This window comes from Ostrinia nubilalis, chromosome 5 (assembly GCF_963855985.1).
Source record: "Ostrinia nubilalis chromosome 5, ilOstNubi1.1, whole genome shotgun sequence".
NCBI classification, from domain to species: domain Eukaryota; kingdom Metazoa; phylum Arthropoda; class Insecta; order Lepidoptera; family Crambidae; genus Ostrinia; species Ostrinia nubilalis.
This window is the reverse complement of record NC_087092.1, coordinates 12,073,672-12,145,760: the sequence shown is the minus strand read 5'-3', so window position 1 is coordinate 12,145,760 and position 72,089 is coordinate 12,073,672. Positions and strand designations below refer to the sequence as shown.

Sequence of the window (72,089 nt, the reverse complement as noted above, 5' to 3'; positions counted from 1 at the left end):
TCATAATATCAAAAGTAAGCTCACGAAAGGACATAACGAACATCTACCTTAAATCAAAAGCAACATCAAAATTCTAAGAAAATCTCTCCTCGTAAGTAGTTATTTCAGAATCAGGTAAAATAAAATATAGGTGGATCCAAATTATTAAGCGTGTCATCTGTTGATTGCTTACCATATTTGCAATGAAATTGCGTTTATTTATACCTATAAAATCGTTTCATAGACTGAATGATGTATGCGGCATCATTCCAGCACTAGACAACATGTTTTCTAACCTAGGTCGAGAGACGCAATAGCTGTTCGCGAAGTTTCTAGTACTAGATTGATTGTTATTTCGCCGGGCTCGTTGATTTACGTGCCACTGTGCAGGTGTTTAAACAGTATTTTAAGTGTAGGTCAAGATGATTAAAAGGGATCTATACATATAAAACATTTTGTGCATATTTTTTACAACATTTGAACAATCTAGGCACTTCTCAATTAAAAAGATTATTTAGAAGTCTCTAAGGTTAACAATAAAGTACGTTTTACGGAGTCTATTATCTTTTAGTTTTTTTTATTATAAGGAACCTTACGAGTATACTGTACAGATTATGAGACACTGTTTTTTTTTATTTATACAATTATGAACACTGCGACTGTAGTCTTGTTTTGGATGATATAATCTTTCGTTCCTAATTTAACTAATTTAAAAACTCCCGGCCTTTTATCGTGTAAAGTTTAGAAGTAGGTACGTTACAATACTCTTATACTAAGCATTAATATTATAAATCAATTTCGAAATGAAAACCACCAGCTTAATCTCCAGCAGTTTCGTTGGCCGCAATCTAAAAACAGTAATTTGCAAAATGGCGGTTATCACAGTCGTAGCCGCAACTAAATTAACGGTTGCCATAATTATTTGCCTACTTTACTTTATGGTACAATCGAGCACTTGTTATAATATGTGCAATTTAATATTTGCGGTATGATTCTGGGCCAAAAGGAGAGATTTGTGTCTCAGACTAACTGTACCTATACTTAAACTAAATTAAGAATATAAAAAAAATAATTTAAAAAATGCTTCTGATAGTACTCGAACCCACGACCTTTTGCTTGCCTGGGCAATTTCTTACTATTTTACCAAGACATGGGCCAAGGACTACAACTAACTACGACATGCTAAGAGTCAGATTTGTCAGATGTATAGGTACACCACCGTTTTAGCGGAGTCACAAACTGTCACTTTGTTCATTTTATCTACAACATAGGTATTGTAAGTACGACATGACCTACACTAATCATCTGAAAACGTGGTCATTTGAAAACAAAATTTGTCTATTAACATTAACGAGTTGTTGTTTGGAATGGTCATCGGTATTTTCAGAACTATCAATGATAGATTGTTGAATTGGGTATCGTCGTCGTCGTTTCAGCCGAAAGACGTCCACTGCTGGACTTTGGCCTTTGTGGAATTGGGTATATTTGTTAAGATTTGAAAAATGAGGCCTCAAAAAATAAGCCTTTATTGGTTAGGAGACTTATTATAACGTTTTGTGAGTGTGTGGAGTGCTAAGAAGAAGCAACGCATAATCTAAGTGCCAAACCAAACAGTTCCCTGTGTAACCTGGAAATCAAAAACATGATCTTTGGATCCCAAACCAGACCACTTTGTGGCAAAAGATTTGGCCACAAGACCACGGTGGCATAAAAGTCGAGTCTGTGACCGTTCTCCTATAGCAATTATTTTAAAAAGCTTGCTAGGAAAGTTCTAGCTCGAATCTTTCATCTTCATTGCATTTCTCAACTGCCTTGGCAAAATATTCCATTGCAAATAAAACTAGCGATAGAACGAAGCGGTCCGGCGACCGGTCTATGAAAAAAATATGGTTACACATTCTAACCAGTTGCCTTAACTGTTTGCGCATGTCCTAGTTATTTGGTACATTGACCGATTGACAGTTAGACGTTAGAAGTACCATAATAATATTGATAAACATAAAACCAGTAGTGATTCTGATGTCAAATGTACCTTTAAAAGTAGGTAGGTGGAGGTACACCCGCGAAATTGTTTTGAATTTTTTAACTAACCAATCAAGAATCAATTGAATCGATTAAAATAAATCAATGTGATTATTATAATTTGTTTTATAAGAAGGAAGCCATTTTAATTCATAAAATATTGCAGGAAACGTCCGAAACTTTCTTTGTACGATGCACAGTTTCCGGATGACCTTCTGATGCATAAAATGCTAAATAATAGGGGAAATACCTGAACATGAAAATTACCACAAAATAATTCTTTTTTATGTCTCAGAGTATACTTTAAGTGTTCATAATATATTGCAAGAATTCGAGGTGACCTGCTAAGCTGTATGTACAACATGAGCAAAGATGCAAAGTGCTTCCGATTTATTCATAATTAGTGTGATTTATTTTCCTTCTATACAGTTTCCTTCTTGTTCGTTTTCAGCCAAATGACGTCCACTGCTGGACAAAGGCCTGGAGCGCAGGACCGTTCCTTCTTGTACTATGTATAAAATAGTTAGCCTATCTATTATTTTAAAATTTCGAATTCCGTATTTAAAGTTCCTTAATATCCGTTTCCGCCAATCTAACAATTAATTGGTAATTCGATAGCGAGGTGATTTAATTTCTTTTTTTTTTAATAATATTTATAATATAATTTCAAAATCAAATGATATTTGGTCGGCGATTATAAATCACAAATCTTATAAATAATCAGTAATTATAAGTTAAGTAAGGTTAGGTACCTGTTACATAAAGTATGCATTTCAAATTTTCATTTAGGAAAAAAAATAGGTTGGTGACAACAGCTTTATTCTTAGAACAATAAGCTAAGTCGTTCTTGAATTACGGTTACGGTACTTAAAATAAAATAAGATATCGAGACGTCCAAAGGACTTTTTAATAGCCTTTTACTTTAAACAGGCATGTAGGGCAAGGGTGACATCCGGTCATTGTTAGATAATAACCACGTGCTACTTACCTATAAGGCAGCGGTTTCCAAACTTGCTTTGTCTACTGCCCACTTTGAGAATAAATTCTTTTTAGCGCCCCCATTTGTAGTCGAGAGTCGAATGCTCAGTCGGTGTCTAAGAGACCTCCTAGTAAATGACGTCTCCCAAGCCTCTACACAACGTCCCGATTTTTTTTCTGGGTCTCTTACCGCCCCCCTTTAATCCTGCAGCGTCCACAAGGGGGCGTTATCGCCCACTTTGGGAAAGACTGCTATAAGGCATAAGGGCGTGTTTACATTGCAATTGAGGTAATGCGGCTTAAAACAAGAATATTTATAAAAAATATATCTTAAAATGTATCATAAAATTTTCTTATTTTTCCTAAATTTCATGACTTTGTCCATCGAGTCTTCCAGTGACTTGGCCCACTTTCAGCTTGGTCCACGGGCCAAGTCACTGGATTGAATTTTTAAATACTTTTTCTTCCAGCAACTTTAAGATTTTAGAGCAGATTTTTGTTGATTTGGTGTTTAATTTATTAATGAAACATTGAAGGTGGACCCAGTTGCTGGAAGAAAAAATATTAAAAAATTCAAACCGGTGACTTGGCAGTTCGATTTTTTCAAGTTGTTTATTTATAATTTAGGCAGTCACGTCAGAATTTAAAACAATTTTGTCATTTATAGCCCTTTTTCCAGCCCAATGTGAACGCGCCTCGACCATAACAAACTTATTTTATGTGAAAAATCCTAGTAACGATAATTCTTTGTAATAACTCCAACGAGTTTTCCTATTTAATTGACGATGATTAGTCCGTGTTGACACTCGCAATACATTATTATCATTAATACAATGAATTGTATAAATAAATCGTTCTCACACATTTGTTGCCCTTAGTTTAGATCTCATGGATTGCAAATATTTACTTTTATGTTAACAATAAGTAATTGTTGTAAGAAAAAAATACTTTTATAAAGAAACAAAACGAGTGTGAATGGCATGTTAAGGTAAAAACGTCTCGTTTTCTCTTTAACACGTTTTAAAAGATTAAGATCACGGGGAAAATCATTATACGAGTACATATCTAAGTTGGTGATATTTATGATTGCCTCGTTTATCTATCAATCAATCAATAAGCTTATTGCTTTGCGGCTTTGCCTGTTATTGGTATAATTATTTCCTATAGCTGAAATCAAGTATATTGCAGTTAATTTCCTTTTACAGAAAACTTCTTCAGATGCGACAAGGAATAAGAAGGTCAAAGCATTCACAGACAGAATAGGAAATCTGTCCAAAACAAGCCCGAGTCAAATAATTCATTAAACTGTCAAGTTTTTTCTGTTCCACGGCCCAAAACAGTACCCATTTGTATTTACTTTGATATAGGTATGCCTTGATTAAAAGTCACACACATAATATGAATTACGGAAGGTACCTACTGAAAAATAGGTCTACGACACCAATTCAATCCACCACGTTAAAAATGCTTTTGTTTCTAATCCAAATGTCACAAAATGAATTTTCCAAGAAACCTTCCTCAAGCCTTTCGAATAGTTTCGACAATCTTTCAACACGAGTCGCTCCAAATTTTATAACCGGTGGAATTTGGTTATATAACTTGAGGCAAACAGTTGAACTAGACCCCGAAACCCGTGAAACTCAAATGTTTAACAACACTTATGTAGAGTCAAGAAGATAAGCCAGTTCACTTACGGTACACGCGCTGAATTTTACCTAAGAGATGTAGGTAGAGCCGTTCAAGAATATTCCTTGGAGAGGCATAAACATGGATATGACCGCAAATAAGACTAAGTAATCATATAGCCTACTCGTATTAAAAAACATTTCAAAAATAATTTGTTCTGGGTGGATCGCCTTACCACATCTTTCTTGGTGGTCAATTTGGTGAACTCGTGTAGTGGATCGCGTAATACAGTTTTGATGATAGTCTTATAGCGTAATACACAAGTAAATGTAATAATATATTACAGTAAAAAACTAGATTTTTTTACCACATCATGAGAAGAATATTGAACTAATTTTAGATTGAAATTGGGTTTACTGATGTTAATAGGCATCTACTAAACATATAAGGCTGGATACACACATGGGACACGTAACAATAGCTTTAGTTTTGACCTTTTTGCAGCCACAAATTATGCAACTGACGTAGCAATTCGGTAAATTCGGTAATTACATGTAATACTCAATTGCATATCTAAATATACGTAATAATATGCGTATAGCAAGAACGCTTGAATCAAGTGTTTGTTAACTTTAAGAATAATGTAACAGAACTTTTCCTCCATCTTTCATAGTTCTCAAAATAAACCAAAATATCGTTAAAATGACTGCTTCAATTTTATTAAAGAGCGTGAAAATATTATAAGTCATTAACGCACTATACAATAGTAAAAATAACATCTAATTTGTTACATCATCAGAGAATCATGTCTTGGATTTGATTTCAAGTGTAGCAAAATTCATTTCTGGTCCCATATTTTTCAGGATATTTCTTTCTAGGTTTTTCAATCTTTGGACACTTTGGTTTGCTTTGGTACAATGGTGTATAAAGATCATACGCCCATGACGTCACACAACATAGTCTTCAGGGGTGTACAGTCTACACGCATTTATTATCAATCACATAAGCCTAGGGATTGACTTACTCAATTAAACCAACAGGGATAGAGTCCACAGTCTGACAGTCACGTGCGCCCTTGAAACCTTCATTATCTATGAAGTAATTAGCAGTCCCACGTACCAGTCATTACGGGCCAAACGAGAATGCAAATCAAACATTGCAAAGGTCACATTATTATCTAACACCATTGTGATCCACGCCCAGGGCTGGCACGTACTTTTATTATAGTTGGATGAAATTTATTAAGTAAAATAAATAAAATCCAATAAAAGAAAAGTTAAATTATTTATTTTTGTTACTCTGGAACTAAAACTAAAAATTATTGGAAAATAAACTTGACTGTCAAAAACTTGATTAGTTAATGCAATCTTAATTAAAGTTAAAAGACTTAATTCATGGTTTATTTTGCACTTATTACAATTTTTCAAATCACGGTTCATTTTTTTGCATCGGTAATTAAAGGCTTTTTTTATATGTACCTATATGTGCCCTTGTTTTGGGATACCAATTTTTAAAAGTACTTTGCATTGAAAAAGATTTACATCTCAGTTCTAGACACGTTCTGTGTTTTGCGTAAGCCATTCTGTTTCCCATAATTTTTCTGATCACTTTATCCTACATTTTTGCCCAAAACGCCTTAATGACCATTACCTTTCTCCCACACTTGACAGCCCTGCCGCTAACGTCTCCACCTGCGATTGCGCACGCGCCGCGCCGCCCAGTGACACACTTCCGACGGTTTCCGTCAACTCGCACGCCCCACTGACCGGAGTGACCAGTGAACACCGGCCCTTATGTAAACGTCACGCGGTAAATCAGTTTTGTAGAGCCGGAGACGGATTGGATGCAATTAAAGGTATTTTCAATGCGTATTACTTGAATTTTAATTTGTTTATCTTAGTTTAGAAATTAGTGCATCTTTCCCCAATGCGTTCACGTGGAACAGTTAAATACAATATATGAAACAATAGCATAAAAGCCCATAAATGTTTTCCCCTTTAGAATAACGAGTAGTGACACTATTTTAGCTTGCAATTTTTTTCTCTTTTCTTTATGCGTTAAGTATCTTGCGGTAACTGTTTTCCAAATTTTACCTACTCAAGAACTAAATTAAAATAAAGGTTAATTAATTTATACGGTTAATGGCATTCAATAAAGATGGCCCATCGACGCTTGCGCAGCCTTGTAGTGTTGCGACAGGCGTTTATGTCATTTGTTGGACCAGAAAGGGCTATGGTGTTGCAACATTGAGACCCTATACATTTTTTGGCTTTAATTCATAAGAAAAATCCCTAGACTATTAGAGTTACTTCAAGTTTGATTTAATATTTACATCAAATATTAAAATATAAATTGGGGATCTCGTCAAAAAGTTATCTATACTAGTCTATACTATCTATACTAATATTATAAATGCGAAAGTAACTCTGTCTGTCTTGCTTTCACGCCTAAACCACTGAATCGATTTTGATGAAATTTGGCATACAGATAGTTTGAGTCCCGGGAAAGGACATATGATAGTTTTTATCCCGGTTTTTGAAACGGGGACGCGCGATAAAGTTTTTCTGTGACAGACAAAATTCCACGCGGGCGAAGCCACGGACGGAAAGCTAGTATGAAATATTCTTTGTACTTTTATTGCAAACGACAACAACTTTCTGAAGCTTAAAGATTAACATCCCTTTTCTTGATTATTACACACTAAGTACAAACAAAAGACTAAACAAAGATTAAGAGGTTATTTAATAACCAATATTAACAGAATGTTACACAATCCCAAGTGTTATAACACCAATTTTAATCGCCTTCATGTAATACAAACATTAATAACAATTAAGCGCTCCACATCATTCATTTTCTTTCACTGTAATCATTTATTATAAATAAAAACACCTATTCAAAGTCAATCAAATCAACACAGTCAAATTGTTTTATTTACACTTTTTGTTTACTCCATTTTACATATAACGATTCCATTAGTCTTACATAATGGGTAAATAAAATAAGCACCTCTTCTGTGAAAATAATTGGCATGAAAATTGGTTTGATTGATCAAATGTGGAGCAATTCCATTCTCAATACAATTAGTCTGTGACGTAAGAAAATAATGTTACGTGATTGGACATCTGAATATGATAATTTAAAAGCAAAAATTGTTATCTAAACTTTTTATCAACCGCCTTTCAGCCATTATCGTCCAATGTTGGATCCGATTCATCTGATTTACATAAGTTCCAGACTAAGGCTGGGTTACACCATCTTACTTTAACTTTGACAAACGTCAAAAATCTGTCAAACTTCATACAAAAAACACCAGTTATCGTTAAAGTTACGGTCAAAGTTAGGCAACTCAGCCTAAGTAATGTCAACGAAAGTGTAAGAAGCGGCTTTTTTGTAATGAGGAATTTCTAAAATATGTTATTCTACTTTATTCAATTTTATGTTATAAGTTACCGATATTGCTTGATTTATAATACTTAGTGAAATTTATTAGTGAATGCTACACATTTTAATATTATAGCGTCTAAAAAAACATTTCAGAGCCGGAAAAATAAGATACCTACTAATGAGAAAACATACATTTAAATTGACTTCTACTCGTACTCTTTCTCTCATTGAGAGAAACTCAATCAAAGAACCAATTCATCATTATTATTATAAGTGCTAGTAAATTCGTTAGTAAAATAGACCACAATGATGAATTACCTACTCGCGTGTGTTTCACGTTTTGTTTCAATTTTCTTTTTAATTTTTACCTTCTAACTGAATTGTACAATGTTTTTGCCTATAGCCATATTTTTCTTAGCTACATCTAAAGAAAGGAATCCGATCTTTCCATAGATCTTTATATCCCACGCTTGTAGCGTTCCGATTTTCCCATTGTTAGATAATTTATTTTCAATATCACACAATCTTTTCCCTATTTCTTTTACGTGTGATACAAAACCGATAAGCAGGTGAGAATTTCATTGCTATTTTACGGATGAAACCAATTAATTTTAGCTTACACACGTTATGTAACTTACTCTTTAAATACTCGTACCTACTTCTAGCACGAAAACTTTCGACTTCGAATCGTTTACGTATTGGAATCGCCATAAAAAAATTATTATGAAAATTTAAACAGCGCCCCTTTGAACTTGAAATAAAGTGAACTCAGTGAACTGGTAGAATGGAACTAATTTTGACGGTCGAGATCGTCATATTATCGTTGAATTCGAAGGCTGGGTATCGCATTTTTTCGAATACGCAAACGATTCGAAGACGAAAGATTTTCGTGCTAGCCGTACAGAGATTAAAACCAAGATTACCCGAGTTGTGGTTAAAGCTAGCTCTAAATTACAAGACGACAATGTTGCAACAGGCCTCTCGTACACCATGATGCATGGGTCCCCCAGTTCCTTGTTTCGTTCAACTACCGCCGGCAGACAAAGATACGCGATACAAGGGATAACGATCGTGGGGTAGAAAGAATAGGTAGCGCGACCAAATGTCGATAGTAGATATGAGCGTGGACCGAGAGATGAAACGTAAAAAAATTATGTTACCAAAAATACGAATAATCTGATCGATCAAAGTAGTGGTCAATAGAAAAATAATGTAAGTAATTTTGAGTAACCGAGCCCGATTTCAACTATGGTATTTACGTATTTCCTATTGTTTCACTTTTCTTCTCCGAAGTATGATGTTCTTCTTTATACATTAATCAAGCCTACTTTCTACCACCAGATAAGGTAAGTGCCCCCTACTTCGGTATATTAAGGCTCTTACGACTTTAACATTTTATTTAAAAATAACCAAGCATGATATCAGTATGAAACTTTTTTATGCTAAACTTTGGTCTTTTGACAGTAAGTTAATACATAATTTATAGTTATATAGTTTGAACTTTTTTTTATGTTAATTGTTCTGTGGACCTCTTGTTTGGATCCTGTTTCGTGACACAATTTTGCTCTGTTTCTAAGTTCGTGAACTCATGTCCCCTATTTCGGGATAAGGTTTTATGCATCCAGTTAGGATATTTTAATAATGATTAAGGGTTTAATAAATTTAAAATTATTATTATGTGAAATTGACGATATTACTTACCTGAAATATTCATAAGAAATAATGTGAGTCTAGCTAGGTACGTACCTACGTATAATATTTTGATTTGTTAATTCTAACAATATGTGAAAATATTTATATAACCATTAGAAATGTAGGGGGGGGGGGGAACTTAACCCCCCCCCCCCCTTCGTACCCATAAATTTTTGATTTGTTATTTCTAGCGATATGTGAAAATATTTATTTAACCATTAGAAATGTGGGGGGCCTTACCCCCCCCCCCCCCTCTTCGTACCCATAAAATTTTGATTTGGTTATTTGTAACGATAAGTATGTGAAAATATTTACACAAGCCATTAGATGCCAGGGGTGGGATTATGGGGAGGAAGGGGGGACTAAACCCCTTCCCCCCCTTCTCCCCATATTCCCACCCCTGGAGCTATTTCAAGTGAGGGTAGCCCCCCCCCCCCCCTGAAAATAACCCCAGATACGCCAATGACTCATAATAAAAAGTAAGTAATTAATTCATTTCTTAGGTAGGTAAGTATTAAAAACTAAAAAATATGTCGATTTCTTTGATGGTATGTGTCATAAAAGTACCTAACACCATACATTTATATATCACGAACTTGGAAAAAAGTAACAATAATACGGTTCCTTGTTTCGTGATACTGATTATTCCAAATTCCCCAAGTAAAATTCATGGATTATTGTCAAAATGTGTCAGTTAACTATTATCTATCCCATATACAATACAAATAAACAAAGATAAATGAAATAAATCGAAATAAAACCAAAATTATGCTGGTACTACTTATGCTAATTTATCTTAAAATTGGTCATTTATGTGAACTTCAGACTCGTGTCATATAAATTCTAGTGAACGAAACATATACCGAATTTAGGTCATGAGAAACTTAAATAAATGCATTATTTGTTTCATAACTTACATTTAATTTATCATAAATAATTATTTAAAAACCAAGCATCAAAATGTTATCCATAATATCCTTGAATCGGTAGTGTCACGAAATAGGGGACACCCGAAAAATAATATGTACGCTATTTCGTGAGTCAATTAATCGCAATTTTAAAGGAATTCTACGTTTTCATATAACTTTTTTCTAAGCCAAATCTATTGTCAAGGAACACATGAAACCACTATTACAAGTTTTATTTAAATGGACGTTCCTTCGCCTTTTTATAAGCTTAAGAAGTTGGAGCGCTAACCTTACGGTGAGAGCAACCTTTGCAAGCCGCACGGATGTTTTTGGCTCTCTGAGAGCTTGAAGCTTCGTATTGCTCTCATTTTTGGCGCCACAATGTTGGTACTTGGTTTTTTAGATAGCTTAAATAATAGAGATTTTGTAGTAATGAATAGTTTTTATAAATAATATTCCATTTGCTTATTATTTGAGCTAGAAAAAAAACTTACGAACTTACGTACTATCACGAACTAGTAGCCGTTTACCTTAGGTCTACGTTAGTAGAATAAGATTTCATAGCGTAAACATCATTAACACACACCATTTTAAGGGCTTTACGTTTTGTCACTATTTAAGGGCTTATGCTGGGTTGCACCATCTTACTTTAACTTTGACAAACGTATAAAATCTGTCAAACTCCATACAAAAAGCACTACTTAGTTATCATTATAGTTACCGTTAAAGTTAGGTGGTGCAACTCATCCTTATGCCCGTTTTCACCATCAATCCCTAATTTTTAAGTGTTACCATATGGGTCATTTAAAAATTAGGGATTGATGGTGAAATCGGATATTAATGTCTCAATTTTAAGTATTTTTCATGGGCTAATAAAATAAACCATGCATAGAGGTAAAATTATCGACACATTATGAGCAGCACTAGTTCAGATATCGGATATGGCGGCGCCGATACGTCATTGGATAATGAGCGTGCGGGTAAAGCGGCCTTAAAAGGTAAGGTGCGATTCAGGATCCGATAAAGGGAGGAAGTGAAAGTGCCAAGGCAAGGAAAGTGCTGAGCACTAAACTAGCTGGCTTTGACGGAAATGTAGTGGGTTAATTAAATAATCAATCTCAGTAATCAATCACAGACTTCATAGTAATAAAGTGCAGATTGGTAGGAGTGATTTGCACGATATAAATTGAGTAACATAACAAAGAAATATAAACTCCGCCAAGGTCAAACCAAATTGTTCTTATATGCAGTTAATGGGGCTTTGTTGAAATCCGATTTTCTATTAGAGTATTATTTAAATCGATGAATTAATTTAAAACCCCAATTTCAAGTCTCATTTTCCGTGATGACGGATCATTTCATAACTTCATAGTAACATTAGTTGTATAAAAACCGTGTATTATAAATGGATTGGACAAAAACCGTTTCTATTCGCTTCCATTCTAGATTAGACCGTGGCAATTTATTTAACATCACAATAGGTGTACTTGTATAGGAAACAAGTTTTCAATTTAAATTTTCAGGCAAGTTATTGGTCTATTTTACGTTGTTATGACAAAACTCACTTTTACAAAAAGTTTGTATGTAATTTCTTTATTATTTGCTCATACAAACGTTTTTCATCTGTTAGGCAAAAACAAGTTCAATTTATTTATTATTCTTAATAGGTATACACGGTGGAATTTTGTAATGCCACCTGAGGGGAAAGTACTCTTAATACTGTAGATAGAAAATTTTACTCAAAGAAAACATTCCTTTATTTTTGAAAAGAAATAGAACTGCATTTAAAGATTTCCAAAAATTTGCTTGCTACACCCGGGAATCAAACCAACTAAATTAAGTTAAAAATTACACCCTGTATTTTTATTGCATCGATCGTTAGGGTTAAGTATAAGGATGAAATCTCTCAAATAAACTTTATAAATCATATGAAAGGAAAACCATGAAATCTTAAATTAATGTAATTATTTACTGAAATTTTTCGAAAATCTTTGAATGCAGTTCTCTTTCTTTTCAAAAATAAAGGAATGTTTTCTTTGAGTAAAATTTTCTATCTACAGTACTAAGGGTACTTTCCCTCCAGGTGGCATTACAAAATTCCACCCTGTTCGTTTTCAGCCAAATGACGTCCACAGCTGGACAAAGGCCTCCCCCAAGGTTTTCCACAATGAACGGTCCTGCGCTGCCCGCATCCAGGCACCACCCTGTATATTAAGGATATTCTTTACTTTTAAACTAAAATACAATTCTGAAAAAGAGGCTTCCGGCGACTGGGACCGCAATTAACTAGGACCGCGGTCCCAGTAGCCGGATCCATAAAAAAATAATAATTTTCTTCCGGCGACTGGGACCACTCATAGATAACTTAAAAGAAAATATTATTCAATCTAAAATTGGTACAGTACTAAAATCCATGAGTGGTCCCAGTCGCCGGAAGAAAATTATTTAATTTTTACAAATCCGGCGACTGGGACCGCGGTCCCAGTTAATTGCGGTCCCAGTTGACGGAATCCTCCTGAAAAAATGATCTAAGCAACCGCACGGATTTTTTTTTATTGTTATATTTCATTGTTCAAAACGTTTCCTGTGTGAATCATATTATTGCAAATGTATTGCGATTATTTCTAGTAAGTACAACAATACTAATAACAATAATGATCATGATTCTTTGTTTAAATTTGCGGTTTTTGGAAGAATGTCGAGTCAACTACTATTTGAATCATTGGCACTTCATTTCAATTCCATTCTGAAAATTTATGCTTTTCCTAATCATGACGTGTCATGACAGTGTGATTCAATCTAACAATCAATTATACTTAGACTATAATATATCTCCAGCTTGAATTAAACTTTGGCCTTAAAATAGGTATAGCTGCTTAAGGGCCCGTGCATCTGCCATTCACTATTAACTTGTTGCCGACGTGCTCAGATGCCCTCAATGTGCGAGGGGGTTTGCCGCGAAGATCGGCTACGTAAGCCATTTTCGGGCACACCAGCGCCGCCAAGACAGCTAGGAGTCGGAGTGGTCGTCATAGCCGAAATCGGTAGCCGCCGACGTCATGGGCACAGAAGGAGGCTCTATGACCTCCATCTGCCCCTTCCTAATAGGCCTTGGCCATCAGATACGGGGGTGTCTGGTGGCGTCTAAAGAGGCTGCGACGGCGCAGCACGTGTCCTGCATGCCGCTCGCAGGAGGTTGAAGGCGTAATAACGCCTTCCTTGGTTTGGGGCTGCGCACTAAGCGAGTCAAATGCCGAGCAGGGAACGCGGACGAATGCTTGAGGCAAAACGCCGATAGTGATGTCCCGCGTTCCCGACTCATATGGCTACCGAGTGCAACGTCAGGTTTTTAGTGGGTAGGCTCTGCCCTTCTGGCAGGGAGAACCCCACATAACCCACTAACTGCCCCGGGGCTGGTGGGTATACAAATCAATGTATTTTCCTGACGAAAAAAAAAAAGCCGAAATCGGTAGTGATTATTTTTTTCGCGTGGCCAGTAGCTACAATGACAAATTGACGAGTAACCGTCTCAGTCATTAGGCTTTAGGTACCGTATCAGTATTATTAATCCGGTAAAATCTGAAATTTTAATATCGTTGCCAAATAATGACTATATTATGTTACTCAGCATTGTTTAGCGCCTGAAATGGCCAGTCTAAAACAGCTCTAAATAAGGTAAGAGTTAGCCTTTATTGCGTATACTTACAAAATGCCAAGTGACTTAATGAGGGAACACAAAAACTCTTGGTCTTATGCATTCTTCTTTTTATTTTCTTCTGGCAAAAAAGCTAATGATTAATGTTTATTTAGCAGCCTACAGGTATTACGAAATCCTATCTTTTCGATTTGCAAGGCCGATTTCAGACGATAAAAAAAGAGTAAGTAAGTCGGATGCAACGCAGTCGTGACTGACCTTAATAAGATAATTTCTGCAAACGATTCGAAATATGAGTGAAGTGGTCTAATTGAACAGGCAGTTTTGGGTAATAAGAAAATAATGACTTTGTCATAATGTCTGATGATAATCTTAAGGGTTACAGGAAGAGTTGATAAAAACTCAGATGACAGACCTAAATGCCTACTCTGAATTCATCATTATCGAAGTACTTCTTACATTTTTTCTCGTTATGAAAGAAATAATACGCTTACAAACAAATAATATTAATGATTTTTTTTTCTCAAAAAAAGTTACTAAAATATGAATGAAGTTGAGTTTCTAAAAATGAATAAAAATCTTAGTAATTCTCTAATTTTTAGCTAGCGACAGTTATAAGTATTTATTTTCAAAAATGAAAATCATTCTTCAAATGCAGCATTTTTCATTTTATAAACCACAAATTAATAATCTACTTCATTGCAATTAAAGAAAATAGCGGGCCGTTTGTTCATAATTTGAGACTTCGTTCTCACTAATTGCTAAACGGCCAACACTTTAAAAACAATTTAAAAACAGGTCGCGAAATAAAACTGAAGACAAATTAATTAACGGTTCCAACACGAAGGCTGATCGACGAAAGAAAGCGTTACATAAAGCGTCGAGACGAGGCCCGCGCTGCGCCCGCGCCGTTTGCGAAATGAGCGCATTACGTCACTCGCGTGTACACACGGGGGGTCATTTTGGGAGGGCACGATGCGTTTATTATAATAAAAGAACTCAGCTTATCATTACAGAAAAATATGGAATAGGAAAAGACAATGGACTCAAAAGGATGGAGACTAGAGTTTGGCGATTGGATGTAAGATAGGCAGTTTCTCTGTGGTTGAAGATTCAGGGTGAAGCTCGTTTCCACCTGCAGCCTGATATTGATCAATTTTTTCATGAGGTGAGATGCAATGCAACCCAAGAGCTTTTCCGTTCAACTAATGTGGGATAAAAACAAGAGTGAAAAACACAATAATAATTTATTTAGTGAAGTTTAAAAAAGCAATAGAAGTATAGCTTTCACAAATAGTCCTCATAAATAGACGTCTAATTTGCAAAGACTAATAAGTTTGCATAAAAAGCAGTTTAGGTTGCAATTTGTAAACGTATACTTACCTACTCCTAATATTTACTTGTAAGTATACATAGAGTGGTTTTGCCCGCTTAACCCGTATTACTCCTTCCTCCTCGATTGACTCATAAACACTTATTGGTAATTTGGATCATTAAAGATGGACTGGTCTTTTTTAGGCGCCACACAATAAAATTTATATAAATAAGTAAAGGATTTAAGTTAAAACATAGGTCAAAAGGATCACAAAGGTTTTCTCAGAAGTATTAATAATTTTTTACCCTTTTCAAGTGCTGAATTCACAATAATTATCAGATTAATTATAATTAATCTCAAACACAAGATTTTATGAAACTTCACTCAAGTGATATTAATTTCCAGCCCATCTATATAGTATGAAATTTCACTCGATTCAAACTTTATTTATTTAATTTGGAACAATCATAAAAGTAGCAGGATGACGCTGGACGCAGGCCGCTGCCAACCGGGCAACATGGAAAGCATTGGGGAGGCCTATGTCCAGCAGTGGACGTCCTATAGCTGAGATGATGATGATGAGGATGTTAAATCTATTTCCGAATATAAGATTCTTATTCAAATGTGTTTCTAACAGGCTATTGATAAAAAATCATTAATCAATGTTAAAAAATGTGGATAGACCTTTAGGAATATCGATGGCTCCTACGTATAAGGGCGAAACTGCCGCTTACGCCTTTTTCCAATTATTTAAGCAATGATTTCACTTTGCTCTAATCTATAACATCAGTAAGAAAAAAAAATTTTTTTTCCATTAGATACAAAATAAAATTTTAAGCAAATAGGCGTATGTGCAAAACTACGCCACGTATAAAGCCCAATCATACGATTCGTCAATCTATACGAGTAGTTGCTTACATAAACATATATTTTTTATAATCCAAATCTTAAATAAAGCCATGAAAATATTTAGCAAATTGTTTTATTTATAAATTATGACACATTATATAGTTATTTAATTTTTAGCGTTAAGAGTCGCATCTCAAACTAATTTGAAAATTATAAATAACTTGAAAAAATCGAACTGCCTAAGGCATCGTGGGTTCAATTCCCGCCTTAGGCAATTCGATTTTTTCAAGTTATTTATATTTTTTTAAAATATGACACATTATGTTAAAAGACCTAACTAAATCTCGAGCACAGTATATGGGCGTATTTGCGTTAAAACGTAAAACGGTACATTAAAAGACTTTTTCTAACTGATTTATTATTGATATAGCACATGATAACAATTAAAATAATTACATGCATAAATAAAGAGAGTAATCGCTTAAAATATTATATTTACGTTGTCATTTAAGTCTCTTTACGTTGAACAATATACATGAAATTATAGAAATATGCCGACGTAAAAGGGCAATGCGTAAAATCTCAAAATATATAAGAATAATATAAAAATTGATAACAGCAGTAGCAAAAGCATTACATGTTAAGGCTAAATGTGAAATTTCATTAAATTCGTTTTAGTAGGTCAGAAGATATGACCCAAAAATATGGTTCTGGCCACTAAAATGGCTCTCCTGTAAAATTTACTTTTTTCACTTACGCCAGTATACGTAGGAGCTATCGATATAGGTCTTGGGTCACCCCTCAATGTCAATTGAAGTCACATTTTAAGTCTCGATGATGTTTGTTTTGTGACGTCTCAAAAACACCCTCCTGTGCCGCTCCCATATCACAGTAGCTGACTGAGTTAAGCATTAGACATAATAACTATTTCAAAGTGCATAATACCTACCTAACCTGACTGCATACACATACCGTATGCAGAGAAGTCTCGAATTCGCCGTACAGTTGATAACCTTGCTGTATCCGTTTTAATGTTTATAATTACTTGTATCTAGTTAGTATCTACTGTTGAGAAACCAGCTGACTAATATTTAGGTGCGTTTCAAGTTAACTAAAGAAGTTATGGACTTAAATTGCTAAAAGTCGTTTTTGGGTTACCGAATTAATTGGGTAAAACGAAATAATTATTCTGCCCTGTTGGCATTGCTCTGGTTTGATAAATGGCATGCTCAAGAAACTACTTATTGACAAGTTTGTACCTAAATGCTACAAAATTTTAGATATGCATCGTGATTAATTTCGTCAGCTTTTCAGTCTCAGCACTGGCATATTCATTGTCCCGAAGCAGTGGTAGGGTTAATACTAAGACGTGTAAAAGTGCTTTTACAAAAAAGCCTATTTGTAAAAATAAATGAGTTTTATGAGTTTTTTTATTTATTCGCTTGAAATGGATTTTTCCTCTTTCAGCTATATGTTTTACTTTCCTTGCAATTGAAATGGATGCCGTTAGGGACAAACATCCGCAGATTTTAAGTAATCCAAAAGTTCTAAAAGATTATAATCATCATTATTATTCTATGGATTAAATTGCTCCAACAATCACACGAATTAAACATCCCCAAATTATGCAGAAATTGTATTATGGCAGATAAATGTAGATAAGTACTTAAATATGTAATTAGGTACATAGAAAAAAATAACTTAAATGCTCTTAATTATGGTGTTATCATCAGGTCTAAATAAACGCTCGTGCTCATCACATTTGCTCCCAGTGCGATTCGATGGAATCGAACCCACAAGCATTTATTTATTTATTTATAACTTTAATGCCAAAATAAATTTGTACATAAGTAAGGCGAACTTAATGCACTAAAGCATTCTCGACCAGCATCTACTTATATCTATAAAAGCAAAAGGTTACTGACTGACTCACTCACTCATCACGAAATCTCAGAAACTACAAGTGCTCGGAATCTCCAATTTTGCCAAATTCAACCCATAAAGGGGTAAAACGGGTTCCACGCGTACGAAGTCGCGGGCGGCCGCTAGTTTATTATAACCACAGAATTCTCTAGCTGTAACATTTTCACTTGTGCATTTAAAACATTATGTAGATAAATGACCAAGATAATTTCCTTCCACAAACAAAGTCGAACCAACGGCCATCAAACTATTGAATCTTATGCATTCGCAATAGGTGCTATTTTTCACAAAAAAATAAAAATGTATCGTCCGATGTGCTCGTACTGGACATTACTAAGAACAAATCACTTCCGACGCCATGAATGCCCATGGGCCTGCCTTTGTTTTCGCACCAATGACAAAACGGTTCCTTGGAACAGTTAGCAAACACCCATTATCTGGTAATGGTCAGTGGGGCGACCTTAAAAGGCCTTTTAACATGTTAATGTAACGACAGTTCACACCGAATATGTTTTTTCATGAAACTGGTAACGTACCTAGAATACTCGTACTAGCTTTCCGCCCGCGGCTTCGCCTGCGTGGAATTTTGTCTGTGACAGAAAAACTTTATCGCGCGCATCCCTCTTTCAAAAACCAGGATAAAAACTATCCTATGTCAGGTCCCGAGCCGGGACTCAATCTATCTCTATGCCAAATTTCATCAAAATTGGTTCAGTGGTTTAGGCCTGAATGCGACACAGACAGAGTTACTTTCGCAATAATGTGAAATACAAGCACTTTTCAAACGTATGCATCCCCACTTCCCACCAACATTGGTACCATTTGAAAGCCTAGTTCTAAGCTTCATTTCATTAAAGGAAAGGTTTTTCTTACCCCAAAAATGTGTCCTGAGAAGGATCCAGAGTGACTTCTTCAAAAGATAGGTAGTTATACTTGAGCCAATTTTTATGGCTATAAAACTGTTAAATTGGGATTAATCGCTATCCATCTGTTAAAGAGGACACGTGAGATCATTATTTGGTTTTATAACCACAAAAATTGGTCTACTTGTTCCCAGAGGTGAGCCCCAAGTGAATGAAGCCTTTTTTCAAGTCACATTTATGGTACCAGTTAATTGTTTGTAAAAAAATTATGGGCTTTCAAATAACACCAATATTGTTGGGGCACCATGATTGTGTCAGAAGAAAATCTTTAAAGTTCGCGTCGCGGAAGGTGCGATTTATTTGATGTTGAGTATAGTTTTATTGCAGAAATAGCTCATAATATTTTGAGCGGAATAAAGCCGATCGTTTTTTCTTGTGGTAATAATGTGTATCTCAGACTCATTTTTTAAACCTGGTTTGTGATCACAGGATTCACAGGTTCGGTATACCTATCTCTACTTTTACTTAACTAAAACGAAGTTGAAGTAATACAGACGGTGTTACGGTTTTAATTAACTTTACCTATTGCCATAATTTTGTAGACAGTAAGGTAAACGGCTACTAGTTCGTGATAGTACGTAAGTTCGTAAGTTTTTTTTCTAGCTCAAATAATAAGCAAATGGAATATTATTTATAAAAATTCTTCATTACTACAAAAACTCTATTATTTAAGCTATCTAAAAAACCAAGTACCAACATTGTGGCGCCAAAAATGAGAGCAATACGAAGCTTCAAACTTTCAGAGAGCCAAAAACAGCCGTGCGGCGTGCAAAGGTTGCTCTCACCGTCAGTGCCGTATTATCCATAAGGCACTTTAGGCCAGTGCCTAGGAGCCCACTATGACCAGGGGCCCAGCACTCCCGATTAAAAAAAAATGTTAAAGATTATTTTTATGCAACAAAACTCAAACCACCTCAAAACTTCGCCTTATTTTGATTTACACATTCAATCGTCAAATTTCGATATTGTGGATGGAAACTAATCCATTTTCGTAACGTTGACATTACTGCTTTGGTTTACATGACAGGTCGACCGTCGACGCCCTTCAGAGGCTTAAAAGCCTCACTGCAGAGGCTAGGGAGAGGGGTGAGGGTGTGTTGACTGTATCGTTCGATATAGCCTTTGGATATTGGTATTGAAAGAATACCATTCCTCATTCCACCATACTCTAGGCACTTGAACATCACAGAGTGCCTCAGTACCTTCGAGCGCTGCTGGCCGATAACTTACGGGCCCGCGAAGTCCTGTATGTTAACAGAGACGGCCAGCTCAAACGGCGCGGCGTAGCCAGCGGGGTTTCGCAGGTTCGGTGCTCGGTCCACTCTTGTGGAACCTAGGCTTCAACTGGCTCCTCCGGGGCGTCCTTCTCGCGGGCATGAGTGTCATATGCTATGCGGATGACACTCTGGTCACTGCCCGGGAGAAGACATTTGGGACCGCGGCGCGGCTGGCGTCGGCGGGCGGCACATTAGTCGGTCGCAGAATACGATGCCTCTGCCTGAAAGTCGCGCTGGAGAAGACTGAGGCCCTCTTCTTACCGGGGCCTCGCCAGCGCACCCCTCCCGACGCCCACATTGTGGTTAAGGATGTTAGGATTGACGTCAAAGGCCAGATGAAATATCTGGGCCTCACGCTTGACGGGAGGTGGCATTTTAGCCCACACTTCAACGGTCTAGCGTCACGCCTCCTCAAGGCAGCTGGCGCACTGAGTTGGCCCCTCCCGAATTTGGAAGGGCCACAAACGAGGTATCGTCGACTTTATGCAGGCGTTCTGAGGAGCATGGTGCTGTATGGCGCCCCAATCTGGACGGACGCACTCAACAAGAGGGAGAATGCTGCCCTTATGCGCAGGCCCCAGCGGGCCATAGCGCAGAAAGTCGCAAGGATCTACCGTACGGTAGGGCACGCTGTGGCGTGCGTCCTCGCTGGTACTCCTTCTTTGGGAGCTAGAAGCTGGGGTCTTGTATGTCATCAGATGACAGACAAGACGCGCCTTCTGGTCTGCCATCCAGTGATAGATGACAGATTCTGTCATCTATCACTGAATGGCAGACCAAAAGGCGCGTGGAAAGCGCCCGGCCCCGGAGCGGCGCGGCGCCGTCAGGCAGGAAGAGCGCGAGATCATGATCGACCGCAGGAAGGAAGACATGACTCGCGCGCAGTTTGGCTGCCGCACTCTGGACGCCATTGGTCCTGTTCTGGACCAATGGTTGGAACTACCGCACGGGTTCCTCACGTTCCGTCTGGCGCAAGTGCTGACCGATGGCTGCTTCGGTTCGTACCTGCTTAGGATCGGGCGAGAGGAATCATCATCATCATCATCAACAGCCCTTTACAGTCCACTGCTAGACTATGAGCCTCCTCCATTATAGTGGAGGGTTTTGCCATAATCTCCACGCTTGCCAGGCGGGTTGGAGAAAGCAGTTTAAAAGATTGATGTTTTTCAGAGAGCGCTGCTGCCCGTTCTCTGTTTGATATGTAGTCCCTAAGTCGCCTCTTACGACACCCGCGGGAAGAGTAGGGGTTGGTGACAAATGTATTCTACTCTGCCGTCACCACACGGCCGAGGAATCCCCGCTGTACCACAAATGCGGCGCGGCGGATGACACGGTGCAGCACACCCTCGCGGTCTGCACAGGCTGGGAGGAGCAGCGCCGTGTCCTCACTGCGGTCGTGGGCCGGGATCTTTTGCTTCCGAGCCTGGTCAACGCCATGCTTGGAAGTGAAGGATGCTGGATGGTGGTCGCCTTCTTTTGCGAAGAGATCTTCTTTCAGAAGGAGGCAGCGGAGCGCGAGCGGGAGAACGATCCTCTCGCCTCATCGCTCCGCAGGCGGAGAAGGGGGTGGAGAAGGCGGTTGTACGACCGTTCTACTCTGCCCACAGATGGCGGCCAGCAGGCCGGGGGTGCGGGGGCACCCTTGTCACCTCCGTCTGACGGGAACGGCTTGGCGTTTCGCGCCATTCCCGTGGGACCCCCACAAGGGGGGCGTCTAAGGTCCACCGTGTAGGCGAGATGTCGCCGGTGGTGTCGCGGAAGTCTAAGGTTACGGCCCGATACTATAAAATAAAGCATTTCCTCCGCGACAAAAAAAGGGGGGCCCGAAACGAGCTGTGCCTAGGGGCCCCGAGATGGTTAATCCGGCCCTGCTCACCGTAAGGTTAGCGCTCCAACTTCTTAAGCTTATAAAAAGGCGAAGGAACGTCCATTTAAATAAAACTTGTAATAGTGGTTTCATGTGTTCCTTGAAAATTGATTTGGCTTAGAAAAAAGTTATATGAAAACGTAGAATTCCTTTAAAATTGCGATTAATTGACTCACGAAATAGCGTACATATTATTTTTCGGGTGTCCCCTATTTCGTGACACTACCGATTCAAGGATATTATGGATAACATTTTGATGCTTGGTTTTTAAATAATTATTTATGATAATTTAAATGTAAGTTCTGAAACAAATAATGCATTTATTTAAGTTTCTCATGACCTAAATTCGGTATATGTTTCGTTCACTAGAATTTATATGACACGAGTTTGAAGTTCACATATATGACCAATTTTAAGATAAATTAGCATAAGTAGTACCAGCATAATTTTGGTTTTATTTCGATTTGTTTTATTTATCTTTGTTTATTTGTATTGTATATGGGATAGATAATAGTTAATTGACACATTTTGATAATAATCCATGAATTTTACTTAGGGAATGTGGAATAATCAATATCACGAAACAAGATACCGTATTATTGTTACTTTTTTCCAAGTTCGTGATATATGAATGTATGGTGTTAGGTACTTTTATGACACATACCATCAAATAAATCGACATATTTTTTAGTTTTTAATACTTACCTACCTAAGAAATTAATTATTTACTTTTTATTATGAGTCATTGGCGTATCTGGGATTATTTTCAGGGGGGGGGGGCTACCCTCACTTTAAACAGCTCCAGGGGTGGGATTATGGGGAGAAGGGGGGGGGGGGGTTACAAATCAAAATTTTATGGCTACGAAGGCAGGAAGGGGGTAAGTTCCCCCACATTTCTAATGGTTATATAAATATTTTCACATATCGCTAGAAATAACAAATCAAAATTTTATGGGTACGAAGGGGGGGGGGGGTTAAGTTCCCCCCTCCCCCCTACATTTCTGATGGGTATATAAATATTTTCACATATTGTTAGAAATAACAAATCAAAATTGTATTATACTAGACTCACATTATTTCTTATGAATATTTCAGGTAAGTAATATCGACAATTTCACATAATTATTATATTCTAAATTTTTATTATCCTTTTTAAATTTATTAAACCCTTAATCATTATTAAAATATCCTAACTGGATGCATAAAACCTTATCCCGAAATAGGGGACATGAGTTTACGAACTTAGAAACAGAGCAAAATTTTGTCACGAAACAGGATCCAAATTAGAGGTCCGCAGAACAATTAATATAAAAAAAGTTCAAACTATATAACTATTAATTATGTATTAACTTACTGTCAAAAGACCAAAGTTTAGCATACAAAAGCTTTCATACTGATATCATGCTTGGTTATTTTTAAATAAAATGTTAAAGTCGTAAGAGCCTTAATATACCGAAGTAGGGGGCACTTACCTTATTAGGGCTGGGTTGCACCATCTTACTTTAACTTTAACAAACGTCAAAATACGGTTAAACTCCATACAAAAGGCACCGGTTATCGTTATAGTTACCGTTAAATTAGATGGTGCAAGTCAGCCTAAGTGTTACTCTTTATTAATTCTTTCTTAGGATGTCCTTAAATAAAGTGTTTTAGAAGAAGTAAAGATTAATTTAAGTATGTTCATAACACATTCTGGCTGCCACTTTAACTTCATGGTCTTTGTTGAGTAACACTGCAATGAGTGCTTATTATGGCTAATGTTCGCTGTGACTTTGTAACAAAAGCCTTAAAGTTAACCTATTTGTTTTTGTTAAAAATATTGTGACATAATATTTAGGGAAGTGTTTGTTTTCAATGACGGTAGTTGAAAATGTTGGCCAATCGTAAATAATTTATTAAATTAATTATTAATTCATGTTATTATTATTATTCCATCGATCAAGTCAAACTATCAAGTCCTTAATTTTATTTTTCTATAATATTATGCTTCCTCCTCAAATGGTTTGGTTAATATTTTTTTTATTGCAATGTTACATTAATTGAGTGATCCACTAAAATAATTAAATATTTTGTGTTTACCGCAATACCACAAAGTACCTTTTACTGCAATATTGATAAAGAGACATCTAGACGCCATTTAAAACACCACTAAGATGGATTGCATACAGAATACCGGTGTTGTGAAAGTTGCGCTGATTCCAACAGATGGCGTTTTTCAGCATCCATAGAAGTTTTAATGAAATTGTAGATGGCGCTTGGCGGTTTAATAAATATTGGCTGCAAAGGTCTTGATTTCTGGGATTTTTATAGGTAAGTACTTAGGTTAGGAATTAGTAGTTCTTGTAGAATTCTTTAGAGTAGGTATAGATAGATACCCACTGGATACCTACAGCATTGATTATAAATTACCTTACGACTGAGTACTTATGTATTTACACTAGATGGCATTAAAAGTCAAATTTCGTATTTTATGGAGTTTGAAAATTGGATTGATGACGTCATGCTACTTTTTTAGTGTAAGTTTAAGTCATCAATTACTTTATCTCGCTTAATATTGTTGGAAAACAATAATTAAAAATATGTCGAATTATTTTGGCGCCCGACGTGGGGCACCAAATTAAATGCTTACTAAAGGTGGGTTGCACCATCTTACTTTAACTTTGACAAACGTCAAAAATCTGTCAAACTCCATACAAAAAGCACCGGTTATTGTCATTGTTACGGTTAAAATAAGGTGGTGCAACTCAGCCTAGTGTTAAACTTTGTAATTTAAATCAATATACACAAATTAATGTGCCTATTGTGCAGTTTACTCTCAGTCTCCACCCAATCAACCCTTAAATATCGAACCAAGCTTACCTATAAGCACGGGAACCCGATGCCTATAAATCTTGAATCATTCCAAATCAATCTCACTAGATGGCGACATAAGTATCGAATTTCTGAAGACGTTTGTAAAAAGTCACTAATGCTCAGTAAACTGTAATGAAAAAATGTTTTACACATTAATTTGTTCATTTAAACACAGTGAATGATTCAAATAAACAATATTTCTTCATATAATAAAATTTTATCTTTAGTAAAAACTGAAGTCTTAAACAATCGTTTTTGCAGCGCTGTAGAAGTAGCATTTAGTTACAAATGATGTAATAGATGGCGCTCATCGCTGCTGTTTTATTTCGTCACTTATAAAAATACTAAAATAGGTTTGGTTTTGCAACAAATTATTATTTTTATTAATTGTCATATTTCTTGTAAAATGCAAAAAAAACATCTAAATTCAAATAAAAATGAAAGAAACACAAATTAGCATTACAAAAGTTTGGCTATAATTTGTCTAACATTGTGGCGCCTAAAATCGACAATTTTGATTTTTTTTTTAAGATTATTAGCAATTTGTATTCCAAATATTACTAATAGTCCCATTAGCCCCTCGTGTTAAACTAAATGAGCTTGTGTTACGAGTGGGCTCACCACAATAGTCGAGCGGCGGTGGGATTCGAACCCGCGTTCCCCGGATCTCGAGTCGGCCACTCCGACCCCTTCACCGTTCGGCTATCGTGGCTATAAAAAGTTCAATTGTTTTCCTTCCAATTATGATAACCTACCCAGTGTCACTCACAATAATAATTAAGACGAATCTTAATCTAAAGACCTACATACACTGGAAAAACATAACCCTTTTTCTGGTGTAGTCGGTTATAAACTGTATTGCCCATAATAATGTTTAAGGTCCACCTTTTGTTCATAATGTTTAGAGCATTATCCGCCAGTTAACCTTTCAGCCACGCAGAGAGCTGTTAGTAGGTAAGTGCGGTGCAGAGGTGCAGTTAATGTTTTTTTTACTCATTTAATTTATTTTAAGATATGTATAGCAAATAAAAAAAATCTTAACCTAGTACCTATTAAAGTGAACCTATTGTTAATCCCCTGTTTAATTCCATTGTTAATTATTAAATTCGGCCAAAACATAAACAAAGTGAGAGCATTGCTGTCTCACTCGCACGCTCCATAGCCGGCTACGCTATGTATGCTACTCTGCGGCGACGCATCATAATTTACCTACCTACTAGCTGGCCACGCCGAGACGCGACCGCGCGGCCCATTGGATTGGCGTCATTGAAAGTAGAAGCAGGGTGCGCGAGCGGCAGGCAGCGAATGTTACGGTAGACAGTAGGTAATTATCCTTAAGCAAGTTCTCTCCCAAATACATGTCAGTCTGCATCAAGTTGTATTTCACTTATTTAAAATCAAAATGCAGATTCATTCGTGTGCGTTACCTCAGAGATATCGTCGCTTGCCTCTCTAAGTGACGTATCTGACATTTTTTTCGAAACTGAGTTATCTACACCATCTTAATTAATTTCGCAAGACGAATCGATCTATCTAATCGCCTGAAAATTTTGCAAAATGTCAGTTACGTCAGTTAGAGAGGCAAGCGACGATATGGTGACGCTGATCAAGATGTGCTTATGTCATGGAAAAGGTAGAGCCTTAAATCCTGTAAATGTGCCGAGAATCTAGCATTTTTGCCCAATAAGATTTCGGAGTAATTGAAGAAAATAAGATTCCGTTGCAGTAATGCTTGAAAACGTTACTGCAGCCACATGATTTTTACCCATTAGCCTTAGCCAGATTAAATTTTTTCAATAAGTAGCTTATATTTGTGCCTTTCCATGGTCAAGCAGCGACATTTGTGCCCAACCAACCAAGCCAATCTCTTTAAATTTATTTATTTAATGAAAGAAACATACAGCTTTTATATTACATATAGGTACAGGAAAACTTTAGTTTATTCATAAGCCAAAAAAGTTTCCAATGTTAATTTGTCAATAGCAAAGACATTTATAAAAAGCCAAATCGTAAGCCTTACCATGTTTAACGTTAAGGTAGGTACTTACGAAGAAAAGTTTTAGTGTGAAATTAAGGACCAACTTATACTTCAGTTAATAAGGTTATTTAGCGTCTTCAATAGAAAGGGATAATATTCTATATTTGTCTGATCAATTTTTTTATGAATGTTTACCAATTTCTCTGTCAAACAAAAACCGATTTAAAAAAAATATTTTTTGTTTGAAAGAAATCAAAACCACTTTTGACTGCAAAAATCTGTCCATCATTTACATTCATTTATATAATTTTTAATATTTTTACACATAAAAGCAAATTCAGAATTTTTTTTTATTGTTATTCTTATTTCTACCTATTAAAGCAATGAAAAAATATTTTTTCTTTCTTTCTTTCTTTCTTAAAAATAAACTATGCATAACCCGTGCGCAAAAATACTGTAGACGGTTGTAATCGGTTAATTACAAGGCGTAGAAAGTAAAAATTCATGCATTTATTTGAATATAAAAGCACTGCAGATTGATTACCATAAAAAGCAGTTATCTTCTTAAATATTGCCTTATTTGAGGCTCGAAATAAGTAAGCCATTTTCAGTTGTAAAATGATTTATTTCATCGAAAATTAGGCATAGGTATTCAAAATTTTCTGACATCTGACACTGCAATCACAGAGCGCCCTTTTTATCCGGTTTAAGAGCTAGAAGGTATTTTCGATTTTCACAGTAACTCATCTAATTCATATGCCATGCGTTATTTTTTTTTTGGAATAATTACTATGGCACCCATTGGCACCAATCACATGCCACCTACCAACAAAAAATCGCATCTGTCCATCAAGTTTCATTCAAGTGTCATCGTCGGAGACCTGGGGGTGTACTTTGATGATGGTCTTTCATTTAGTTGTCATTACGACCATATTGTCACACGTTTTACAAGGGTCTTCAAGAACCAATCTACCCTTATATGCCTATACTACTCACTGATCAGAAGCATCTTAGATTATGGTTCTGTCATCTGGTCGCCATTCTACAATGTAGGTACACTTAGACCGAATTGAGGGAGACCAAAGAAATTTTCTGAATATTCTTTGCTTCAGATTGAGTTTGGGTCGCGAATATAAGTCATACAGGGCAAGACCGCTTCAAAATGACGTCTCTGGCCTCCAGACGTGAATGTCTTGAACTTGTCTGTCTGCATAAGATTTTGCATTCTGAACTTGATTCACCTAATCTTCTTTCCCTTCTTAATTTTAACACTCGCTACAAATCCCGAAACCCTACCAAAAAAATATTTTCGCTCCAAATCTATAAAAACAATACCTCTTTTTACAACCCTATAACCAGAATGTGCAGACTTTTAATGACACTGTCACTGAACACTCTTCTTTGGTTATATTCTGTTCTAAGTTATACAAATTCAGGAGAGATATCCTGAATATAAAGTCAAGTTGTCCTTTGTAAACTTTAATAACACTTAATGACATTAAATACTAAGCATAAAATGAGTTAAACTAACACTATTTACCCTCTTTATTTCATAATTTTCAATTCATTCTGTGCACACGACATCATGTTAAGTAAGAGTTAAGAGTTGCGGTTTAGATTAATCTATGGATTATTATCTGTGCCTAAATATGACTGTAACTTGTTTTGTGAGCCTTAAATAAGTAAATAAATAAATAAAGTCGTTCGAAGAAATGGAAATCCCCAAAACGTTACCGCAGCGGCACCCGCAACCTTTCAAAACCACGGGGGGCTCAAACGTCGCTGCTTGACCATGGAAAGGCACAAATACAAGCCACCTATTGAAACACCTTAAATCTGGCCAAGGCTAATAGGCAATAATCATGTCGCTGCTGCAGTAACGTTTTCAAGCATCACCGCAGCGGAATCCCATTTTCACCAATTAAGTACTCCGCAACCTTACCGGGTACAAATGGTAGACTCTCGACACATTTACAGGATACAAGGCACCAACACCTCCACATAAGCACATCCCGACCAGCGTCACCATGTCGCTGATGTAACGCACACGATTAATTTATGAATTATTAATCATATCTACCTACTTATTTAAAAAGACCAGTGTCGCGCGCTAAATGAAAACAAGCTTGGTAGGCAGGTACCCATCCATTGGGGCTACTCCCGATCCCAGTAACGTCAATATACTTAGTAGGTATGCATGCCAGCCATTCACGCAGCACGTGTAAGTGAATCGAAAATGATGCTATAGTCCGGTCGCCGAGCCCGTACGACGGGGACGGGCCGTCACAGTGAGTGAGCGAGCGCGACAGCAATACAATTACGCGCGAGTGATAAGGATGGGTAGCATGGTGTCATTGGACGAAATGGTTCTATATTGGCTCACATAAAATTCTAAATCCTATTCTTTGTCTTACTACCGATTTGTGTTCATAATAATCTCTCTTCATAATTTTATTTTTCATACTTTTTTTATTCATACATTTTTATTACTACCATCGGAGCTCATAACAGTTAGTAATCATAATTTTTTTATCAATACTGTTACTACCAAGAACCATTTAAAATACATAATTTTTATTTTCAGATCTTTTTTCTTCATAACATTCATTGATCATATTGTTTTAATTAATAATGTTGTTACTAAGAACATACTTCAACTCATAATGTCGTTGTTCAGAATAATTTACTTTATAACAAACATACTCGTATCTTTAAAAAATCATATAAAATATAATTTAATAGAGTAGATAACCATGCAGAGCATGCAGCATGAAAGCAAGCATGCAGCATGCATTGGTATTTCCTCGTCTCCGGCGCTGCGGGATGTGCAGCCCTTCCGCCCTTGCGTAACGAGGCTCAGGCACCCACGCTTGCTTCCGCAGCTTCGGCTTTTTGGATCGCCATCGGCGCCTTCGGCGCCTCGGCGACCAGCCTCAGCCGCTCCAGCTCACCCGGGCGCCTGAGCCTCGTTACAGCGGGCGAGGGCTGCCCTCCCTCCGCGCCTCCGGCTTTTAAATTACACTCTAGGGGTAGGGCAGACAAGACTACGTGGAGTCGGTTTTGCAGCGATTCGTTTCTGTCACGTTAGTTTTGTGGCACAAAATATTGCCTGTTTTGGACCATTTCAAATTAATTTAATGTTAAAATACGATTTAATACGAATACAGACATCATGATTTTCAATAAGCACTTATGAGTAATAAATTTATGAAAACAATTATTAGGATACATCACATTTATGAATATTATAGTTATTTATTCGAATGATTATGAGTTTCGATCATTAGTATAGAAAAATATATGAAAACAAATATTATTAAAAACTAAGTGTATGATTAGTGATATTATGAATATCAATGATTATGTTTTGAAATATGTAGGTTTTAAATTTTTTATGAAGAATGATCATTATGGTATCAAATTGTATGAGAAATATTTTCGGACCTCCAATGATAGGAATTGAAAAGTTATGTAAGAAAATGCGCTACCGGACGAAATTCTACGTGTTCGGCGACGATAAATAGAGAGAGAGAGAAGGAATAAAACATCAGTAAAATAATAATTAAATAAGTAAATAATATTTTGCCACCTAGGTATATTTTGTGCCAGCACGGTATTATTACTCGTAAATAAATAGGTAGGTGCTATTATTATCGCGAGTGACGCGCAAACGAATGCAACAAAAAACCTAAACCTAAATCACAGACAATCCTAAATCTTAAACCTGTATGTGCAAGTCGATTAAAATGTAGGCATATTTTTGAATAAACTACGATACGAGTACGAAAAACTAAAACTAGATTTTGTATTTTTTACGAACAGTTCATTTGATATTTACTTGACTGCTCCAGAAGGAGGGTTATGTTTTTTTTTTACATAATAATTATTTCTGAAAAACATACGTTTTTTATTGATGTCTACCTTTATTACTGCATGTTTCGATATTGTCTTGTTTTATATACCTAATAAAATAAAACAAATTAGAGTTTTATGATGATAATTTGTAGCGGGATACGAACCCACGGTGCTGGATATTGAGCGTCGGCTGTGATCATTGTGCTACTTGGACATTATTATACCGTGACGAAATTTTCAATAGCGTCTCTAATCTGTTTTTTGCTTAGTTACATGTCTTCATAAACAAAGCAGTAAACTTATTGGCTTTAGCGCCATCTTTTGACATAGCACGCCAAATAAATACTCCGCTCAAGTTGCTAGAATAGAAAGCATTAGCGGGTCGCAAACCGCGGGACGGTCAAGTCCGCTGCGGCACACTAGCGCGATCTGTTATCACCACTAGGAAACCAAACGGGCCCGAGCAGTTTCAAGACTTAGGTCGGCCACATTTCGACTAAGGGATGATGCATCTGTACTAGTATTATATTATCTGTGCTATAAGTAAACAAAACTTCGCATGAGCGCGCTTACGAATAAGTAGGTAGTTAGTTGTCTTGTTTTCACACAACCGCACCGAAAATACAATGCTACTACAAAATACGTAGTACGATCAATGGATAAAGTAATAGTGTGCGTTTTGCAGCCATTCCTCACCCCGGGGGTGGTTGTTAGGACCTGGTGCGAGGCATATTTTTGTGGTGTGAGGCGCCCAGTCGCCTCAATGTCATGCGTTCGTTGGCCGCCCGTAGAGATCGCTAGTATCTAGACACCGAATACGGGCCCAGACGCAGCACTCACCGATCCAATTTGAACCATGAACTGATGAAAATAAAAACTAAAGTGCAGTTGAGAGGGTTTTGTTGAAATAATCGGCTGAAAAGCTGAAGTGACAGGCCGCGTTGTGATGTGGGTCCACTGATACATTTCTATCGAAGGTATCACTCTCGTTTTTTATCCGTCTGGTTCGATGATTGGCAGTTCCTCGGATAGAGAAAGTATAGGATGACCCCTAAATGCATTAACCCGTGATTTGTTTGCTTTTTTGCGGTTTATTATTGAGTGACATTCCAAAATCTTAAAATCCCGAATCCTTTTATTAAAACCATCAAGAGTTCTTTCTTTTAAATTTTTTTGCTGTTGAAAGTAAATAAATTATCTTGAAAAACTGACTGTGATCATAATTCACAAGTTAAATTGGAACCTGTAACTCTATTCACAGAGGAATAAAGTAGAAAATTAAAATTCACGTAAAGGTAAACAACGGGCTATTGTTAGATTTGTGATTGTGTGTGATATTACAACTTTTCCCATTACACACGATTGGTACCTACGTCCGCTCACGCAACCACCTGGGAGTTTTTTTGTATAAGGAGATTCCCTCACCAGTAGGTAAGTATTATGTTTTCAGCTGGTAATCTAATTCTGATTTATTAGTGTAGATACCCAGGATAATATCAAGGCTATTATGTCGGAAGGTAAAAACAGTAATGACAGATTAAGACGAAGATTCTTAACGAAAGGTTTCTGCAGCAAAAAAGTAAACGCTGCAAAGTTACAAATTGCAATTGCATTACGAACTCTTTCTCCTTTTTCTCAGTTATTAAACTAGATTCTCCCAATCTAGATCTCCTAGGATCAATTCCCTTGTGGGATAAACAAACTGAAAAAATATGGATTTTGTATTTAGGTTTGAATCAATATAAGAAAAGTTAATCCGAGGATTAGAGGGTACGCAAAGCTGTATCAGTGAGATTGAATCATGTCAGACATCAATGGAGACTCATCCTAATAAAAGTTACACCCTACTTAGTTGAACCTAACCCTCTAGCTTAAATTGTCATTACCCGACTGCGCCAGAAGGAGGGTTATGTTTTTCGAGTGTATGTATGTAATGGAAATGTATGGAAATGTAATTTTAATCCAGGGTTCATCCTAGGCGTAACTTTTTATTTATAAGGGGGATAAAGTTTAATGTCAGGGTTGTTGCACAAGTTGTTGCCTCAGTTTATTTTTAACAACCAATAACAATGGAAGTAGCTGCATAGAACGTGAAATATACAAAATCTTATAAATTATGAAAGTTATCGTAACAAATTAAGTTCTGTTATCAAAGTGCTACCATAAACACAGTAGTCGTATCTTCTAGGTAATAAAGTGCCGAAGCGAGATGTATCTTACATCCACAGATATATGGCGAAGATATGCTGATAGGCCTTGTTGTGATACAAATAGTTTCAGGTTCGTATATTTACACTATCTACTGAAGTGAGGCTGTAAAGCAGTCGTTAGATATCGAGTAATACATTTTAAGAGATATAAATGCAGATTAGGTGTAGTTTAGGATCAGTATGAAATTAATGCAAAACGTTTTGTTAGCCTATCTCGTGTGTATTTGATTCAATTTTGGTTAAGACATTGCAGACTTGAATCAACATGATAGTCCTAAAATTAAATATCATTTTGTGCTTCAAGGGACGTTAAGCCGTTTGTTAATTTAAGCCATGTCTAACACTTGGGTTATAGCTACAGTTCTTACAACGAAATTGTTTCTATGTATTAATAAAAAAACTCGAAAACTGCAGATAATGAAATACACTAACAATTTATTAGCAAAGCTAAGACTGTAAAATTATTTAAACTAGGGGCGCAAGAGATTTGCGAAACTTAATAAAAATATGTCTAAAAATTCACACCGATCTTTCAGAACTTTTATATTCAGACATTTAACCTTCAAAATGATTGCCTCTAAAAGTGAAAAGAGCTATAAATTCAGCATAAACACTGCACCGCAAAGCCCGACGCACAATGCTATCGAAATTTAAATATCGACCGTCCCCCCCCCTCCCCCCACCCTTCGTAATTTACCGTTTCAGGCTTCAGACGACCTTCGCCAAGGTCGCAGACTCACGCACACAGCCGCGATAACGCACACGCACGCAACCTGCACCGTGTACGTGCGTAGGTCGTTAAACTTTTAGGCATAGTATACACGCCTACGCGGTGCGTGGAATGGTAAGGCTGTAAATGGTTTTAACAATAATCAAATTGCGTAGTTATTTTAAATTAATCAGATACCTAGCTGCTTGCTTACATCTTTTCTACTTAATTCCTACTCATAAGATAGTTAAGTCTTAAAATAATTTGTTAAAAAGTAAAACATTTATTTTTAGATAAGTAGTTGTGTACTCTTTATTGAACCACACAAAACTTACAATAAAATAAATACACAGTTGAAACGGCCCACTTCAGGAAATCTTATCGGTAGAAAGCGATCTCTTCCAGACATCCTACGGAAAGAATAGTTGTAAGATAAAAACGAAAGGCGGTGATTAGCATCATTAGATTTATAATTTTACGAATAGATTTTAAAATATCCCAACATCATCATTGTCATCATTACACCCATATCAGAATCTATGAGCTTTCGTAAAACAAACGGATGGATTGTTGTCAGATAATTTTTAATCCCGATTATCAATGAAACGAAGACACTTTTATAAGCAGTTCTTAAGAGTATCAGGGAAAACAAGTCACTTTTTCAACTGTTCTACAATATCTCTTACCACATTCCACTTCAGCACAACCCCTGCGCATTGGACGCTACCCGTCTGGATAGTATCTCTGTCTGTGTACTGCACAGACAGGCTCGTTTACACCAACTTAGGTAAATTTTGTCTAATTTTAGGCTGTTTTAAGAGCTCTTTGCCTGGACTTATTAACAAAGGAATTTCTTTCACTTAAGTTTAATAATCATTTATTTATCATTAAAACCATCATAAGACACTTAGTATGTAGGTATTTCACAAATAATTGTCCAACCAAAACAATCAGATAAATAAATACAATATTATTAAGTGAAAGTATATTATTTTCATGAAAACAGATTTAACAGTGACTTGATAAAATTTCTTTCACAAAGGAATTCACTTTCAAACCAAAAACTTAGTTACCGTAGTGATGTAAAAAAGTAATGATTAATAAATTTTGAAAATTCATTAAAATATTGCATTAGAAAATAAAAATAACCAAAATGCTGCCATGGGATACCCCTGGTGGGACTCGAACCCACAGTCCCCGGCTTAGGAGGCCGATGCCTTATCCATTAGGCCACAGGGGCGGTGGATAAGGGTGGGAAATAAGCAACCGTCTTGAAAATTATTTATTTTCTTAAGAAAATAAAATTGGGGTTGATACTTTTCAAACTACGAATGAACAGTACCCTGAGCACGAATAAATATTGTTCTCTTTATGGTATAGCAATTGTTTTGTTTTGTACGAAATCCAGAACAGTGCCGCGACTGTCGATTAAGGAATACCTACAATAATTATAAGAGTTAAAAGCACAAGGTACAAAATCTAAGTACATATTCGTTTGCGCTGACTGACTAAAAACTACATAATCAAGAAAGTAGTTTTTTTTCATGGATACCTAATTTGCTATAAACGAAGCACGACAAAACTACATGCACACTCAAAGTTAAATTGGCTTTAAAAAAAAATTTTTATCTTGTGTAGCTTTGAACTGCCTCCGAAAATCTGTTATTTTAAGGTTTTAATAAAAAGTAACGAGTATCTAATGGATTGCGAAATATTATGAAGGGCAGAGATAAAAGGTCGTATTTAATTAATTTGTCTGCGGCAGTTGGTGTGGAATATGCGAAATTGCTTTTAACTTTATTTTTTTAAATGGTGGGTAGGTATATTCTAATTTTAAAGATACAAGATACTACGGTGTTTCTGTAGGTTGCTAACGTAGCAGATACAGACTAATTCGACATATTATAATTAATCATATCGAGAAGGTCGTGGCACAAGTCGTGGTCAGCTTTGCATCTGTTACAACTGGAGTGGATGAACGGAATACCTACATCACAAATACTACGAAATTAATAAGTGAAAGGTGTGTGTAAATGTGCATTGCAAATAATGTATTAAAATTAACATTCAAAAATTTAAAAGTAGAACGTGAAGGGAAAAAACAAAAGACAGTCGAAAAAGAACAATTACTTAATTTAAAAAGTAAAAAAACTAAAACCCAACTACGACAAAAAACGACGCTGAAAAAGTATAAAACAAGATTTTCAGAATACTAAACATAGTAATTTTCATGTTTGCAAACCGCACGTGGTCAAAGTGCTACGGTAGGTAGGTATGTAACGTGTGACTACGCCTTTCAAAACACATTACAGTGATCTGTCTGCACCGATTTATATTCAGTGTCAAGTTCCAAGTCAAAGATTTGTTATATCTAATTATACCTACTACTAGATTATGTATAACAGGGTGTAAACATGCACACGGTGACACGAGCACGACGCAATAAAGAAAAAAATAAAACAAAGTACGAGCTAAGTCCCCAAGCGCTGACGTCAGATGCAAGCGGGCGCTCCTCAAGGGCGCTCCGCTGGAGGGCCCTCGCTGCATCCGCACAAAGCACTATTCAGGTCAATCGATGGAGGGATTTTAAATTTTATCTCCACTGCTGTGTTGGTAATTTATGGCGAAAATTGCGTGAATGCATTTTTTGTAAAGAAAATGAGGAAACGTGGTTAATTTGTAAAGATCACTGAAAAAACGTCTTCCTAAAACATCCTAACACCACTTTGTACTGTTTACTGAGTAGGTGCGTGTTTCAACATTTATTGAAGCAAGTTTGCGACAATGATTGTGCTTATTCACAATGTAACTAATCTTAGATGAAAAGTGTTGGGTTACTGTTCGTAAAGATACATTTTTATCACCAGCTCATAGGGCTGTGAATGTGTTTGAAAGAAAACAGTATTGCTACGAAAAAATACCCAAAATATGTTAAATTTAGGTTCGTTCGTTTCAGCCAAATGACGTCCATTGCTGGACAAAGGCCTCCCCCAAGAATTTCCATACCGATCGGTCCTGCGCTGCCCGCTAATTTTAGGTAGAACAATTAAAATAATGTTTGTCGTGTGGTTCCAACAGAGTAGGTAGAATACCATACAAAGTAGGAACCCGTGCACACCCAATCTACAGGCAACTAAGGGAGTAAAGTATGCTAACATCAGGTCTCCGCCCAAGTTTTAACCCGTCTGGCCAGTGAGCCAGTGTGGAGGGTGAAGACCAAAATCCTCTATTTGTCTTTGGTAAATTGGAGTGTTGCTGCAATGCAAATGACCTGACGATGAATCACACCCCTGGATTCTGGATTGCAAGAAAGGACCACAAGCATAGAATCTCCGGTAAGTCCTCTCTTACTTACTCCCCCAGTGGTTTATTTTAATTTTTGACTTGCAGCATTCTAATTTTGTTGCTACAGCAAGCTGGTAGGGTAAATACTGGGACGTGTGGAAGTGCTTTTTAAGTGTTCTCTTTGCAAAATTAAAATGATTATTAGTATCGGCTGTAACGCCATGGGTAATTTAATTTTGATTAAAAAATCTTAGTAACCCTATTGTCGGTCACGCAAGGCACTAAGTATGTGTAGCTTATGAACGTGGTAATTGAATCTACCACCTCGGTGAGACATCTGTGCTCTGATCACACTTTATGACGTTATTACGATAGGCATTTATTTTTATTTGCCGTATAAACCTGGATTCTATCTAAATATAATTACTATCAGTTAAATTAAATAAACATGTTTGACCTGAAAGCTGGGTTTTCTTCAGCTTCAGATTTTGCGAAACACTATAGATCTATAACTCGTTATCGTACAGTCGATCTTTAGGGATTTGATATGGATTAGAAATGTTAATGCAGACTGTCTTATTATGCAGTTTCAATGCACTCGGCGAGTCTTTGGGTCTATTACGTAATAGCGATTTCCCGTAATCGCTATCACATTACAAACTCTTTAATCAATAGGGGCGAGATTGGTTTAAATTGAAAGCAATTTTGATCAATAGTTGCTAATGGTAATACCACAGGTAATACGGTCACGATAGTTTACCGTTATTGAATGCTCTGGACAAATTGGAGCAACCATAATGGTAAATTTTCATGAAGGGCACAGTTTGCTCGTGAAAATGTTACCTACGCTATAAACACATTAACCTACTTCGCATCTTTTGCTCTGTCGGGTATAGACAATGATGAAGACTGAGTATTAGGTATCTTTATACAAAAATCTATGACTTTTGACTGTGGTGTGTAATCAAGTAATAAAGATTACATGAAGCTGTCCCACGGTGCGCTTTCCGCTACGTGGCCTCCAGTTTAAGACCTTGCTGCCCCATAGGCCGTCAGTTCTGCGTACTATGTGCCCTACCCATTGCCACTAGCTTACTAATCCGTCGGGCTACCTGCATAAGCTATGAATATCTTGGACTCAAGCCCAATGTTCTCTCATCAGAATCGTACAATTTGATACTTACCTCATGCGATTTAACCTCATCATTCATGTGAGCAGAACAGTCGTCGCAGTCACCAATTAGTGATTTAAGACCAGCGCCAACGCGGGGCCGTGTGATGAGCGAGGAACCCACGATGGTGGGTGTCATGTAATACCTAAATACTTTCTATTTTGAACACATTTTCAAGAGGAAAGTATGCGACAACACGTAGTAATAATCCAGGAATACAATTTTTCATCATCATCATCATTTCAGCCACAGGACGTCTACTGTTGAACATAGGCCTCCCCCAATGACTTCCACATCGCACGGTTGATAGCAGCCTGCTCCCTGCATCCAGCGCCTTCCTGCTACCTTTATCAGGTCGTCGGTCCACCTTGTGGGTGACGTCCCACGCTGCTTTTTCCGCAATCAATTTTTAAACTTCAGTATTTCTATTAATCTAAAATACAAGCTAGGTATTAGTATTATGTACTTGCCGGCGGATCTTCTCTGGGATATTATTCCTGGAACCCTATAATAGTGCCACACATTCCCGCAATTGCATCCAACTACTAAAACATTGAAGAAACTAGAAACCAACTAGGATTCACGCATAAACAAACAAAAAATATTTGAATTCAAGTGGTATAAGAAATCATGCGTGGGCAGGCCTCCTACTAGGTGGACCGACGATCTGGTAAAGGTCGCGGGAAGAGCCTGGATGCGGGCAGCGCAGGACCGTTCATTGTGGAAAACCTTGGGGGAGGCCTTTGTCCAGCAGTGGACGTCATTTGGCTGAAACGAGAAGAAATCATGAGACGTGACGTAGTGTATAATTTCAGAAGAAATATAAGAGGGAACAAAGTTGAAGTCACTTCGGTTGTTGTTTCTTCTTTTCTGCTGAAATCTAAACTTCTATTTCCAATATTTTCCTCGAGCGTTTGCAGAGCTTAACCCCTGGAAATTCATAAATGCACGCAGTTCGTGCCTTGTCAAACCTTGTAACACGATTTTGTATAGGCGTTTGGTTCTTAATATATATTTTCTCTTTTAACTCTTTATTAACTTTACGATGTGATCTATAGACAAACAATGCTGCGCTTAATACTCGTATGTAAGTAAGTTTAAAACATGTCAACTTTTTACCTTATTTATCGTGAATCATTATAATTTATCTCATGATTCCAAATGGTTTAAGCCTTGTAATAAGTGGGAACACAACTAGGTTAGGTACCTATTAAACGTTTTACTTCCTTTGAAAGGCTGAAATTCAGGCAGAAAAAACCGGAAGCTGAAGCTTAAAAACTTTGAAACTTAATTTCGGACCTCAAACGACTTTTGTTAACGTGTAACCTAATTATTCTCGTTCCAGCAATGTTTTTAAGCTTCGTGGTTGATTGATGCATAAAGCCGTCTCTGGTACTTGTGTCATACGATCGCAGTCGTTTCCAAACTCATAAATATCAATCAACGGTCATTAGCAGTGATGTACTTCGGTGCATCCGAACACCGGCCAGTTTAATCTGACCCTTCAAAGTCTTCGCTGAGACTGTTATGATTGTGGTTATGACGTCATTTTGTTAGAGGAATCGGAGGATTAGGGGGGCAAGGAAGCTCTATGTTTATTTGTTGATACGTCATCTGCAACTTTGTTTGCATTGGACACTTTCCATATTTGCTGGTAGCACTCATCGCCACCTCGCAACTCAAGGAGTCGGTCTTTTTTCGGTGTTTAAATATGTTTGTGACATCTTTAATATATTATTATTGCTTTAAGCTCAATGAAAGAATGATGGAGCTTGAAATATTTGTAAAAGCTCAACTACGCTTGTAAATTAAGAAAGCTTTTTTTCGTTATTTTGGAGATTGAAATAACTAAATTCTCTTCTAGGTACTACCTACTTATTCTCTTTTACTAATATGCTTTGAAGATTTTTAATATTTAGATAATTATAAATCACTCAAGTCACCTGGAGTGATAAACATTTTACTAGCACTTTTTCATATTATGCCTGTTATTTACAAGGTTCTATTCAGGTGTCATTTAAAATAAAGTTATGTACTTGCACTTCACTAGTGTCAATCTTTTTCTTTTTTCTTCTCTCTGGTCGCGCCGAGCGTCCCACCGGTGTTAATTTGTATTAATATAAAATGTGCTGAAATAAAAGCAAGTTGATCTACAAACAAGTTTATCATTATTCTCAATATGGTAGCAGAGCGTAGTTAGCTACAACAGTGGATAACGGAACAATAAAAGGGGTTGCGATCCTGAAAATTGTGGTAGCACATTGTGAGTGTGACTTCGACAAAAATGGCGTCTGCGGGCGTTGCTGCGGCGGCTACCACTTTGCCACTTCTAAATGAGAACACAAATTTCAGTACATGGAAATTTCGTCTGAAATTGATATTGGAGGAAAAAGGTGTATCATATGTTTTGGAGGAGGACAAAACAAAGGAACATGACAAACAATTCATGAAGGATGATGCCCGAGCCAAATCACTCATAGCTCAGTGCATTTCCGACAAATATGTGGAAATTATAAGAAATGCGTGTAATGCAAAAGAAATGCTAACGTTATTGGAAAATAACTTCGAACGAAGAAGCGTATATAATAGATTTTACCTAAAGAGAAAACTTTTGTCCATGAAATGCACAGAACCATTACAGACTTATTTGATCAAGTTCTGCTCGATAATAAGCGATCTACAAGCCATTGACGTACAAATAGAAGAAGACGACAAAATTTGCTACCTGCTATCTTCACTACCCAAGGAATATGATCATGTCATAACCTCAATTGAAACAATGGCAACGGAGAAGAGTTTGAGCTTTGACTTTGTAAAAGCGAGACTACTCGACGCACAAACTAAATTAAATGTGAGTAATGAAGACCACGAAGAAAAGGCTTTCATCACCTGTTATACATGCGGAAAACCCGGCCACAAATCATACGAATGCAAAAATAAGGAAAAAGTACCGGAGCAGAGGAGGAATAAAGCAAGGAGCCGTGGCAGAGGCCGAGGAAGGCAAGGACGAGGATCAAGAGGATATCAACCGTCATCTTTACTACATCAAAGTGACCTGAGTTTCATTGCGAGTGAACAAGAGATGTTAACTGCTGCTGGCAATGATTTTGAAATTAATTTTATTGTGGATTCCGGTTGTACACAACACATTGTAAGTAATTATTATGAAAAGTACATGACAAATGTTAAAAGCTTGGATAAACATATAAAAATATTTGTTGCAAATGGTCAATACATAACAACCAATAAAATTGGAACCTTGAGATTTAAACATAAAAATAATAACATAAAAATAGAAGCATTAATTGTTGAAAATGTCACTTATAACTTATTATCTGTAAAGAAAATAACTGAAGCTGGATTTTTGGTAAATTTTAACAAAAATAATGTCATAATAAAAGGCACACATGTTAATTTGGTTGGCTATTGCGAAAACAGGTTGTATAAATTGAATGCAAATATAAATTTTGTAAAATGTAACATGAGTAAAGCTAGTAATCAGTGTGATGATGATCTTTCCAATAATATCTGGCATCAAAGATTAGGACATTTAAATAGAAAATGTTTAGGTATAATGCAGTTACCAACAAGTAATAAAGTTTGCAGCCCATGTATGGAGGGGAAAGCTACAAGGCGACCGTTCAAGGAGACATCAAAACCAAGATCGAGGAGAGTGGGCGAAATGTTACACACCGATATAGCAGGACCTGTCAGAGAAAGTGGACTTAACGGTGAGAGATATTTTTTGACTATTTTGGATGATTACTCTCATTTTTGCGTAGTGTTTCCAATGGTAAATAAATCTGAAGCAACCGATATATTAATAAATTACATAAGAAGGTTGGAAAATGACATAAGTAATAAAGTTCAAAGGATTCGATGTGACAATGGCGCAGAGTTTACAGCACTTAAAGTAAAAAACTTTTGTAGAAATAAAGGAATACGATTGGAATATACCTTACCTTATTCCCCGCAACAAAACGGAGTGGCGGAGCGCTTAAATAGAACCTTGTGTGATAAAGTGAGAACTTTGTTTGCAGAGACAAAATTGCCCAAGTCATTGTGGTGTGAAGCGATACAATGCGCAGCTTACCAACTGAACAGATCTCCCTCAAGGGCGATCAATTTCAAGACACCATGCTTCATGAGATATGGGAAAACTGACTTATCACGACTGCGAGTATTTGGTTCAAGAGTGTGGGCTACTATCATACCAAGACAAGGAAAATTGAATAAAAGAGCGCAAGAAACAAGGATGGTTGGTTATGGTACTGTGGGATATAGGCTGTGGAATCCGGAAAATAACTCAATTATTGTGTCAAGAGATGTGCAATTCGATGAAACTGATTTTCAATACAGTCAGAAGGAAGAAATTAAACAAGGAAAGTATTTACAACAAGAAGAAGAAATAGATACAGACAATGGAAATGATGAAAGAAATGAAAGTTCAAGTGAAGAAACTGAAGAATTAGATGAAGAAAAATACTGTACTAAAGCAGGAAGAATAGTGAAACGACCCGCATATCTACAACAATATGAAAGTAATATCGTCATTTGTCTAAGCGCAAGCGTACCAAACTCATATGAAGAAGCAATAAAGAATACTGAGTGGAAAGAAGCAATAAATCATGAATTACAAGCACTTGAGAAATTGGAAACATGGGAAGAAACAAAATTACCGAAGGGAATGAAATCAATAGATACAAAGTGGATTTTTAAAGAAAAAGAAGAAGGAACTAAGAAAGCAAGGTTAGTCGTGAGAGGATTTCAACAGAAGAAAGAAGATATTTTTGAAAATAATTATGCACCAGTTGCGAGACATGCTACAGTAAGAATGTTTATTTCAAAAGCAGTACAAGAAGATCTTGAAATTGTACAACTAGACATACCAACCGCATTTTTGAATGGAATGCTAAAGTCGGATGTATACATAAAAGTACCAAAAGGATATGAAACTAAAAATAAAAATACAGTGTTGAAACTGAAGCGAGCATTGTATGGACTGACAGAATCTCCTAAATGTTGGAATGAAACTATAGATGAATTCGCGAAGAGAAATGGATTTCTACGGTCAGAATACGACTACTGTATGTACTACAAAAAAGACTGCTGGATGTTGATATACGTCGATGATATTCTCATTATTGGAAATGGAGAAACTACTATAAAGGAATTAATTAGACAATTCAAGGCGAAGAACCTAGGAAAAATGAAAACATTTTTAGGCATGCAAGTTGAGAGAAATGAAGATTCTATAAAAATAAAACAAACTAATATGATAGAGAGAATACTAAAGAAATATAATATGACTGACTGCAAAGGAATGAAGACACCTATGGAAATAGACTACAATATAAAAATAAATGATAATGAAGAAATACTGAATGTACCCTACCGTGAATTGATTGGAAGCCTGCTATACTTAACTGTGACTTCGAGACCGGACTTGACATTTGTGGTATCCTATCTGAGTAGATACCTAGATAAACCAAATGAACAACTGTGGAAAGCTAGTAAGAGAGTGCTACGCTACCTAAAAGAAACCAAAGATAAAGGTATAATATTTCGAAAGACTAAAGATACAAACCTGTATGGATTCTCTGATGCAGACTGGGCTGGAGACAGAAGCGACAGGAAAAGCGTAAGCGGCAGCATAATACTACATGGAGTGAACCCAATAGCTTGGTTTTCGAAAAAGCAATCGTGTGTGGCGCTATCCACCGCTGAATCCGAGTACGTCGCTGCTGCTGCTGCTGCACAGGAGCTGGTAAACATCAAGGGCCTCAGCAAACACCTGAGCATCAATAGTGATGCTATTTTACTTGTTGATAATATAAGTGCTATATCTATGTCGAAAAGTTACGAAAATTCTAAAAGAACTAAGCATATTGATATAAGGGCTCATTTCTTGAAAGATCTTATTGAAAAGAACATCATCAATATTGAATATGTAAATTCAAATGATAACTTAGCAGATTTAATGACTAAAAGCTTATGTAAAGAAAAGTTTGTAAACTGTGTTAATCACTTTATGAGTTAGTAACTAAAAACACTTTATTAAAACTTTATAAAAGTTATATACATTCAGGAGGAGTTGTATTTTGTTTAATTTAACTTAAGGAAAGTAATTAATGATATGAGTAAATATAAAAAGGTGTAATAACGCTGACTGTTGTGAGATTTAAGATTATATACTTACTGAAAAGTAAAACAAATTAGTATTGTATAAGTAAATAAGCTAAAGTAAAAGGTTTATAAGATAAATAGGATAAATACTTACATAAATACCTAAGTTAACTTGTAATAAATGTATGGATAGATAACACATAAATACCTAAGTTAACTTGTAATAAATGTATGGATAGATAACTAAAGAATACTAAATACATAGATAAATAGTAAACTAATAATTTTAAATATGTAAAAGCTGTAATTGTTATAGTCTAACTATTGTATTTGTATTTGGGGACATAGTGTGGTGCTTTACAAGTAGCAAATTTAAGACGTTATTGTTAAATTTGAGGAGGAGTGTTGAAATACATAAAGCACAACACTATGATCGTCAATTGATTTGCACTTCACTAGTGTCAATCTTTTTCTTTTTTCTTCTCTCTGGTCGCGCCGAGCGTCCCACCGGTGTTAATTTGTATTAATATAAAATGTGCTGAAATAAAAGCAAGTTGATCTACAAACAAGTTTATCATTATTCTCAATAGCGCTTAATACTCGTATGTAAGTAAGTTTAAAACATGTCAACTTTTTACCTTATTTATCGTGAATCATTATAATTTATCTCATGATTCCAAATGGTTTAAGCCTTGTAATAAGTGGGAACACAACTAGGTTAGGTACCTATTAAACGTTTTACTTCCTTTGAAAGGCTGAAATTCAGGCAGAAAAAACCGGAAGCTGAAGCTTAAAAACTTTGAAACTTAATTTCGGACCTCAAACGACTTTTGTTAACGTGTAACCTAATTATTCTCGTTCCAGCAATGTTTTTAAGCTTCGTGGTTGATTGATGCATAAAGCCGTCTCTGGTACTTGTGTCATACGATCGCAGTCGTTTCCAAACTCATAAATATCAATCAACGGTCATTAGCAGTGATGTACTTCGGTGCATCCGAACACCGGCCAGTTTAATCTGACCCTTCAAAGTCTTCGCTGAGACTGTTATGATTGTGGTTATGACGTCATTTTGTTAGAGGAATCGGAGGATTAGGGGGGCAAGGAAGCTCTATGTTTATTTGTTGATACGTCATCTGCAACTTTGTTTGCATTGGACACTTTCCATATTTGCTGGTAGCACTCATCGCCACCTCGCAACTCAAGGAGTCGGTCTTTTTTCGGTGTTTAAATATGTTTGTGACATCTTTAATATATTATTATTGCTTTAAGCTCAATGAAAGAATGATGGAGCTTGAAATATTTGTAAAAGCTCAACTACGCTTGTAAATTAAGAAAGCTTTTTTTCGTTATTTTGGAGATTGAAATAACTAAATTCTCTTCTAGGTACTACCTACTTATTCTCTTTTACTAATATGCTTTGAAGATTTTTAATATTTAGATAATTATAAATCACTCAAGTCACCTGGAGTGATAAACATTTTACTAGCACTTTTTCATATTATGCCTGTTATTTACAAGGTTCTATTCAGGTGTCATTTAAAATAAAGTTATGTACTTTTAATACATACTTACTTCAAAATGACTTTCATAACAACTTGCATTTTAAACTTTAAAGCGTGCAATTTAGGTGTATGATTCACGGCTTGGCAAGATTGCACGCGAAAAGTCTTCGATCCTCAGCTGTCAAAAGCAAAGTTAAAGCTAAAAATCAACACTTAAAATTTTAGGTTTTTATTTTAGCCACATGCAAACCAGTCACAAAAATCGTCTGGAATTCTATACTTAAGAGAACCGTAGTAGTCACACGCTCGCTTGAGGGATCGATCATAAAGTATTTTGTAGGGTTACGCCTAAATGAAAATGAAAACATGGGCCTATAATATTTAATTAAAATGAATTTAAGCAGTGCAGCAGGTGTCTTTAAAGTCCACCACAGAAAGAAAACAAAACACTGTTTGGGTGCTGGTACAAACAAGAAATTAATTAATCTTCTACCACAGGAAGCCTAAAGTAGTCTAAATTGCTTGAAAGCCAGTATGGTGCGATTTATATTGAATTAATTGTAGGCAAATTCGTTTGTATCGATTTGATGATCCTACAATAATCTCATTGATTCAGATAAATAAATGCTACCACGATGTAATACACATGCAGCGCCATCTATTGGCACTCTGGGTTTTTGTGTTAGTATTTCAAACAACATTGTATGATTTCAAGTTAATCGTGAGTGCAAGAGCATGCTCTTGATCTTCCATTATTTGAGTGAATAGTAGTCATTGTAAGTACTTAAGAGTATGTACTAAATATGACATTCCCCCGAATGTTTGCAATACAGCGAATGTTCACACACTAGGCTTGAAACAAGTTAGGATTACAACATTTTATCTACAAAATGCTTACTTGGATTCTGGTTACAGCAAGTGCCCAACGAATCTGTCTAAAACACTTATTTATCATCGTAAACATATGAATTTACAATCATGTTCACATCAGCAGATACGTTTCAATGGGATGCGCGGGCGCCGATGATATCTATGGCCCATAAACAAGTTATTTGTAGCCTCTTGTTGCTGGAATGCTCACTTGAAGTTAGCATAGACTTAAATTAGTTTTTAGCTATTTAAATTACTTATTTCCAAGAAGCTGAAATGTTGAATGTCTAGTCTTAATAAGATCTTTTGTCTATTTGGCAAGGTCTAAGTAGTTATTAAAATTGTGTCCTTTTCTAAAGAATAGGACAAGTTTCGAGTTACTTAGTGGTACCATTATTATTAATACGAAGGAAACGCTTTGGGTTTCTTTGTTTCATATTTTCACGCCTAAACCTTTAATTTTTATGAACTTTGAGATAACAATAGGTCCTTGGGAAAAAATCTTGAGGTGGATGAAATAGGGTAGGTACAAGCAAGAAAGTTTACTGCTACTTATTTATAAGATTATTATAACAAAATAAAACATCAAAAACATTAAAAAAGTAAACTAAACCAAATAACATAGCATGGTGTGTGTGCAATGATACCTTATACGCCTTACACCTATCATATTGTACTTTACATATAGTTTTTGTGTGAAATTATTCACATTAATTAATAACTTGACACGCTGACGATTTTCCGCATTTTCAAAAATCCTATAAAAGTTATTGAATCAAATGTCCATCTTAATATCATTTATTAATCATGAATCAAAGCTTATTAAATTGGAGTTTATTAAAAGAAGTCAGTTTCTTTGTGTAATGAAACAATTTCGCCCCGTGTTCAGAATACCCACGAATATTAACTGAATTTCTCTCAAAGCCAGCCAATCTCCAAATCCTCCAGCATTATGGGCTGAACCCTTGTCAGGGGATGTATTGTATTAATTTTGAATTATTACTTATTACATTTTAATAAATTGTAACGAGAATATTGTCAAAAACATTATTTCTTCTTATTATTTCTCTGCATATTGTTTTCTTGGGAAGTTAGTCGTCAGTACACTGGTGTAAAACTCTACTGATTAGTGAGTTATTTCATCATTTAATTTAAAATAGCACTAACTAATAACCGAATAAATGCAGCAGTGATTACTTTGAATTTCAGTCTTTAGTGCTTAGAAAAAATAATTAACATGTGAATATTGTAACAGTGGAAAATTAATTATAAAAGCATTCCAGCTTGGACTAACTGATGATTACGGCGATTTTGCGTGGCGATGTAATTTTATCCGATTTACAGCGTAATTAAATTCAATTTATATCAAATCAAAATTACTAAATGGATTCTCTAATAATTCTGTCTGGCAAATAATAAAAACTATTGGCAAAACTTTTTGAACATGCGCAGTGCGCAGCCCTAAGGCCACTACGTTTTAGGTGGAAGGGAGGTAGGGGTGAAGTGCAACATTTCAAGGTCAGACCGAGTCGCCCAGACTCCCTTATACTACGTAGCAGACATACAAATCCCAACTGCGTAGTATCTCAAGGTTCTAGTCTCTAAATAAATACTAACAATTTCACAAAAAAGTGCTTGGCGAGACAATAACAAGACTGCTAACAGGAATTTATGTAACGCATTGATATCACGACAAATACTTTTCGATATTTTTATAGGTAAAATGTGAAATCTAAAAACAAAAGTAAAATTTTAAAATAATTATATCTAACCTCCATCTAGTTAAGAACTAGATCTTTTGACAGAGAAATAAAGCTTGTTAAAAATTCTTATTTACATTTATTTAGTTAATAGTACCTACTTGTAAGCACAAAAAGCACACATCAAGCTTCCTACGTAAAGCACAAAAAGCTGTGGCATTTTACATAGATGGTATTTTGCAACAAATATCTGTCAACCCTTAATATTTACTCCATACATGTACATTCCTACATAGGTAGAAGAATTCCTTACATATTACCCGTGTTCATAAATTATGGTAGAACCATCGGTGCGTTTCTCAGGATGGACTATTTTTAACCGCCTTCGCAGAACGAAAGGGCGGTGCAGCTCATCATTACTATACTGCTCTAAATTAATGGTTTAAATAAACAAACCTGCGTATTTCAAGCAACTTGGGGCTTTGAACCTCATTACAGTAAACACGAGGTTTGTGAATCATTTTATAATAATAACTATTGTAAGTACATTTTTTTAATTATTTTACTTTATTCTGAAACTCAACAGCTTTATTGCATTTTTCAGAATAGTTTTTCTTAGAGTCGTGGCGCTTAAGCTATAAAACGTTCCATGACATGCATAGCATTATGTTCGTACATGATATCTAATGTAAATTACATTATTATTTCATAATGTTTTTAAATAAATGTTGTCTTGTTTTGAATTCAAGGCCCAGCAGGTTACATAGAGATTAAGGTTTTTTACAACGGAGCTTAGGGAAGGTCAAAGGCGTTCCTTTCCCTTAGTAGGTACATCAATGTTCCCAAAGTTAAAATGATTTCCCTATGAAAATATTTGTTTTCAGCCTTAGAGGCTCGTATTACAGGCTCAACAGACGCCAATGACTCGTGTGAATATTCATAGCAGTCTAACTAATCTGTCCACGACGTGACTCGAATCGTAATTGGAGAATGTCGAAGTATCTCATTTACGTTCCAAATTTACGAAACCGAACGTACAAATAATAACTTAGCGAAATGTTGATACAGATCAAACTGTTTACAATCAAATCGTGTTGCCTAGACTCAAAATTAATGACTTTATTTTATGAAGACACTCGTAGTCTTTGTGAATCAAAATACAAGTGTACCTCTGAATGCTAGAAAAATAAACAGTGCCTGTTGTGACAAAAAACCCCATCAAGTGGCAATAAATCTGCTGCCAACGAAACAAATGAGCTTACAATGTAGTAATGGCCGCAACAACATCCACATGGCGTTGATACGGCATTATTTTATCTAAAGTGCTCATTATCTAATATCCGATAGAGGGTTCAAGGTTGGTCGCGCGAATACTGAAGACCGCGCGTCGCATAGTGGCATAGAGCAAGCCCGAGGTGCGTCCCTGCGCTTTTATCAATACGCCGCCGCACAGCGCCGCCTAGCGGCCGCCGCCAGTACCGCTTCGGGCTCCACTGCGCACGCTCCATGCCAAACGTTACCGCATTTGCAATAACTCATTCCCCAAAACAATCCCTAAACACACAAATCCCAAATAAAAACGTCACCTGACGCGACGCGAAACCGCGAACCAAAACCAGACCCTCGCCGCAACAGTTTTCCGGTATTGTTTGTTTTGAAACACTAATTTTAACCAAAAGTGCTGAAACCGTACCACCGTGGAGCTTTCAAACGGTAAGTGAACCGTGTTCAGCTCAAGTGATGTTATTGTAATGTCAGTTTGTTTATTGACGCGGCTCTGGCGAGTATAAGTGGTGATGTGGGGTATGCGTTACTTTCGCTGGCACCGCACTAAGGAATGAGGTTACACTCTCCAAGATAAACTGAGTTTTTTCAAGCGGCATTTCAGCTTCAGTGATTGTATGCCTACTAGGTATGTAGTGCGTCAATAAGTGAATGCGGAAAGTTGACTTGGTGAACTGCATTTCCACCGCGCTTTTGTTTTGGTGCCTGTTCACAATGCAACTTGCATTTTTTTAGCTCATAGCTGACGTTCGTATGCTAAATACACCACAGTAAAGAATTAGTAAAGCTAGTTGCATATTCGTTACGTATAAATCCGTACCGCGCGGGAATAACTTGACATGTCATTTTTGCGTACTTTTCAGGGGAGCGATTTTAAAGTTTAGAGTTCTCTGGTAAATCGGAATTAATGATAATTGATATTTTTATGATTGAAATAAGCTAATTTGATGCGTATCTTTCGATTGGCGTAAGAATTTGATTAAATTATCTTCTTAATCTATTAAAAAAAAGACTTGTCAAGTTGTGTACCGACGACTTGTCAAGTTATTCACCAAAGAAAAACAAACATTTAAGGTGTAAAAATTGGATTTAAGTTAATTATTTTGAATGAAGTTTAAGTAAAAAAACAAAACATAAAAATAGTACATATTTTTATCACTTTTGCAATGAAATAGTAACAAATTTATTACAAAAATCAAATATAATCGCAGATTATGATTGCTTTTGATCAGATAATTGTACGTTTACTTAAAATTAAAAAAACAGACAAATAAAAGAACAAAAGCCATGCTTCATAACAAGCACAATTAATATTAATTATTTTAGGCTTACCATTAAGCTTAAAATAATTAAAATTAACTGGATATATTTTTGCGTAAGGTCGACACGCCCTTTCGCGTCCACCGTCCAGTTCACGTCCAAATGATGGATCACTCTAGAACGTAAGCTATTGCTATGATTCCCTGAATGTATGACAGGTAAACCCACATTAAAAAAATCTTATAGCATGCTACCGTTTTTGCCAAAAATAAATCCCACGTGAGCAGGTGCGCGTTTCAAGGTAAGTTTTTAATATATTTAGGTCTAGTTTGGGATTTACCGCAGTCTCTAAGCCTTAACCATGAACCATACAATACAGATAATGATATCGGTGATTGTACTTTATTAAATGACACTTAAAATAAGGTGGATGCGAATTTACTACAATGAAATTTCCACTTTGCGTCAGAAGTGATCGCGGTCTGGTCTAACTGGGTCTAAGATATTAAAATATACAAAACAATGCATGTTGTATATTATTTAAAACGTTATTTACATGACTTATCGAACACAAAGATTTTTTTCAGTACTTAGGCCTTTTCCTGGACGCTAATACACGCTCCAAATGTAGCTTACCCTTTGTGATAGCCAATTTGCGTCCACATTATCACGACAATTTTTTAAATACAGACGTTGTAAATAATATTAAAAAGCAAACTGTGCTTAGTGAGGAAACCATATTGCAAATTGAGCCATACTATTAAAATTTTAAAAAATGAAATAAACTGAAATATAAATGTATTTTTATAATTATTAAGTGTGATACCTAAATATTTTGAATACCAATTAGTAAGATTTTATCTATATTTTTTTATTTCCATGCTGTTATTAATTGTTAGTGATTTTGAATGCATTTTTTCTATATTATATTAATATTACAAAGATATTAAAACTTCTAATGGTTTAGAGCAAGTTTAATACTATACTTATAAAGACTAAAGGGAGCATAATGACAACAATTTTTCGTTCAAAATGATTACGAAAAATTTTATATTATTTTTATTCCTCAAATCTACCAACTCACTAAATGGACGAGATCTGGCGTATCGACCCTACTTACCTCATCATTATCCCTAATTAATGTCATTGATGTCAATAGACTATAAAAATATCCGGAACTTAAAGTTGACCTAAAAGTTTATTATTAGATTTTTTACTTATATTCGGTTGTCAAACGAAATCTTACTCTGTTATGAAAAAAGATTAGTAGATAGTACCTACCTATTGACTAAACTTATCCTTCTACTTTCAACTTGCTATTTAAACGTTAATTTAGTTTTAAACTATTGAAAATAGTAATAAAAGTAATAATTAACGCTTAAATATATTAAAAATATATTTTCAGGGGTTGCTAAGTAAAAAATATTTAAAGACACTCGAAATCCTGACAATGTTATATTTTAAAAACTGCTAATGACGCATATAAAAATATGATTATACGAATGTAATAGCTGGATAACTCCAAATATCCAAACTCTTGACAGTGTGCATAACTAGACAACTGCACATATCATGGATATGTTTAGTACTCAGAGGGGATCATAACTTGATAACTGTTTTTGTCAAATTAAAAACGAAAATCCATAAATGTATATGTCGAGATATTAACAAATACATGTTCTGACATACATTGATAAATCGAAATATAAATGTTTGTAAGAATAATATTAATTGGATATATCGTTATGTCAAATATTTATTGCCTAAATTAGAGATATTTACTTATGAACAAGAGCTGTATTTCAAGTATTTTTGGGTATTTCGAGTTGAGTTTTTTATACCAGAAGGGTATAAGGTAGAGGAAACGTTTAAGCTAATAAAAAAAAAAAAGTGCAGGTCGAGATGTCAAGTTATTCCCGCGCGGTACGGAAATACATGTTCGTTTGTACAATTGTAGCGTGCATCGGTGCCCGGAGCATAGTGTTGTCGTCTCTTTTTGGCGCGGTACTGGCGAGCAGGCCGTCCCCCTCTCGTGACACACTCGTAGATGCAAATTAATCAAAACACCCTCCTATTTATAAATTGCAGTGCACATTGACTGCGATTTTTATAGGCAAGTGCTTTCTCGTTATAAATACATTCACTTGGGTGCGTCGACTCAGTGTTGCATTTCAACGTTTATAACTAACGTCTATTAGCTTACTTTATAACTTTTAGTAGAGTTTCCTCATTAAAGATACTATGGAAAAATAATATTCGTAGCACATGTTTTCTAAAACTGTGTTTAACTAAATATTTTACTACAAAACATCAGCAACTAGAATATCCAAGCTGTCTAGTGGCAAGGCAACATAGAGGACTCGCAGCCAGAATTCCTAGGTTCGATTCTTAGTTAAGTCCACATTTTAAAACGGTTCTAGAATAATTTCTACTAATTTTCTTTTCGTAGAAATACACGCTGCTTCTAACTCAATGTCAATATTTGTGCTTTTTTTAAGTGCACTTTTAGAAAGCTTGTACAGACTCTACTTTTATAATTATTTCCATCGTTCAAGTGCATGTCAAGATCTTTTAAAAGTCTAGATAGAATTACTTTCACTAAAGATACGTAAGTAGTTCGTTATTTATTTTGAGTTATATAGTCGAGTCAAATATACTGGCGATGAATTTGTTTGATTTATTTCTCATTAATTAAATACATATCTACTTAGAGAGGTCTTCTTCTATACTTCCAATAAGCGTTCCTAGTCAGGACTACGGAACCCTAAAAAACCAGCATTGAAGGACACGTGTTTTTTCTCAATTTTCAATCTATTGTCACTAATTACTTTATTTGCCTTGTACCATGTTATTTTGGTGCTTACAAAGTTATCTGTACTAAATTTCCGTCTTGATTGGATAAATTAGTATGATCAAGCCATCCATAAATAGTATATCACATTATTAATATACCGAGAAGCCCTGTCAATAATAACTTTTAAGCGAAATTCTGTTTTATGATTATATCATAGACTTTGTTAATAATTTCGCTTGATATAATTTAGCAGTCTTATTGGATCGGGATTTCATCAAAGGAGTCAGGGATGTAGGCGGACTGAGTATATGTAGGCGGATCATAATAATTATTTTCCTAGCCCGTAAAGCTTTAGGTTACATTTAAAATAATTGACAGTGAAGTAATTATAATTTATATAAATTAAAACCCGTTTTCTGAGATTTGTATTAAAGTTTCAGCCGCCGGATTTTAAGTTTCACCATTGTGATAAGGCCTACGGAAATTCCCTCGATATCACTGCTTTTTGTTACTTTCAACGTAGCTAAGAGTGAATAGGCATCTTCAGGGCAAGCTAGTTTCATCAGGTCGCATCATGCACTCTTTAGAGACTGCAATCAGAAGCTTAAAAGTGTGAAAAGAATCCGATTTTATTTGTATTTATTTTAGTGACTTTATTAATCTAAGCTTAAATTACAATAAATTAATGACTTGCCACTTTGTTAAAGCCTATGTAAGTTCCAATTCATAGTTTTTTCCTCCTCTCCAACGTTGAAATCGAAAGTAAACTCTACTATTCCCCTACACGCGTCCGTTCCGCATAACCAGCCTCGTTTTACAAATCACGCATAATTGAACCGCTGCACATGCATATACATATATACACATTGCACATGCATATGCACATTGCACATGCACCGAAGGTCGCCCAAATCGGACAATGCGGTCTTTGTGCCCCAATAAAGCCCGATTCCCGCATTGTAAACATTCCTTTGTCCCGTAACGTTTTCATAACGTGAGAATGTGGGTTATGTGGGCCAAGTTCAAGTTTACGCGCAATAAGCGTGCAGCGTGCACTTTTATTTCCGTCATGAAATCGGGGGTTGGTAACCGGTTTGGAGATGGATTGGAAATTTCACCGGGAACGTCGCAATGGATTAGGTACTCAGTGAGATCTCTTTAGTCTGTGTATAGAACGAAGCGCATAACTCGACGAACTAGGGATGTTATGGATATGTAGTTTCGATTATGGACACGGTTACGGATATAGGAATAATATTATAACGGTTTCGGCTACGGTTACGGATATTTTTTTATTTCGGATATCCGAAAGTTTCGGTTACGGTTACGGATATCCATAACATCATTGCTCGATACAAACTTAAGCGTAGATTGAGGCTCTGATCGGTTGAACTTATCTTAGACCAACCATAGGACGGAATCTCAAATTGAGCTCTGAGCGTTTGTTTTGTAAAATTTGTCATTCAATAAGTAGGTACAATGCTCATGAATAGATAGATACAATAGTTGGTGGCCCTTTTATGGATTAAAAATATGTAATGAATAAGATAAGTATTTAAAATAGTCTCTTATGATACCTACATTCATAACTTTATTATTTTACTTTGAATTCAATTTTCACGAGAAAGGGTTAAATGGGTCTTCTGTATTCACTTCTATAGAATAGCAAAGAAACATAGTTCAGATTGTGACGATGGGAAACTAGTTCATGCACTATTCGAGTCCAGCAAGTTCTTTTTATTGTCACATTTAGTCTGGGAATCTACGTTATTTGTGGGCTTGCACAAATCATCAATGTTCCCACTGTCACTGACCAAATGAATGCTTAATAACTAGTTTATATTTTAAATAATGTTTGCTTCGTATTTGCATATTATGGTTGAATTTCCTTTGGGATGAAGCAAATCCAAGTATGAACGACAGAAACTGATTTGCTGTTTTCAGTACATAACAGTGCCCTGGAAATGGGTTAAATAACAAACAACAAACGTCTGGTTACGACATTAATAAGTCAAATACAAATTAATCTTAATTTGCAGTTTTGAACTCATGAGTAAAGTTTTAACATTTGTTTCGACCAAGTAAAAACGTGCAATATGGGAATCAAACCACATTTTAAAAGTCATCGGAGTCCTTGTTCACTGACTTAACTTTTATATGCGTTATCACCTTGGTTTAACTTTCAGACGTCGGCACCTGCACCAAACAAAAACACTTGAGCAGAAACAGTAATGGCCAATAAAACTGTTTACAACAGCTGAGTATATGAAGGATAACGATCTGCGATACTGTTTTTATAATGAACTCATTTTCACTTGATTGATGCGATAATTGGTTCGTATCTTTGAAGTGACAATAGCCCCTAAATAACAAAGAATACTTATGTCTTTTGTCTTTCATAAAAATATTTTTAACTAGCTTTTGTCCTCGGCTTCGCCCGCGTTAATTTAGCTTGTCGCAGATCGTTATAAATAAATAGCATAGCATATACGTTACGCTGATGTATAAACAATAATACCTACTGTAAAGTTTCATCAAAATCCGTTCAGTAGTTTTTCGTGGAAGAGTACAAACATACATCTTTGCAAACTTTCGCATTTTCAATACTATTACGACTAATATGATTATAATGCAAAATCAAACCAAATACCTACCTAGTTACTTAGAAGTTTTGCTATTTTCAGACATGCCGTTAAAATATTTAAAGAAATGGAAACAAAGCCTGACAATGTTACTTTTTGCTAAAAAATTAGTTCTGAACAATATTGTTGACCTTCATGCTGTTGTCCATAACAGAATATTGAAACTATTATGCGTGAAACAATGCGATTTTTTCGATGCGACCGCTTTAATTCGACACAAACTATTTTGTAGATAGGTGTAGAATTGCAATTGTATTTTACTAGCTTGACAGATGGTTAAGATCGTATGGAATATATAAATATAACCGAAAGCAAATGGTCTAGAAAACTTATCTTTGTATTATAAGGTAGTAAGTATTTGTGCCGATGACTAACAATATTGACTGAAAGTAGAAAGATTTTATCGTCAACTTTCAATTACTTTCAGCCACTTATAAGGGCAAATAAAACTGAGAACCTGGCTTCTGAAATTGACAGCACATCAGACTAAATATTTTGTTGGAAATTCGTTCTTATAACAACTACGTTGATATGCCTAGTCTGTAGGTAACACTTTAATTTTGTCCCTTTCTTGCTCTATAACGTTATTACTTATTTTCAATCATTCCATCCCTATAACTCATAACACTCCGACTTCAAACGGAAGTCAATTAACTAAATCAACTTTGATTGAAAAACTGTTACCAAATTAACAATAGAATTTAAGTAGAAATTGTTCTGAATAGGAAACCAATAAAACATTGTTATGTACACGCGATTCTTTGATCGGAGGTGCTAATAAATATCAAAGGAAAGTTACTCGAGTTCAAGGACAATTTGTGGCCTTCGCTTATTGCGGTTCTGTTTGTTAGATAGTAGTTTTCTCCTCTGGGTTTGCTTGTTATTTTCAGCCATTACCTGATTAAGACTCCGCAGACCACACTTTACCTAATTGGGTCGTAATTTTTCTGATGAATCACTTTCATAAAGTCATGTTCATACTGATTAAAACCCCAACTCAACTATCGGCTGACTAAATTTCATTCTGACGTTTATTCGTCGTCCTTTATTTTTAGGACTTAATCTTCGTTTAATCCTGAAACTGATAAGCTTGCGGATAAACTTTGGACTTACTGCACACACAGAAGCGCAAACCCTGTGTGAAATAACTTCTCGCACGTGTATCATTGAAAGAAATAACATTTACTTATTTTAGACTAGCTTTCCGCTGGCGGCTTCGCCCGCGTGGAATTTTGTCTGTCACAGAAAAACTTTAACGCCCGCGTCCCTGTTTCAAAAACCGGGATAAATACTATCCTATGTCCTTTCCCGGGACTCAAACTATCTCTATGTTAAATTTAATCAAAATCAGTTCAGTGGTTTAGGCGTGAAAGCAAGAAAGACAGACAGAGTTATTTTCGCATTTATCATACTCGTATTAGTATAGATTTATAACAATGACAATAAATCAAACACGCAATATAAAAAATCCACAAAGTTTCTGAATCTCCTTATCATTTCTGTTTTAAGCAAGTCTCGCTTCATTGGGAAAGTTTTTCATAAATAAATCGCTCGCATTTTTATTTTTCATTATTCTGCCTTAATTATGTAGGTATCTACTTACGGTTTATTCAGACGTAAGCCCAGTGTTAGATAACGGCGCTTTTACAATATTTGCTATAATAATGCTGTGTATTAAACACAAAATAAAACAGTCAATATATCAACACCTCCCACAAACAGGTCACCGGCAACTTTGCTATAACATAGTGCTATAACTACTCCCCAACAATGTAAGAGCCATAAATTTGGCCACAGCCTGATTAAATCCGGTGACAAACTCCGCCAATAATGCCAGTACCATCAATCTCTCGTGAATAACTTGATTGGATGTTGTCGCCAGGTGGTCTCCAAGGTCAAAGAAAAAACCAAACGCCGGTACAGTTACCTGCAAAAATGTAAAACGTCTCGATGTAGGCACGCTTGTTTAATGTTCAAATATTTCCCTTTGATGAAGGTTTCCAAAGGCTCGAGGTACTGCCAAAGAAAACGTCGTCCGGCTTCGGTCTATTGTTTGACTTACCGGAATAGCTAATAATCCACGTTTCAGTAGGTGTTTGTTTGAATCAGAGGTAACAATGAGAAAGTTATTTAATAATAAGCATTAGGTAAGCAACAAAATGTTTTGCTTTCTATTCACTTACGGCATGAAAAACGGCGTCTTATCGGACTGTTTTTTAAATTGGAGACGTTGTTTTGTTTTACAGCCCACTTTTGATTCATACGATTTCGTTGATTCCCAAGAAGTCTCCATAAAAACAACCTTTGAAGTCAAGCCAAATAAGGTTCTTTGCGTTAGCACACAAGTGCTAGTTTTCCAGGACTGGCAAGTTTCAAGCGCTAATAAAATCGCGCCGGGCGATCGGTAGGTATTCTCGATTGATTTGCGAATTCTCGATTCCATAAACACAGAGTGCATCGGCATATTCGGCGCGTATTAGCGAAACTAACAGAGTAACAGCAACATCTGTATTTGCTTAAGCTGGCCTCGAGGTGTCTTGGAGGAGCCATCGACCGCGGCTAATGTATTCCTTTCAAATCCAGCGCCATTGTGAGACAATATGTATCGATACAAAAAGTCTTGAATATAGGCAGACGAGAACAGCTACAATAAATGCATCTTAATGTAGACTTGTCTGAACATAGGCAGCTCCAGCGGTAGACAAAATAAAATTGGTGACATTCAATTTCACTTTATGTAATTCGTTCCTAACTACGTACTTACAACAATAAGTGGTAAGAGGTGCCATTATTTTCAACATAGGCGTTAATTTCATGATAGATTTATTTTTGGGGTGGCAGAAGGATCGTCTTCGCGAGGTCGCATTCGTCAGCAGATGTTTGTCAAAAGTGGTTTAAAATTTAGGTCAGGCCCATTTTATGGCCAATATTTCACCCACGTTGGTTTAATTGAATCGTTAACTCGTGGAGCGATAATGCATCGTGTGACCTTATTAACTTAACATTAACATGATTAATTTTATGACCTGGCTGATTTACATGAGCTGTGTGTTTGCCAAAAAAATCATTTGCGACGTCCTCTGCGCAGTCAAGGTTACATTTCATGTTAGTGATACCTAAGACAATGTTGCTTACGTCACACGCACTAAGCTGGTTTTGCCTCGTAATTATAGACTTGACTTTAACGTCCTGGTTGAAAAAAAACTGGTGTTTTATGGTGTTAGAAGCCACACAATGAGTTAAAATGTGGCACGGCGAAGCTCGATAATTTCTTGAATAAATAACGTACGTAAAAAAATCTTTTAAACAATAGTTAAATTCACAAAAATAGCCAGTTGTGAACTTTAAGATACAAATGATTATCATAATAAAATTTATCGACCTGTTTTATTACGTGTTTATGTAATAAATTATGTAAACGATTGTGTTTAGCATAAAGTTTTAAACTTTTTCATCCAAAAGTCTTGGAACCAGTTTCTAAGAGATTTTTTAATACGCTCAAAGCGCGCTGAAACTAAGCGTTCCTTGTGGCTTCTGTGAAGAATTTTATAATGTCCGTAGATTGTTTCCGAGTTTTGTCTTTAGCTCAGAATTTAAATGGGGTAATTACACAATTTCCTTCGGGCAATTACTTCACGCTAGCTCAGCAATGATGATGACATCATTAGGAGCGCATGTAGATCTTATGGATGTAGTGGAAGGCATTTCAGAAAGTTTTCCTTATTTGTTTTGTAGCTTTTTAGTGATGCGCAATAAATTCAGTTTAGGATGATTATAGTATATTTTTATCACCCTCATGTCTAAAAAGACTTAAAATAGCGTTTTGACTTAAAAACCCTTTTTGTCAGTTTTCATACATTGAAAAACAAATCTGCAAGAAACTTTCTCAATAGTAGCTTTTTTGCTTATTTTGGAATAAGTATGGTGCTAAAGTAAACTTCTAATGTAACTACATTTTTACTAGTGTAAACAATTTTTTCAGTCTAAATTCGTTTAAATATAGCTAATAGTATAGCATTTGATTAGTATAGCATTTGATTAATATAGCATTTGATTGCTAAAGTTTTTAAAATAATTGGTTCCTACTCATCTCAATTCTCTGCTGAGAAATCAATGCGAATTCCATTGTCAAGCTGTGAAGTGCAATTTGTCGAAAATTCTCAAACGCGAATTCGGTTTCACGACTGTAAATACCAGAGGTTTTGCCGAGGCCGGGGCCCAATAACAAATATCTTGATTTGAGCACGTTAGAGAACGTTTCCACTTGTAAATTTTCGCCCGTATTCACAAACAGTACTAGCCCAAGGATTAACAAGCAGAAGTGGCAATGGGCAGGGCACATAGTAGGTACGCAGAACTGATGGCTGATGGGGCAGCATGGTTCTGGAGTGGAGGTCACCTACCGGAAAAGTCGAAAAAGCAGCGTGTGACGTTCACCCACAAGGTGGACCGACGACCTGATAAAGATAGCAGGAAGGCGCTGGATGCAGGCCGCTACCAACCGTGTAATGTGGAAGTCATTGGGGGAGGCCTATGTTCAGCAGTGGCTGAAATGATGATGATGATGGTGATGTCTATGATTGAGGTCTCACAGTGCGCATGGAAGCACAGGGTGACACATGAACCAATCACAGAGCTCTATTCAACGCTGTGCGTTCGATTTGCTGCTTCACTTAGCAAGCATCGTTTGTGAATACGGGCGTTAGACACTTCGTCGCGTCCAGCCTTCACAGCCAGACGTATACAAAATGAGAGGAAAAATACAAGAACTTCTTTATAAAAAAGAAAGTGTGTATCGCATAAGTGTAATACATTATTATGAAGATTTACGAAGAAATACTTATTGTGATGAAAAAGGTGTACATTTACTACTTTAAGAAAAATATGTGGCGTTGTTGTGCTAAATTATATTTTTCGTGTACAAAAAACATAATATGTGCTGAAAAATTTGTTTATACCTGAAAACATCGGTAGTAAATAGCATAAGGTTCTAATTTGCATGTTTTTTAATATGCGAATATAAAAAAAATGCTAATAGGTACCAAAATACATAATGTATATGATAATGAAAAAGATAGCATAAAAAATACAAAAAATGGATCGAAAATCTAATTAATAACTTTTATATTAATTCCTACCTAATATTTTTTATGAACGCATAATTAATTATGGCAGTCTTTAAATGTATGTAGAGCTGTTTATGCATTAAGATAAAATAATAGAGCCAAAAACATTTACAGGAGATACATTACTAATATTTTTTTTTTCTAAACTACGATTAGACGAATGGAAACGCCCTCTTAACCCAGACTCGTTTGACCCAGCAAAAATCGGGTGGGCTATTTTAAAAATTGGATTTATTGGTCGTAAAGAATTCTCCTTGTGAATTACTGCCGTTTCTCTCATTGAGCAGCTGCCGCGTTAATGAGGCTACAAGGTCTGAGAGAGGTCGACCAAACCAAATAACTTGACGATATCTGCTATTCAATTTTGCGGGTTATGACGGCTGTGTTAATAATTTGGATTAATTGGTTTGTTTAGGCTAGGGCTCACAACGTGGATTGACCTTAAAAAGGTTGCAGAATAATGCTGTCTGGAATCTGGATGCGGGCTTCCAATCAGACAATCTGGAAATCACTGGGGAAGGCCTATGTTGGAAGCTGAAATGAGGATGAGGGCTACTAAATTGTTTAAAAATAAATTTAAACTAAGGCTCAGTTGCACCACCTAATTTTAATGGTAACTATAACGATAACCGATGGTTTTTTTATGGAGTTTGACAGATTTTTGATGTTTGTTAAAGTTCAAGTAAGATGGTGCAACCCAGCCTAAGTGTATTCGTTGAATTTTAACGGACTGTTCTAGTTTTAGCAGACTGCTAGAAATGCATTCGGGCTTTGCTTTTTTTAGCAAGATTTAAAGTTGTCACTCGATCATGTACCCAAATCGTTCTGTACCCATTGTAGATCAATAAAATATTAAAAAAAACCTTGATTTTTTAAAAAAAGATTAAAAAATACCTACACTTACCTATAATTTTCGATCGTTCACCAATAACGTTAACCCGTTGCCAGCCCTGTTTTCCGCGTGCGTTCATCAGTCATCGGCCGGCTTCCGGCTGCGTTTCATAGTTCAATGGCTGCTAGTTCCGCGGCGACCTTCAGCGCTCGCCGGCAGAGGCCGCTGCCTGACCCAGTGGCTTGTGGAAATGTCTATTCAAATCTATACTTTAATGCAATACAGAAACCTACCTAATGATCAAATAGTAAATGTTTCTTGTCAATAAGCCCATTTGTGACGATATCGAAACGATATAATATTTTAACTAGTTGGGGCGTGTAGAGTTAGGCTCTACATGAGACCTGATGACTTTTTCACAATTCGAGCCATTAAATTATGGTCTTGTCTTGGCAATATTTTACATGAAAATGTTTTTGGTGACAGTACAGGCAGTGGGAATATAGTTCCCACCATATTTTGAACCTTATTCGCTTGTCTTCAGGTCCAAAAAAAAAAAAGAAAAATTTGATTAAGTTATAACTGTTAAAGGGTTAAAACATTTCCAAGAGTACACTTAATGTAGTACCTGGGCGGTTCAAAGAACAGTTTGGCATATTTTCTTCTCAATTATAATGTTCATTTTAGCCATTTTGTAATAGAAACTGGTCACTGGCGGGAAGTTAGGTAAACATTAAGCGATACTAAAAGTTAATAGAGGTTCAGTTTACCAGAAACTCAAACTGCTAATGGGTAGATAGATCAATGAGTCCCTAGTTACCTGCAACCTTCACAGTTTGAAGTTGAGGTCACTCGGTACGAACGTGTTCACTTCGCTTCACAGTGTAAACTAGACTGGAATTGGGGCAAAAATGTTCAGCTCTGCAGCATTTATTTTGGCTTATACTGCCTTTTTTTCCGTTCCAAAAACAGGATAGGGTTTACTATGTTGCCTAGTTTTCAGCGTAAATGGGCATGAAATGAAATTCTGGCTAGTTCAGTGATTCGTCCCACAACACGTTCCTCCCACTGGGACGAAACACTGAATTCAAAAAAAAATTTTTTGTTCTTTATTCGTCCCATTGAATTTATTCTTTAAAATAATGAGATTTAGTACCGTCAGAAAGTCAATGAAATAAAAGAAAACATGAATTTGTTAACAATGTCTGTATTTAAATTTTAAAAGGAATAAATTCAATGGGACGAATCCAGAACGAAAAATATATATTTTTTTGAATTCAGTGTTTCGTCCCAGTGGGACGAACGTGTTGTGGGATGAATCACTGAACTAGCCGAAATTCTAAAAGTACTAGTAGGTATTTGTTTATTTTTATTAGGTACAAACTACTCTACCAATTTCTTTTTGAATTTGGCTTCGTAAACAGGGGAAGAAAAATATAATAAATTGAAAAACTAGCTAAGTTGAACTAGTGGTAGAAAAGGCTTGAATAAATACATGAGTATATTTCATAAATCTATTCTATTATGTATTTCATATTTTTTTGAACATACTTAATAATTCAGACATTTTCCTACTTTTCCATCGAAGTAAACGCTGCTACCACATTTACCTAAGCTTAGTAACATTTTGTAGGTATAACACGTTCCCATAATAACGTGTTCAATGAAGTTTTAATAATAGTATGTAAATTCAAATAACTTTATTTAAAAAGATTCTTATCAGCACATGCTTTTCAAAACGAGCATTTTTAATCAAACCACTTTTGTTGCTAACAACAAAAGTAAGACGTTATTTTACGTGCACCTATCGCCATAAAACTTTATCAAACAAAAACAAAACAAGTGAATAACGACTAGTGCACTAAAACACCCCGGACAGGCATTCTTGCCCCGAATTCTTGTATCGGTTTATCTTCATGGCTTATTCTTTCAATTAACATGCAAATGGAATAACGTATAGTTTGGATTTTGCCCAAGGTTCTTATTCGAAGTATCAGATTACCCCTGACTGTTTTTCCCATAAATGTTTTAGTTTTCGTGAAAAGTTATACCTACTTAGGTATTTTTTTATTTTCATCAAGCGTTAATTTGAATATTGCCATAAAATGTGAAGAATTACTTATTTAACGCAGATATTATTATCTGTACACTTTTTGTGGCAATGAAAATCAGCTGGCCATTTTGCTGTTTAACTTCATTATTTGTAATGTAGCACACTCCCTTTCTTAACACAGGCAAACTTAGTATAAAAACCAATGAGATTCAAGTAAATTTTCAGTCTCGACAATTCAATAAAATAGGTACTAATAGATTAATGTAAGTTATTTCCACGATTCAGACATTTTAATAAAGACATTATAGACCAAAAAAGTAGTCTTTAACAAAGACCTCTAGACTTCTTTTGCTTTCTTTTCATGACGCCTTTTTATATTTTAAGTTTATTAAACGTCCGATCCCGCCCAACTACGTCAATAAAATACGTTAGTGTGTTTTATTGTCTTTCCAAATAAGATTTTTATTTGCGCCGCGCCGTCATAAACTAACAATTCGGGAATGAGCCGAAATAAATATTCGTGATAAGGTCAGACACAGGCTATTTCTTTTTTCCAATCAAGTTTTAAAACGACCAAAATAATTTTAGAACGCAAGACGAGTGCTAAAGAAAAAATGTTATGGTTTTTTTGCATGTGAAAAAGACGATAGTCTGTCCCCGCCTTAATCGTTTCCCGCCAAATTTTCAATTCGCGCCATCATCTTATTTACTCAGACACGAATAAATTATTTTTTTATTGGGCTGGTGCAGCTCTCGTTGCCGAATATTGGTTTGACATTCAGACAGCCTAGCTAACTCGCTGCATCACCGCGTGGCGGGCGAGGGATTTTGAAGCTAATGTGAGTGAGCTGAAGCTTTATATTCGCTTGGGGTTTGGTTTTGAATGACTGCAGTCGTAACCCAAGACCGCAGTTTATAATGACCGTGCATTTTGCGTCCAAGGGCAAGGGTACAAACGAGGCTCCTCTCACATTGCGGCCACAAACAATGCGTCTGATATTGAAAGAAACAAGGTGCAACTCTGTAAATAAGTTTTAATTAACAGTATGTAATAGTCTTTTAAGGCTGATTTACACGTACATATAAGTTGTTGTACTATTTCATTTTACATGAGAAAAGCTAGTAAATTAGGAAAAGGTGTGTAATTAATGTCATTGTACCTTAAGGTGTAATGTAAAAATTTACGTTTATGTTCTATTTTTGAGTCCATTTAGATACTGGAAGGACCAAAAAACGGAAAGGACCTTAAAAGGGACTAAAATGCGCGTGTAAAATAATTATAGAGTGGATCTTTGGTCACGCGTACGCGAGCATTTACCCAAATTTCATTTACATAATGCCTACCTAAATCCTATTAAACCGACGTATTATGTGGCTCAAATGTGCGATAATTCTAACGCCAATGATTCATGAACACTCGTATTAGTTCTGCTTTATAACCCGTATTGATACAACCGCAGCCATTGTTTCCCAGTCGGCTCTGCAGATTTTAGAGGATCACAATATTGCAAATGCATTCTCGTTGATTGAAAGGAACCGCAGAATCTATAGAACTAAATAATCTCAGTCATTACGAAAATGTTTATAGGTACCTATGTAGCTGTATTGAAGTTGGTTTTAGTGCAGACTTTTCTGAGAATACATCACAGCAGGTATACTAAATTTGCAAAGTCACAGCAGAAATCGGGCAAAAAGAAGGCAAGAAATGGGTCTACAAAAAACATTTAATAAGTAATCATTAAATTGCAAATCTCGTTATTTATTAGGATTCACAATCACACTCTCATCGGAATCTTTCGAAGTCCTGTCGATATCAAAATTAATTAATAAACGCCATTTAATCTTGCGATTAAGCTAATTAAATTTGCAAAATGTTATGTGGCAGACCAATAAAATATGAAAACTGATGACTTCGCGTTAAAAGATTCGGAACCAAAACAACGAAGTATCGATTTGTTATCGAGCGAACGACGTAGGTTGCAAAGAATAACATCGATATAATCGAAGTAATTAAATCTTTTGTTCGATATTAAAATGTATTCTTTTGTTGCAGGTCTAGAGTCACGGGGAGCTGAACGAATCGAAATGCATCGACTTATGTAAAGTATATAAATGTTCCGAGTTATCGATAATTAGTGATTTGTATCTGGTGGTTCAGTGCAGTGGTAAAAGTGGAGAACGTAACGGCCAAGAAGAATGCCGGGTTCACCCCGGTGACAGACAGGTAAATGACATTTTTATTATTTTATTAAAATGAGTAAGACTAGACCATTTCTATTTAACGTAACGTTCTTACAAATGGTACAATACGGGTAAAATGTACGACGTTTAGTTCGTGAAAGGGGACACAGACACTTGAACATTTTCTTAGAGCGGCTCGTTGTTCTGTTACAACTAAATGCTCTAGTCAACACTCACCTTTATGCGAAATGCTAATTTCTATAGTCAATTTTGATATGCTTAAAATCCGATCCGATCAAATGCTCTTAAATACAACTAAAACTAGCTGACTCGGCAAACTCCATGCCGCCTATGTTCTGAAAATATGTTATGAAATAATGTAGAATTCGAATTGTGAAAGAATTATTCAAATCGGCCCAGTAGTCTTGGAGACTATTCTGTACAAAAAAACAACCAAATCTTTCATCTATAAAATATTAATGTTGATGACAAAGTATCCACCATTCCTCCACCTACCTTTGATTAAAATGGTGATCCAAAACTTTGTGCTGGGTGAGGAACTAATTTGCTAATGTGTTGACAGACCCACGAGAATTACATAGGTGTTAAACGATGGAAGTTGTTGGCATGGGGGAAATATTATAGAACAAACGCAGAATGACTAACATGGGCAATAAGTTTAGGGTGAATGTTGTTTGAAAAACGCAAATTCCTATGTTGTAAATTATAACAAAAATGTCTTCAATCTTGTTGCAATTACAATCTCACAACAATGAGAGAGAAAAAATAAAGACACCTACTTGAAAATTTAACCAAGAGGTGACTCTTTTAATGTCCAATGTAAGTATCTTTGTTACTTCCAGACAAACCATACGTTTATCCCATTCGATGGAATTTCTTGGATTCCAGAACCTAGGTACTTTGTGATTAATTAGCACTGCTTCTTGCTATCTTGGTTCATTATCTATGCGGGCTTGGCGATTTGGTAGATTTACTGAGGTTTGCCATTTGCATAGTTCAACCGCCGCACGCGCCTTTTAAAAGTTTCGTTGGTGATGGGATAGCAGGGTAGGTAGATAACAGATTAACAAACAAAGGAGTTATCAATTAACTGTTCACAGCTCGGGGTTTTTCCTAAAGAGTATCTTTTGAGAACTGCTAATTTGTACTTCATCATCTAGCATAATGTGTTATTCTGTTAACACTTAACAGCCAGACATAAGCCTTCTCCAAAGAGAAGTCTCTCTTATCTTTGGCTATTCCTCTTCTGCTCCTTTGGGTTCCTATATTTTATTTCCATTTTACTATGAAAACGAGATTTTTTGAGTGATAGTTCCGTAGTTAAAATAGTGACAAGACAAGCGGTTTCTTGCAAACAGCTAGTCATGTTTCTGATTAGTAAATTATTGTATTATTTTTTAAGGATAAGCAAAGTATGAATGTTAGGTACAAGCAAAAAATTCACAATCAAACAAATCCTAATAATTCAAATATTCCATTATGCATGAACCACACAAACTGTCAGTTTCGTTACATTCAACGTGTCACAACAACAATAGGAAGTATGGTAATGAGTGCTTTGGCCAAAATAAACTAAAATAACTAAGTCATCGAACACCTCCGTGCCACAAAGATCGACAAGTCAGAAGCCACATTCTGTAAAGCATTTACTCATAATATCTCTTCGCTGAACGATTGTTGATCCCAGGTTGAGTGCTTGTTTCACATTTACCGAAGATATTGCAGGTTGTTATAGTTAATTACAATACAGGCGAATTAATTAATGCTTTAAACTGCACTTGATGATTAGATTACTTTGTGGTAAGAGATCTTGCAATCAATAGAAGATAATTTATCGTTAGCTACTTCGTTGGTAATGCCAATGAAAGTAAGTAGACACACTTAGATGATTTAAATATGCTATTAATCAGGGATGCAATTGATCATTTAAATTGCACTATTATTATCTCTTGCTGTGCTCGTTTGCCCCTTTTGCGATGTGAACCACTTCCACTTCTAATTTATACAGTTTTTCAAAGAACGTATTGTTTTGTGCCAGACATTCCTGAAATGCTGAAAGCTGAGGCAATCTTTAACTTTATTATGCACTAATTATGTCATGATAGCTTTAACACAACAGATGATACTTACTTTTTGCTGAAATAATAATTCTGATATTTAAGTACTTCAGTAATTTTACTAATTTATTTCATCATCAAAAAGTACCTAAACAGTATATTCTGATTCAATCAAGTAAACAAGCTACATTGTTGTGAATTTAATTATATTGCTCGTGGATGGACTTGTTTTTAGAACGTCAAAAAGGAATCAGTAAGAAATATAATTACTTTCAGAGAAAAAATTGCCACAATATTTTCACGGCAGAAAGATTTAATTTAAACTCTCATCTCAAAGCTTGTTGTTGAAACCGATACTCCTGATTAAATTCGAAACAAACCAAAATAATACTAAAATATTCGCCTTTAACGCTGAGAATTTCCAAGCGGAAAATGTAAATGTTTTCAAGAATTCATTGAATTTGTCTGTCTTTCCCAAATAACTGCACTTTAAGGTGACATTTTGACTGTTTATAACTCTGAATAGCGTAATATGTGACACTAAATTGGCTTGGGGCCACTTGGTGCCGCATATTTCTTCATTCGCCTTTCACTGAAAAATTTTGGGAGATTAATAAACTACGGTTTAAGCTCGGTTTGTGCAGCGTATGTTTTTAAACTGGCAACTAAATCCGCTGATGTGTTTACGACACAGAAAGAGGGTAGAATTAGGAGAAAATTGTGTTAGCATATTTAATGTGCAATGTGCATGCGATTAACTGTGTTTACGACTGCAATAGAAACAAAAAAACGAAAAATATCACATGAGATTAGTCAGTCATAGTGTTTTCCAACAATTCCCAAACAATACAAGTAATGTTTAGTTTTAAAGATAACCGCTAAGAGTTAAGCTTGGCACTTGGCACTATGCTTAGTGAAGGGCTAGATCGTAGCACGCAGTATTGCATACTGAGCTAGGTGCTTACGTGCTAAGTGTCAGGTGCTATGCTAACTATTTCACAGGAATATTGGTTGCAATGCACCTAACTAGATTAGTAATCAGCCTTGCCGTGGTAACAATAAAAGAAAAGTAATACTTTCTAAGGCTGAGTTGCACCATCTAACTTTGACCATACTGTAACGATAATAGTTTTTTGTATGGAATATGACAGATTTTTGACGTTTGTCAAAGTTAAAGTAAGATGGTGCAACCAAGCCTAAGTTGTGGCGAACTACTCTTAACACAACCATATTATTGAGATTTGCTAGAGGGGTTAATGGAATATCTAGTGCAGAAATTACTAGTTACTAATTACTATTTTCTTTAAAAAACTCATTAAAAAAACTCTGTCTGTCTAGTGTAGTTTTAAATTTTAAATAGGTACCTAGTTCTAAATAATATCTACAAATATTAGTGCTTCCGTTCACATAAATACGCCTCATTATTTATCTTCAAATTTTTTAGTTCAAATGAAAAAAACAATTTGTAAACGTCTCTCATGCTGAATGATGTGTTTAGACGCCTTGAAAGTCATCATTCATCAAGCGAAAAGAATATGTCGAGGTGTATTTTTGACGCGATTAACTTTTAATGAGTACTAGCTGCGCCCGCGACTTCGTACGCGTGAAAATCGTTTCAATAATATTTCCCGTTTTTGCAACATTTTTTTACTGCTCCGCCCTTATTTTTCTTTTTTTTAAAATATTATTAGCAATTTGTATTGCACAAATTACTTATAGTCCCGTTAGCCCCTCGTGTTAAGCTAAATAAGCTTATTGTGTTACTAGGGGGCTCACCACAATAGTCGAGCGGCGGTGGGATTCGAACCCGCGTTCCTCGGATCTCGAGTCGGCCACTCCGACCTCTTCACCGTTCGGCTATCGTGGCTATGTGATTATGTATCCTTCCTCGATAAATGAGCTATCCAACACAAACATATTATTTTTTCAAATCGGACCAGTAGTTCCTGAGGTTGTGCGTTCAAGCAAACAAACTCATCAGCTTTATTAGTATAGATTTCATGTAAAATCAGTGCTTGAAGATAAAGCCAAGGCCCCCGTGACCTTCCCGCGGGCGATCCGTAAAAGTGGAGAACCATGTCGAGGTCAGTCGAGGCTTCATACGAGAGTGTATTATTAAATGACTTTGAAGTGAATGAACTTCCGATGATCATGTGGGTAACAATTTTGATTTAAATCGTTTTCCAAAGAATGAGTTTTGATTTGCCGACCGTGCTGCAGTGGTGAGGTAAATTGTCACATAAACATATCGTTTTATTCCGAAATGGCTTCTTTCCTTGCGCTCTTTTACAAAGTTTGATCACGATTTCATGGGTTTTATTTTTGTCAGGGTCCCTACCCTGGTCCCTACCCCGGGGTCCCCTAACACATTTTTTTACTAATATACAAGCAGGCATGAGACAATACTTAAACATAAAGCTTTTCATCATCATATTCTAAACATTACAGATTCTGTACCTAATGTTTGGAATATGATGATGAAAAGCTTTTGCTTTTGATTGAAGGTATAGCTGGTATAGCTGTAAATATAGTGATCGATTACGTAATTATCAGTCATAAGGGTGCAATACTGGTCAATGCAGTTCTTTGCACTGGATGCAATAACTTATGCCATTGAGGACACTCGTAAAAGGCAATCAGTGCGATCGTATTTTTATGTAATGCGAGTGACAGTGCGAGGGTAACACTTCGAATTTGATTTCATAAAACAATTGAAGATCATTGATTCTATTTAAAAAAGGAAGTCATTTTTAAAATAAGGAAATCTGTTTTCGGCCAGTTAATCATTATAGTTTTAATTCGAAGAGAAGAAAAGGAAATCTTGAAGATTAATCAGTTGTTAATTCTGTTTTATGGTATCTGGAAGAATGCTCTGTCAAAAAGGCCATTATTATTTGAACTGACAATTGAAACTATCCTCTCCCTGAGGTATCTAGAAGAGATAAAGTGAAACACCGCGAAATTTTGCAGATTTTTAAATTTTTCGTAATTGACAGTTTTATACAGCGTTAACTGGCGTGCAATAAATAGTAGTCTAGTTCACAATCGAATGAATAATCGTGATTCGCATCACACATCGCCCTCGCGTGTGCAGATCCATTGCATAACGTCCCGCGGCGTGCGTCGCCAGCCTTGCACGTTATCACGCTTCCCGGACCGCTTGCGTGACCTTTGCCCG

At 36.0% G+C, this 72,089-nt stretch overlaps 1 protein-coding gene, 1 long non-coding RNA gene and 1 other non-coding gene across 3 annotated transcripts; 1 reads left to right on the top strand and 2 right to left on the bottom strand.

Moving 5' to 3' along the window:
• Positions 1 to 20,632: 20,632 nt before the first annotated feature.
• Positions 20,633 to 22,266, top strand: LOC135072142 (uncharacterized). Its single transcript, XM_063966094.1, has 3 exons — positions 20,633 to 21,215; positions 21,310 to 21,531; positions 21,779 to 22,266. Exons 1-3 carry the CDS (start codon positions 20,633 to 20,635, stop codon positions 22,264 to 22,266), a joined length of 1,293 nt encoding a protein of 430 aa, XP_063822164.1.
• A 12,907-nt stretch (positions 22,267 to 35,173) lies between these two features.
• On the bottom strand, positions 35,174 to 35,246 carry Trnar-ccu (transfer RNA arginine (anticodon CCU)). Its single transcript has one exon. It is a non-coding gene; the product is annotated as a tRNA-Arg (tRNA).
• Positions 35,247 to 44,552: 9,306 nt separating this feature from the next.
• Positions 44,553 to 45,172, bottom strand: LOC135071933 (uncharacterized). The gene is made up of 2 exons (XR_010257344.1): positions 44,798 to 45,172; positions 44,553 to 44,751 (listed from the first exon to the last, which is right to left on the bottom strand). It is a non-coding gene; the product is annotated as an uncharacterized LOC135071933 (long non-coding RNA).
• Positions 45,173 to 72,089: the final 26,917 nt, after the last annotated feature.

Coding starts and splice junctions, on each gene's coding strand:
- LOC135072142 (XM_063966094.1), top strand. CDS start 20,633: ATGAGTGTCATATGCTATGCGGATGACACTCTGGTCACTGCCCGGGAG. Junction 21,216..21,309: donor TTTGGGAGCTAGAAGCTGGG/GTCTTGTATGTC, acceptor ACTGAATGGCAG/ACCAAAAGGCGCGTGGAAAG. Junction 21,532..21,778: donor GCTGACCGATGGCTGCTTCG/GTTCGTACCTGC, acceptor CGGGAAGAGTAG/GGGTTGGTGACAAATGTATT.